Source organism: Pezoporus wallicus, unplaced genomic scaffold, assembly GCF_028554395.1.
Source record: "Pezoporus wallicus isolate ANWC-B61680 ecotype Strahan unplaced genomic scaffold, APGP_CSIRO_Pwel_v1 contig_7820, whole genome shotgun sequence".
In the NCBI taxonomy this organism is placed as follows: Eukaryota; Metazoa; Chordata; class Aves; order Psittaciformes; family Psittacidae; genus Pezoporus; species Pezoporus wallicus.
This window is the reverse complement of record NW_026641900.1, coordinates 1,059,371-1,131,370: the sequence shown is the minus strand read 5'-3', so window position 1 is coordinate 1,131,370 and position 72,000 is coordinate 1,059,371. Positions and strand designations below refer to the sequence as shown.

At 40.2% G+C, this 72,000-nt stretch overlaps 1 protein-coding gene across 6 annotated transcripts; it reads left to right on the top strand.

Annotated features, from left to right (window-relative positions):
* Window positions 1-28,026: 28,026 nt before the first annotated feature.
* HYCC1 (hyccin PI4KA lipid kinase complex subunit 1) lies at window positions 28,027-71,637 on the top strand. Of its 6 annotated transcripts, none has more exons than XM_057425782.1 (12): window positions 28,027-28,083; window positions 47,014-47,093; window positions 47,962-48,063; window positions 52,603-52,782; window positions 55,654-55,734; window positions 56,146-56,261; window positions 56,590-56,685; window positions 58,135-58,251; window positions 59,014-59,101; window positions 59,611-59,770; window positions 67,107-67,321; window positions 68,273-68,416. In XM_057425782.1, exons 2-12 carry the CDS (start codon window positions 47,043-47,045, stop codon window positions 68,285-68,287), a joined length of 1,221 nt encoding a protein of 406 aa, XP_057281765.1. In that variant the 5' UTR covers window positions 28,027-28,083; window positions 47,014-47,042; the 3' UTR covers window positions 68,288-68,416. The 6 variants fall into 6 exon arrangements, with proteins under 6 accessions (XP_057281765.1, XP_057281764.1, XP_057281759.1 ...); XM_057425781.1 differs by having other exon boundaries at window positions 28,028-28,083; window positions 67,107-67,401; XM_057425776.1 differs by having other exon boundaries at window positions 28,033-28,083; window positions 67,107-67,121; window positions 68,273-71,637.
* Window positions 71,638-72,000: the final 363 nt, after the last annotated feature.

The window sequence follows — 72,000 nt, the reverse complement described above, 5'->3', positions numbered from 1 at the left end:
TGCCCTTCTCTGTCCGGCCCGAGGGGCTGTCGGGGTCTGTGCGGGTGGGCAGGGCGCGAAGGGTTGCTGTGCGGGGTTGGGGGCGGGCCCGGCGGTGCAGGGACAGCGTGTGTCAGGCTCGGGTGGGCTGAAAAGAGGAACAAATGCGAATCGGAGGCAAACGCTAACAACTCTTGGCCGCGTCCAGCCCTCTTCCAGAAGTAATGTTGGTCAAAAAACACTTCCAGATGTGTTGGTTAAAATACTGTGTGGTCCTGTGATGCCATCTCTGGTTTCTGAGTAGGGTTGTGACAGCCAAAGCTGCACTTTACTGCAGACTTGCGGTTTGTGCGTTTGTATCACAGTATCACAGTATGCCAGAGATTGGAAGGGACCTCAAAAGATCATCTAGTCCAATCCCCCTGCCGGAGCAGGAACACCTAGATAATGTTACACAGGAATGTGTCCAGGCGGGTTTTGAATGTCTCCAGGGAAGGAGACTCCACAACCTCCCTGGGCAGCCTGTTCCAGTGTTCCGTCACCCTCACTGAGAAGTTTCTTCTCAAGTTTAAGTGGAACCTCTTGTGTTCCAGTTTGTACCCATTACCCCTTGTCCTATCATTGTTTGCCACTGAGTAGAGCCTGGCTCCATCCTCGTGACACTCCCCCTTTATATATTTATATACACTAATAAGGTCACCCCTCAGTCTCCTCCAAACTATAGAGACCCAGCTCCCTCAGTCTTTCCTCATAAGGAAGATGCTCCACTCCCTGAATCATCTTCGTTGCCCTGCGCTGGACTCTCTCCAGCAGCTCCCTGTCCTTCTTGAACTGAGGGGCCCAGAACTGGACACAATACTCCAGATGCGGTCTCACCAGGGCAGAGTAGAGGGGAAGGAGGACCTCTCTCGACCTACTAACCACCCCCTTCTAATACACCCCAGGATGCCATTGGCCTTCTTAGCCACAAGGGCACAGTGTTGGCTCATGGTCATCCTGTCGTCCCCTAGGACCCCCAGGTCCCTCTCCCCTACACTGCTCTCTAACAGGTCCTTTCCCAACCTATACTGGAACCTGGGGTTGTTCCTGCCCAGATGCAGGACTCTACACTTTCCCTTGTTATATTTCATCAAGTTACTCCCTGCCCAACTCTCCAGCCTGTCCAGGTCTCGCTGGATGGCAGCACAGCCTTCTGGCGTGTCAGCCACTCCTCCCAGCTTAGTGTCATCAGCAAACTTGCTGATAGTACACTCAATTCCCTCATCTAAATCATTGATGAATATATTAAATAATACCGGTCCCAGTACTGACCCCTGAGGCACTCCACTAGTTACAGGCCTCCAACTAGACTCCGCCCCATAGACTACAACTCTCTGGCTTCTCTCCTTCAGCCAGTTCACAGTCCACCTCACTACTGATCATCCAGACCACACTTCCTCAATTTAGCTGTGAGGATGCTGTGGGAGACTGTGTCAAATGCTTTGCTGACTTCAAGGCAGACCACATCCACTGCTCTGCCATCATCCATCCACCGTGTTATTTCCTCATAAAAGGCTATGAGATTGGTCAAGCATGATTTCCCCTTGGTGAAGCCATGTTGACTGCCCCTCATAACCCTCTTATCCTTGATACACCTTAAGATGGCACCAAGGATAAGGTGTTCCATCACTTTCCCAGGGATGGAGGTGAGGCTGACCGGTCTATAGTTACCCGGGTCCTCCTCCTTGCCCTTTTTGAAGACTGGAGTGACATTTGCTTTCCTCCAGTCCTCAGGCACCTCTCCCGTTTCCCAAGACTTGGTAAAGATGATGGAGAGTGGTCTAGCAATGACTTCCGCCAGTTCCCTCAGCACCCGCGGGTGCATCCCATCTGGACCCATGAATTTATGGATGTCCAGATTGCTCAACCGGTCTCTAACCCATTCCTCATCGGCTAAGGCAAACCGCTCCGTTGACCTGACTTCATCTAAGGTCTCAGGGGTACAGGGCTCTTCAGGACTGCCTGCAGCAGAGTAGACAGAGACAAAGAAGGCATTCAGTAACTCTGCCATCTCTTTATCTTCTGTCACCAGGGCACCCATCCCGTTCATCAGTGGGCCTACATTGCCTCTGGTGTTAGTTTTATCTGCCATGTATTTGAAAAAGCTCTTTTTGCTGTCCTTGACCCTTCTTGCCAGGTTTAATTCTAAGGAGGCCTTAGTCATCCTAGCTGCCTTCCTACATCCTCTACCAGCAGCCTTATATTCCTCCCAAGTGGCCAGCCCCTCCTTCCATGACCTGTAAACTCTCCTCTTCCACTTGAGCATACCCAGCAATTCCCTATTTAGCCACGCAGGTCTCCTGGCCCTCTTCCTTGACTTCCTACGTGTCGGGATGCTCTGATCTTGAGCTCGGAAAAAGCAATCCTTGAATGCCAACCAACTATCTTGGGCCCCTTTACCTTCAAACAACCTTGCCCATGGGATTTCCCCTTGTATGATGTTTCTAATTGTAATTCCACAGAGATAACAAGGTGTTAAAAGCTTAATGCTGTGTCTTGAAGGGCGGGAGGTTTGTGTGTGGATTAAAGTGAGACTTTGTTTTATAAATGAAAGGAATGAGTGGGTTTGTTCCTGGTACCACATACCCTATGGTAAGCCTTTAATAAGATGGACTTTGTACTCTGATATTCATAGAATCATAGAATGGTTTGGGTTGGAAGAGACCTTAAAGCTCACCCAGTTCGAACCTCTGCCACAGGCAGGGACACCTTCCACTAGAGCAGGTTGCTCCAAGCCCCATCCAACCTGGCCTTGAATACTGCCAGGGATGGGGCAGACACAGCTTCTCTGGGCACCCTGTGCCAGCGCCTCACCACCCTCATAGTAAAGAACTTCCTAATGTTTAATCTAAGCCTACCCTCTTTCAGTGTAAAGCCCCGTGTTCTGTTACTGCATGCCCTTGTATAAAGCCCCTCTCCAGTTTTTCTGTAGGCCCCTTTTAGGCACTGGAAAATGCTCTAAGGTCTTGGTAGAGCCTTCTCTTGGCCAGACTGAACAACTCTGTCAGGCTGTCTCCATAGCAGAAGAAGTGCTCCCGCGCTCTGATCATCTTCGCGGCCTCCTCTGGACTTGTTCCATCAGGTCCATGGTTCTGCCATCTCACAGTTATTACTACATGGAATTAGTAAGAGTTGGAATGCATTTATCATTTATTTCATTGAAATTAACAGACCGATACAGCTATCACTTGACTTTACAGAGTTTATTATATAACAGTAAAACTGAGAAATTACTCCTGTCTTACCACAGTAATAGCCTGAGAAAACAGGGGATGTACATATGGCCAGTTTCAGATTTTGCAATGTAAAGCATTTACCTGTCGAGTTTTAATTTCAGGTCAAAAGCAATTGTAAGATGCCTACTTTATGTGTAGGATACATATAATAGCTGTGTTAGGCTCCTGGGTGCATTCCCTTGTTGTTGGAGCTTGGTTGGCTGATTTAAGGAGTTCAGCTGGGTGAGTCCAAGGTTGGCTCCTTTGCTGATAAGAGCTGTGGTGGAGTAAGCTAAAAGCGAGGGCTTGCCCCTCCTGTCCTAGAGGAGCTGCTTTTAAGTGGAGAATTTACCTCTGGCTCCTGTTAAACTGATAGACACTGTGTGTTATCTTCCTTTGTACTGCACTGCCCCTGGGGTAGGCAGAGTTACTTGACCTAATGATCAGCAACAGTCATACAGCATAGTGGCATTAGTCATGGCATTAGAGGAGACGTCCAGGGAGGTGTGTGTAATGCAGACAGGCAGCTAACAAAATGTCTGTATTCAGATCAGGCTCCAGTGAGCAGTCAGCCATACCAAAATCTTGTGTGCACCTCCAGTGGGATTTCAGACTGACGGTAACCTGTGATGCAGGGAACCTCTGTGCTCTGTAAGGGACATTTACCACAAAGCCAGTTTCTTCCATCAAGTTTTCACTACTGCAGGCCACAGTATGAGATGAGCAGGTTGTGAGGGAGCAACAATGAGCATGTTGGATGGTAAACCAGGAGCAGAGCTTGATACCTCACCAACAATGAACTGGCTTACTATGTAACAGAGTTCTAGATTAGATTTAAATGCTCTGGAGAGTAAATGTCATTTTATCTGAGGTAAGATTCTGTATTCCTTTTTGATGAAAACCAGCTATTGTTTCTGTCTCTGTGTGTGCACACCTATGTACATGCACTGCCATGTGTAATTAAAGAAAGCCACACAGGAAGAACACATCAAGGTGGCAAAAAACCCCAAACATATAGAGTTCTTAGGTTTCAAGTCCAAGTTATCAGAATCTTGGAGGGATGGCAGAAAATACTGTCATTTCAGGGACAAAAATATCTCATTCAGGATTTTCAGATGAGGATTAGAAGAGAAAGTCAGGTCCTTGTTAAATCTGAGAAATTCAAATAATTTAAAGGAAGAGGCAGTTTGTAACAGATTTAATACAAGCAAAAGCAGCATAATGTGCTGTGTCTCTTCTAAGTACATGATCCTCGAAGCGCTCTACAAACATAAATAGTTCTATGGTGTCCGTTGAGCCACAAACTGAGGTTAAAATTAAAAATAGAAAAGGATTATCCTTTTCTCTAAAGCTCATTTTATTTCTGACAGAGAAGTGATTGGCCTGGCACAAACAGTAATACATTCATTGTGGTTTTGAAAGTGTATCAAATTGCATTTTTGCCATCAACCAGTGCTGCTAAACAGGCTGGTGCAGCACAACTGGGTATCCTGAAATGTTTTAGTGAACACTCTTTGCTTAATCTAATAATCTCAAATCCATAGTGTGGTAGTGATATTTCCCTCAAGAAGCTGAAGTACTGACTGTACCATGCTGAAATGCAGGAGATTGCAAGGGCTGGCTCTGCAGTGCAGATCCAGAATGAGACAGCGTACAGGCCTGTTCTGCTCTTTATGCTAGCCTGGCACTGAAAATGAGAATATTTACAGCATCCTTTTCTCATAGGGGTGCATGTTCTTTGGGCAGGAGGAATGCTCCTCAGTTACTTTGGCACTGGGGTGAGATTAATTCCCCATGGCATTAATAATTCATGATATACTGTCTATAAATGGTAACAGTTTACCTGTCTTGGTTTTCTGAGTTCACAAAATGAGACAAAAAGTAGATCTTGGATAAAAAAGTAGATCTGGATGTGAACGTACATGATAATCTCAATAGGCTGCAATGATACAGGTTCACTTTGAAAACTGCTGCCACAATGTGGATACATCTCTCATTCCAATTTTGTGTCTTGTTCTCTTGAGCCTGGCTCTATTCTCCCATCTCCCCATGTCTCTTCTGCATTCAGATGAAGCAACACTACTCGCAAGGCCTCTTCCTTCTTTCCTTTCGCATCCTCTTGCCAGCAGTGTCTGCTTTTTGTGGGCAATGTGTGTTTGGGAAGCTGAGGAGAGTTATGGGTCATAGTGATGCAGAGAGTTGACCAATGTACAGGGGGGTTGTACAGGGGGGTTGTACAAGGGGGTTAGAGGAATTTGCTTGCTTAAACAAAAGTATTGTCTGTTGTAAATGTCTGCTAAGCAGAACAAAGGCACCTGGTCCTATTGATAAGGAAAAGCAGACACTTGGTCCTATTGATAAGCAGCTATTGATAAGGAAAAGCAGACACCTGAATCTACTGATAAGGGGGAGAAGCAGATGGTTTATGGCTGGGATACCGACCAAACCCTAAGGCCATATGTGAAGACTGAAAGGTGAAAAGTGCAAGAAGAGGAAGACTCATTTACTTCATCTTGAAGACCCCTACCCAGAGGAGGAAGACTCATTTACTTCATCTTGAGACCCCTGCCCATGACCAGAGGGGGCACTGCGCAGGCGCAGAGGACCTTCTGGCTCATTATAATACGAAGCGGGGATAGGACATGAATATGTATAGGCGTGTTGTGCAACCTTATGAATATATATAACTTTAGAGAATAAATGTAGAGGGAAACAACACTGAGGTACGCATGACTTTGAGAAATTATCCCCGTGCGTCTCAGCGCTGAATAAAAAGCATACCTACTTTACAACTTTAACGAGTTGTGGAGTCAATCCGTGCATCAATAGCAGGAACACAAGAGAAGCAGAAGGTTGTGCTGGACATGGAGAGCATCTTATGTCAAGTTGCTGCGCAGCTTTTGCCATTAAGGGAAGGCTCCCATAGGAGCCCTGCACACTTCCCGATGTGCAGCAAGATTAGAATTTGCCATAGTGATAATAGTGTCTGGGTTGCAAAGTAAGATTGACAACATCACTTAGCAAAACAGGGCTTTGTACAAGCAATGCGTTCCTTACTAACGATATTAACAGTGAAGGAAGATCTTCAAGGACTGATGAAAGGGGAACATCTTGCCCCAAAAGACACTGAAACTGGCTGATTGCCAAAAAGCAAGTCAACAGAAATGGCAGTAACTGGTGGAAGGTAAAGGTGGCAGGGGGAGATTGTGACTACTGACTCAATTCAGGACTGAAAAGGCTTGTTCCTCTCCCACCTCAAAAGAGCATGGGTGCTAGTTTACATAGCAAGTGAGGACAGTTGAACCAGCAGAAGACAGAGGACTAATTAACAGCAGCACTTAATAACTTTTGACCAATGAAAAGTAACCTCTTTCTCTGAAATGTGTATAATCTGACATACTCAGAAGGAGGGTGTGCTAACTTTGAGGAGCTACCACCAAGGATCCTATCTTGTGCAAAATAACAAATAAAATACCTCAACTCTGTGGGTATATTGGTGTTTCGCACAAGTACATGATTCCACTTTTGGGACAACATTCCCATGGAGACCAGGAGTAATCTCTCCTTCTCAAAACAAGCCACGCCACCTCCCTTTGAAAGTGCAGTGATCCTCTCTGAAAGGCTATTGTGACACTTACCAGTGTCAACATGACACTGCAAACACTATGAAAGCCAACTGTGTCCTGGGCTGCATCACTAGCAGCCTAACAGCAGGTTGAGGGAGGGGATTCTCCCCCTCTACTCTGCTGTTGTGAGGCTCCACCTGCAGTACTGCATCCAGCTCTGGGGTCGCCAACACAAAAGGGATGTGATGCTGTTGGAGTGAGTCCAGAGGAGACCACAAAGATGCTCTGAGGGCTGGAGCACCTCTCCAGTGAAGACAGGCTGAGAGAGTTGGGCTTGTTCAGCCTGGAGAAGAAAAGGCTCTGGCAAGAACTTAGAGCAGCTTCCAGTGCCTAAAAGGGCTGACAAGAAATTGGAGAGGGACTCTTTACAAGCACGTGTAGGGACAGGACAAGGGAAAATAGTTTTAAACTGAAAGAGGATAGATTTAGATTAGATATTAGAAATAAATCCTTTACTGTCAGGGTGGTGAGGCGCTGACACAGGGTGCTGAGAGAAGCTGTGGCTGCCCCATCCCTGGCAGTGTTCAAGGCCAGGTTGGACAGGGCTTGGAGCAACCTGCTCTAGTGGAAAGTGTCCCTGCCACAGGCAGGGGGGGTTGGATGATCCCTTCCAACTCTAACCATTCCATGATTTTATGATTATGATCCTATTTCTGGTAGTACTGTAGAGAAAGACTCAAATGCCTTGAGTCAGCTTTTGTGACAGGTCAAGTGCCCTCTGCTAGCACCAGCATGGATGGCTGATGAGTGCAAGAGGTGCTTCTGTCAGGAGTAGAGCTGACAGTCCAGGTGAAACAATGAAATCAAACTGAAGCCTGTGACTTGGGATCGATAGCAGGCTTCCTTCAGTGTATATTGACTGAAGAGGAACTAGCACATTCAGCATGAAAGAAAGATTGCCCAGATGAGGCCCTAATTATATATTTATCAGACATCGCTTTTATAACCAGTTTGTGATCAATTCATACTCAGTGGATTAGAGAAATACGAGCCAACATGTCACAGCAGAGAGCAAAAAGATCAATGACAAGCACCCAGATCAGACACTACTGGATTAATGGAAATATGACATCAAAGGTGAAAACAGATGCTTAGTTGGGGATAGTATTAAACCAGGGATTGTCAGCATGTTGGATTTTTCAAAGTGGACTGCATGTGGGTCTCAGGTATATTGTTTAACAAAGTGACAAAACGCCTTCCAAATTGTGATGTTTCTGATTCTTTTCATCTTAAACCGTCCCAGATTTTATTTCTTTCTTTAATTTTTTAAGCCAGTCTCAAGACTGTTCTTCATTTATCCCCGACCAATCCTTTTTTTTTTTTTTCCGTACAGCTACATACAGTAATTTTAACTGTGCTGTGCACCAAGACAAGTCAGGATTGATGCTCACAGGAGGCATAAACTTCAAGGAGAAAATGGACTTATCACCACATTAGCCAGGGTGTTTTACCGTATGCATTAAGGAGAGGAAACTTTTATTTCCTTGCACTCCCAGGAGCAGTGGGAGAACTTGGACTTCCTGAAATGAATATCTGTTTTTGACTGGCACATTTTTAACTGTTGCTGGTCTTCTTAGGAGCATACTCTTACTGAGTGCCAGCGGCCTCTTCTGAGCAAGGATGCCTTGTCCCACCTTTTGTCAGTCCCTCTGAGCTGTGCCAGAGCATAAGGGGAATTTGGATTGAATAGTTTCCTTGTGTTTGAACTATTTCCAGGATACTCCCTCCTGTACAGTTTACTAAAGGTCCTTCTGATTTCTTGGCTTGGAGAGTTGTTCTAATGTCTTGAATTAAGGCTTTCTTGCTCCTTTTTTTCTAGGGCCCAAGTACCCTTTACACAGGGCATTATATTTTTTCATTTTTTAAGCCCAATCTCTCTCTTGTTTTAGACTTGTGCCCCCAATGCCAGTGGAGGGGAGACTCTTGCTTTCTTACCCTGCTCTGAACTGCAGCTTACAACATCCCCAGGCATCCCAAGATTTCTGTTCTGATAGATTTTTCAGTTGCATTAAAGCTTTAACAGAAGAGGGAAGAGAGTCCAAAATGGATTTTTTATTTTATTTGCTTATTTATTATGTAAGGAAGTTGGGTGGGGGTTTTTTTGCTTCCTTTTTGCATTAAAGATTAAGGTCCCTTTTGAAAACATTGACCACGAAATAACTTCAAGTGAAGCCCCAACTGGCAAAGTGATTCTTTTTCACACCATGTAAAACAGTGCTGTTTAATTTTTACTTGTTTAATTTTTACTTGTTGAACGGCTTGTTCACCCAAGCAGTAGTGCTTACCTGAAAGCAGCACATTTATGTTGGGGAGCAGGACGACCCAGGAGAGAGCTGGCTGCCAAGGGGACCCCAGCCTGGCAGGGCAGTGCTCTCATGGGCAGGGTGCCATCTCCACATGCTACCATGGCTGGGGTGGTGATGGGACCTGCCGATGGTCTGGTGGCCATTAGAGAGATGACAAGGAGCTCCAGCCCCTGGGCAGCAGGCAGGGGTCCTGGTTGAAGGTGCTCAGGGCTCTCACAGTTTGGATGAGGGAGGTTCTTCCAGTGAGACACCACCTAATGTATTTGGTTTTGAAAGTGTACCTCCTGCATTCTCCGAGCTGAATTTCGTGCTATTTAATTGTTGTAATGTAACTCATCTGTGTTGCACTGGTGAGGCTTGGGACGTGATGAGTTAAGAAGCAAGTGCAGCTTTGTCCTGGCAGCCCAGGTTGGTACATGCCTTTTGTCAGGCTGTGTTTTTTTTTCTCACCAGCATTTCCATTTTAGCGTATTGTGAAATGATTTATTACCAGAGCCAGCCAAAGAGCCAACTGTGACAAATGCATGTAAATACTCTGAAAACAATCTCCTTTTGGGATTAGATAAAGCAAACAAGACGAGGAAGGCAGAGGACTCCTTGGATCCGTTTGGCTGACCCCAGCCAGTGGGCAGGATGAAGTTAATTCTGCCACAGGAGGCATTACATGAATTCATTAACATCTGCCATAGGTTGAACACATCTCCTGGGTTTTGGTAGTGTTTGGAACTAATTCCAGACCTTTTCTTCGTTTAGCTTTTCTGCTTTTAAGAATGATAAATATTTAGTCTGTCTATGATAGTTCTAATCCAACCCACTTCTCTGCTGCTTCCTTAAGGAGAAAATATTTGACGTGTCTTCAAGCCAGTTCAGTAACTGCTATAGCAAGGGGTTGTAACACCATAGTAGTAGATCAGATGAACACAACAAACCTGTTTCTAAAGTACATGGATTTGGGGCTGGCTTTGCCGTTTGCCAGGAGCACATAATGCTGCCCTCTGGAGCTGACCTGTTGGATGCTTGCCAGGGGCTGGGCCACCAGAGCCTTAACCTACTGCCGGGTTTCTGGATACTGCAAAAGCCCTAGGCTTTCTTTTCCTTTGAGGGAAAAGCAAGCAGCCCTAGTGAGGGAGATTGTGTGGCAAGGTCGTAATAACCATAGGATTAAAGCAAATGAAGTCCACAGGGGGTTGAATTGCAAAAAAAAAAAAAGTACCCTTCTGGATTTTATTGCTTAAAAGTTACGGGGCATTGAACTTGATGAATACTCAAGTATTAATTCTTGTTTTAGTGAATGTGAAATGCTGTAACCTTAAAATGACAACATAACATAGAATATTGCCTGTCTTCTTCCAGCATGTTGTGCCCTTCTGCACATTCTAGTAACAAAATTCCCCCCTCCAGGGCTGTTCTCTCCTCTTGACAACTAGTATTTTCTTGGGAGAAACCTAGCAGTAAAAGGATTACCTGCATCTAAATAGCTCCTATTTGGGATGACTTTCAGTGTTAATAAACCCGCTTGCTAGGCAGGGGAATTCAGGCATTATGTGTTTAAGTGCCTGAACTTGTTTAAGCTCACAGTAGGTTAGCCTCTGAACTGGAAACAGGATCAGAGAGTAGTAGAGCTGTTTGTGCAAAAGTCCAAATCAGTGGGCAGAGCTGCTGCCTTGTGTTATGGAGAGCATCAATCTCTCCACAACTAAGGCATCAAAAGTTCAGAGATTTATTTTCAGACAAATAATAAACATTACTTGACCTTCCAGTAAAAACCTGTATTTGAACTCTTTGAATGTGACTATTCTGAACATGAATTTGTAACTTAATAGCTTTAAATTATTTTTTTTTTTTTAATTAAAGTAGCAATACATAGGACAACGTAGGAACAATGAAGCCAGGGACTGAGTTTATCTGAATTCCTTTTGTCTCTATGAGCTTTACCCACAGCTAAACTGAGGTACAGAAAAGGAGCATGACAATACCAGATGAGAAAAGTTTATCGCATCTCACCTGCCAACAAAGGTTCACAAATGTTAGATTTCATCAACAGAAAAAGTTGCTAGCAGTTCCGATTCACAGCTTCCTACTGATTTCCCAGAGTGAACAAAGGATACTTCTGCGACCCTTCTATTTGAATAAGCCAATGAATTGCTTCTTGTTCAAAGACCAAAAAAAGGAGAAGAAAGGATTGCCCTCATGTAGGGAAAACCCAAGGGGGGCAGGGTTTTTTTTTGCAGAAGAGCACTAGGAAATATCAGAACTCTCTTCATAGTGTTTTTGGATTCTATCATCATTTAAGGGAACTTGCAGCCTCTATGCCCCACCAATACATGTGATGATAGTTCTATATACACATATTTAAGCAAAACATATTTTTCCATTCTGAATGCTGCCTGGAATAGGATGCCTTCAAGGAAACGATGTGTGAGTCATCCTCAGGAGACATGCAGTCGAGGCACCTCCTTCGGAACAAAGTCATGTATATGCAGCTGAAATATCCAGTTATAAACAGTATTCTGTTACTCACATAATAGCCTAATGGCCTTAGAAACAATTTGTGTTTGTTTGGGTTTTTTGTGACAGTAAAAAATAACGTTGAGTTGTCAATGTTAAAAGTTAGAATAACATCACCTGAAGATTAAAATGCCATTCCAGTGGTAGTTTGTTCTGGATTATGTTAAGAAGTATGAGCCTGTGGTCGTTTCAGACTCGCAAAACTTTTACTCCTCGTTAAACACTTGTTTGAACATCTGATGTAAAAGATACTTTCTGAGGGTTAATTCTCATGGGAATCACCTTAGGGTGGATGGAGAACTCACTGTGGGTATTAGTGGGTAAGCTAGCAGCACTCACAAACCTGTGTGAGTTGTTTTTCTCTGTGTACTTTTCTGTGTTGTGAAAATACTAATATAGAATAGATTTTCACAAATTTCCAGTCATATGTGGGCTTAATTCTGGCTGTTTCTCAGCCCCTTGGCTCTAGTTTTCAATTCTCCCACTCTGAGAGTTATGGGAGAACCAATGCAAGGAGACAAACATTTGAGAGAAGGTACGTGTATGTTAGAGCCTGCTTGTTGCAGGTGCAGGATAAAGGGTCTCACAAGTTATAAACAAATGGTCTGGCTTATTTAGGAGCAGCAAAATCATTTTGGGTGAACTGATGCATGAAATTCAGGGGGATTGCAATCCATATGTCCAGACAGCAGGTCCCCTGCTCAGCTGTAGTACTTTCCTGTTACTGCTGCTGTTCCATGTTCCTACTAGACTAGGCCCTCTTCATTCCTGGGATAACATGCATGTGTGATACGAAGCTAACACAAGAGTAAATGATATACCAAACTTCACCTGCTCTCCAGAGAACTGACAGGACCTAAGGTGAGTAATAAGGGCTGTAGAGGGGAACCCAGACCACACAGGTTAGTTAGCAAAGTAAAGCTCTGTCATTTTGGCATTTAGGGGAATAAAATACTCTTGCTCTTCCCTTCCCAGTCACCCACCGGGCTGAGGTTTTGGAGGGGTTTTGGAGGGGTTTTGGAGGTATAGCACAGTGGTGGGAGACCCTGGGAGCCTGGGAGCAGCCAGGACTCTGAGCAACTGCTGAAGGAATAGTGATCCTTGGTGTTAGTAATGCATGTGCTGCTGGGAATAACTAGCTTTGAGGAATCATCTTGGAATTACACTGATGTATTTGTCATGTTCATCTCACCAAATATTTGTTTTGTGGGTAGGAAGAAGCTGGGTTTGAAAGAAATAATACGATTAGAGGAAGCTGTTCTGCAGTCAATTTTAACTGCTTTCTGGAGCAGATCATGAGGGTTGCTGGATTGCTGTCTTTCAGTGACAGTAGTATCTCCCTGTCTCCAGTGACAGTAGTATCTCCCTGTTTCCCTACCTATAATATTTTATGCCTTTCCTTCTTCCACTTGGATCCTCGTGGAGGTCTTAACTATCCCTTTTCAACAATCCTGCCTCTGTAATGTTCCTTTCCTTTATTTTGCCTGGACTTTCTAACATTTTTTGGTCACAAACTAGCAATTCTCTAGGTATGAGCCAGAACAATGCAGCTAGGCCATATCAGATTGGATCCTTGGCACAGACAGCTGAACCCCTAGAATGTGGCAGAGGAGGTGACCAAGAGAGGGTTGAAAGGTGCGCTAGATAGGAGGTTACAAGATGCAGTAGATCTGTCTGGATCCAACCCCAGACAGTGTTGAGTACATGTTGCAGGGATGCAGGGAATAGAATGGGTGGTTTTAATAACATATTGTATTATCCTTTCAGAAAATAATCTGAAATTCAAACAAATTAATTAAAGTCTTGTTGAGTATGTAAAGGTCAGACAGAGCCTGTTGCACACAGACCTACAGTATCTCACTTCTTCAGACATGGGAATGTGTCAATATCTCCCCAGTGTGCAACTGGGATATAATAGGGATTTATCTATCTATATATCTATAAAATAGATATAACTGGGATATAATAGGAGCTTTACTGGTTTCCACTGGGCAGTGAGTAGGACTACAATCACTGACCCACTTTTTTCTGAAACAAACAACCCTTGTCTGTCCCCCCTGCAAACAGTAAGATTGTTAGATCCAAAGCCAAATTCATGTGGTGGTGAACAGCTGCAAATCCACTGATGTCAGCAGAGTTGTAACAGCTTAATAAAACAGTGAGTCCAAGTTGTGGTGGTTTTTTGGATGAATTTCAGTGGAACAATTGCATTCTATTTATCTAAAATTCTGATGCCCTTTTCTTTAGATGGATACGGTTTTCCCTGTCCTGCATAGCACTGAATTGTGCTATCAAGCAGCTGCTTGTGCCATAAGTGATTCTTGCAGTTCTCTACCTTATGAAGCAGAATGGAGTCTGGCTGGATGAACTAGCTACATCCACTAAATGTATGAGATTGTAAAAGGAGAAATAAAGCTTTGAAACTCAGGGGCCAGATAAATTTGATATCCCCCAATGCAGGAGCTATGAAGTGTAGTAGAGAGGTGCAGCCCTTACATGGCCAAAAAAAATCATGACTATAATGTTCAAATGGCTGCTTAAAATAGCCCAGTCTTACAAGATGCGGTCCCCTCTGGCTTGATTTTGCGAAGTGTCTGTCATGGTTTAACCTCAGCTAGCAACAATGTACCATGTAACCTCATCCTCCTGTCCTTCCCTCTGCAATGGGTTAGCAAGGAGAATTGGAAAAGGTAAAACCAAACCCATGGGTTGAGATAAGAACTGGTTAATATTTGAAATAAAGTAAAATATAATAATAATAACAACAATAATGAAAAGGAGATAAATAGGAATAAACCCCAAGGAAGACAGAAAAAAAACCCAAGTGATACACAATACAATTGCTTACTGCCAGCTGACTGATGCCCAGCCAAGCTCCCAGCAATTAGCAGCTCCCAGGGAACTGCCCCTAGTTTATTATATACTGAACATGATGTATAGAACACCCTTTTGGCTAGTTAGGGTCAGCTGTACTGGCTCTGCTCCCTCCCAGCATCTTCACCTGCTCACTGGCAGAACACGGGAAACTGAAAAGTCCTTCATTTAGAGTAAGCACTTCTCAGCAACAACTAAAACATTGGTATGTTATCAGCATTGTTCTCATACTAAACCCAGAACACAGCACTGTACCAGCTACCAAGAAGAAAATTATGTCTATCCCAGCTGAAATCAGGACAATATCTAAAAACGTTAGTCCCATTGACATAGACCTTGAATTACACAGATTGAAGGGAAGCAGAGACCAGCACTGCAGAATTTAGAGCTCAAGAGCAGTATCTGCTGCTCACAAGGACTTGTTTTTTTTTCTGTTCTCCTGAGAAGGAAAAGTCTAAATGGGAATGGAGAAAGTGCTGGGAGAGCATAAGAAAGGGTATGTAGTGATAGGACAAGGGGTAATGCCTTTAAACAGGCAGAGAGATTTAGATTAGACATTAGGAAGAAGTTCTTTGCTATGAGGGTGGATACTGTTCTGGGTTCAGCAGTAGCAGTCATTTTTAACTCCTTCTTGGTAGCTGGTGCAGTGCTGTGTCTTGACTTTCGGCCTGGGAACAGAGCTGATAACAATGATGTTTTGGTCTGGCCAAGGACTTTGTGATCCTCATGCTCTGCCAAGGAGGAGGGGAAGCTGGGAGGAAGCACAGACAGGACACCTGACCCAAACTGACCAAAGAGCACATCATGCCCAGGATGTAACTGGGCAGGGTTGGACAGGGTATCGGTCGGTGCTTGGTAGCATGGGGTGGGGCAAGTTATCAGTCGGCTGGTGGTGAGATGTTGTATTCTCTTCCCTTGTTATTTCCTTTATCATTATTATTATTGGTGGCAGCAGTAGTGATTTGTGTTAAACCGTAGTTACTAAACTGTTCTTATCTCAACCTGTGGGAGTTGCATTCTTTTCTATTCTGCTCTCCATCCCTCCAGGAGTAGGGGGAGGGCAAGAAGGGGGGAAGTGAGTGAACAAGCTGTCTGGCTGGGTTTAAACCATGACAGTGAGGCGCTGGTACAAGGTGCCCAGAGAAGCTGTGTCTGCCCCATCCCTGGCAGTGTTCAAGGCCAGGTTGGAAGGGGCTTGGAGCAACCTGCTCTAGTGGAAGGTGTCCCTGCCTGTGGCAGGGGGTTGGAACTGGATGAGCTTTAACGTCCCCTCCGACCCAAACCATTCTGTGATTCAATGATTCAGCACCAGTTTCCAGACCAACACTGCTGTGCCTGAAGTACAGTGTAGCAAGTTTTTTGACATTTTGGCACAAGAAATTATTCCCGATGGACTATGTCTACATTAGGTTAGATTGTGCTGAGCCTATTCCCTAGTCAAGGCAGCTACATGGAAGTTGCTCTCCAGTTCTTCCTACTGAAGTTGCAGCTGTCTCAGGAGTTTGCATTCTCTGTGTTGAAATGGTAGATAAGTAAGCAGAATCTTTCAGGAGAGAAAAAAATGTTGATTCTTTTAATTCAGTCAAAACGAGTTCCTGTATGGACATTTGTATATGCAAGTAATTCTGATATTCTGATATTCTTAATTAACATTAAGAATGTTCACAGTTCTAGTCCTCATTGCAGATATACAATGAAGTATTTACAAATTACTAAGGCAGACTTTCTACGTCTGACACGAGCATAATACAACATCAGCAATCAGGGTCTACTGATGATGTTCTTTGTGCAGAGTCACATTTAGGCTGATCTTTGATCCAGTATGAATGTCAGTGGTTTGGGATGCTTACTATGGGTAACTGACAAAAATGAAGAGATGTAACACAATTCTTAGCACTGAGATGCAACAGTTGGATGAAAGATATACGTCTGAATCACCAAGGACAAACACTTTATGAATAGGATGAATTCTGAGTGTCCCATCTTTGTTCTGCTTAGCCTGAGGCTGTGGGAAGAACAAACACAGAACATGTAATTGTTCTCACACAAGAACAGACTTGCCTCTATTGAAAAGATAGTGAGTGAAAGTATCAGGATTCAGGGACATCATGTGCAGTCTCCAAGGAGAAACAAACTTCAGCCTGAGACCTTGAAGATCAAATGCAGTCAAAACACTAACAAACCCTTCAAGAAGACACAGAAGGGGAAGATCAGCTTTCAGGAGCTCCCTTTGGAGACAAACTGACAGAGACAGGAGATTTCAAGGAGAACTTAAATACATCCAGCCTTCCTAGACCAGGAAATGACAAGCCTAATAGTTGTATGCGTGGACAGTTTTACAGTTTCAGAGATATCCTTATCTTTCACATGCAAGCAACAGATAATGGGTTTTAAGCTGGCCTTTCATTACCTCTGTCATTGATACCAGAGAAAACAGAAGTACAGTTATGTATGAAGGACTAGGGGAGTCATAATTAATACTCTGGCACCATCTTTTTCCTTTTTAATAGAGGTGTTATTTACTGGGGGTGTGGTGATTTTCTTTCAGCTGTGTGACAAGCACCTTTCAGCATGTTTCTCAGCTGCCAAGCATTGACAGTGTGTTTCTAGTCTGCCAACCCTAATACCTTGGGCAATAGATGGCCACTTGTAGCAGCAGTCATCTGCTGCCAAATTACTTTGCCAGTGCTGTTCTGATTTCTAGACAGCTTGAAATCCAGGACAGGTGCTCTTAGGCAGTTTGGCAGAGGGCACATCACGTTTCCTACTTATTTGTAGGCTGAGAAACTGTTCAACACATCATAGGCAGTACTCTTCCTTGTTGGCCTCCCAGCCACAGACATTGCTTCTCTCCAGCTTGTCCTGCATTATCTCCCATTGCTGTTAATAGCAAGAGCTATTTTTACAGTTCGAATTCTTTGGTGTCTTTGCCTGTTGCCAAGTTTAAGATCCCGGTGCTTGTTGTCAAAGCCCACTCTGATACCCACACTAGTCTCGTTTCTTCTCTTGCTTTCCACCACATTTCTCTCACCACTGATGCTGCTGCAGTGATTCCTTTATGTTATTTTTCTGTCCTCATTTCTTTTCATTATTCCAGTGATTTTCCTTCATGTGGAAAAATTTCCTGACTCGGTATATTGTGATTTTTCTGAAGAATTCCTGAATTTCAGCTCACCCGCTCATCTGCAGACACCTATTATTGTTTCTTTTCCCACACGAGAAGGAAGGCAGGCCTCCAGGAGGCAAATAACCTTCTTTTGTTAAATTAAAGCCTCTTTTTTTGTTGGGTTTTTCCGGTGGGTCTGGGTTTGTGCAGTGTTAGGCTGCAAGTTTATTTGACCAGGACTGGTTTTGTTTGGTTTCATGCCAAATTCTGGCCCAGTGTGTACACTTCTTTCCCAGAAAATTTTCCTATAAACTCACTCAGAAACAGCAGCCATAATCCACATGCAGCCTCTGAATCCCAGACACAGACTGAGCCTGCAGATATCACCTGCTGGCACAGAGCATTTCCCACACATCATTATTCTCTGCTCCTCTCCATTGAAAAGGAACAGAACAGAGTGAACAAGAGGACAATAGGCAGACTTGGCACACACCATCCCTTGTGCAGGCAGCGGACCTCCTTGCCTGACAGGAGGCTGCCAAGGTGCAGCCATAGCCTGGGGGTGATGAATCGGGCTTAAAGGAAAACCTCCCTGCAAAACTTTGTTTTGAGGAAGCATCTTGAACGGTTGGTGACTCCAGATTCACTTGAGCAAACTACAGAAACTCAGTCTCAGAAGTTAGATGTGATGCTTCATGTGATATTCATTCTCAATTCTTCTTTTCAGTTTTGTGAAGATTCATTTGCACTTCAATTTCAGAAACAGGAACGCACAGTATTTTTTCATGCGAACATAAGGGGTTTTGTATTGTGGAGAAAATGAAAACCCTCACATGTAAAGCATTGCATATATTTTCTTTCCAGTTTATACTGTTTATATATAGTACAAACTGATTTCTAATATTGCATTTGTTTTCACAAATCTGTGTTTTGGATTTGCATATCTTTGGAGTGCCACAATAATACATGTTTTTCTAAAGTTAATTCTTATTTGTATCTTTCAAGAGATATTTAACAAGTTTCTTCCCTTTTCATATAATAATTAAAAATTATGTGGCTGGGCCATTTTTCTTTACACAGATGAGGTCTGAATAATTTAATCCTTTTTTATCATGGGTCTCTTGAGGGAGCTGCAATTTAAAATATGTAGAACGCTGAAATTGCTGTGCTGCTTTCCATACATTTCAGTAGTGTAGTAGTAGTTCTCAGTGTGTGAATTTGCACCAGCCTCGCTGATGTTAGAAGTGTTAACGCTTAGACAGAAGAAATCTGTGCCCAGGCCTATCCCCTCCAGTAGATGTCATCGTGACAGTGGAGAATGCTGCTGGGGATACTGGCAATGAGACCTCCTGTGCCAAGGCAGGAAAAAAGCTTTGCTGTAATAGTCTTTGTTTCTGTCAAAACAAGGTAGTTCTCACAATGCTTAGCATTTATAGAGAGCTTTTTGTTTCTATAATGCTTTGAAAACACTATGACTATTAAAACACAGTCACCAGTCAGGTCACGCGGGGCTGTGGTCCACGACAGTAGTGTCTATGTGCTCTGAAAGTGGCCATAAATATATATGTGTGTATATATGTGTATATATATATATATGGGCAAACAGGCATTTGCAGTACTCAGTTTGTCAATTGCTTTTTGGTTTGGTTTTGGTTTTTTTTTTCAACTATACAGTTCCATTTATATGACACCCTTTGCTCAAAGCCATGGCATCATTTCTATTATACTTCTCCATCCCCCTCCTCCCCAATCCTCTTTAGAAGTAATTTCTCCAAAGAAAAACACAAATCCTCCTATTTAATTTTGCCAAGAATTAATCTCTCCCCGCCCATCAGCACCTGAGCTGCTGGACGTCCAGTCAGTTTTAAGGTTTACAGCTGCCTGAGTGAGCGATAGTTATTGAGTAGCAAGTAAATACACAATCCTATATTATTACTAGGTATAATGTTAATCTCTCAAACAGAGAATGAATCCCCAGAAAAGCCAAGGGACAAGTCGCTCACTGGGAATTTTAAGTGCACATAAAATGTATGTTTCTGCAAGGATGCAACATACACATCTCCAGTGAGACAAGGAGGCACAAAAGTACATACAAAATGTAATCAGTTCTAAGTAATGTTAAGTTTGATGGCTTTGTAATGGAGAATAACTGCGGTGCTTGGGGGTAGTTGACATGGTTTCAGGCCCTCAGGGCCTCAGTACAAAAGGTGTGAGAAAAGCAGAATAGAAGGACAGGACCTGGGATGGGGAGTATCCCGGACTAGCAGATGCCCAGGATGAGAGCAGTTAAACTAACTGGTAAGTAGAAGGCCAGGATGATTGCTATGTCTGTAATGTCAATTAAGCTTGTTGGGAAAAGTAAACGACCCTTAAAGACCACCACATTTTGTATGCATGCCGGAAACCTTTTGGGAAATGATGTAACATGCTCACTAACCACATAAGGATGACCTGTAGAGCAATTCGGGGACACACGTTAGGAGGAGCTATCCCCCGCGTCTCCCGGCGCCGCAATAAAGAATACCTGCTTGTCAACTTGAAACTGTTGGCAAGTTTGTTCCTGGAGTTTTCTCCGAATCACCAGAAGAACTTGAAAAACATGTTGAAAATATGTTTAGGTGTTGTTAAATGGCAGATCTGAGTTTCTTGGGCAAGATCATGAAGTTATGGCTTCAAAAACAAGTATTAGATACCTTTTCCCACCTTGGAAGTCCCAGTAGTTTTGATCAGAGATGCGATACATACCTAGTGTGTGTTGTCTCCTTTAATTTCAGCCGGTACTACACCTATGTTCTTCAGGACAGAATGATAATATGTAGGTTGTCATCAGCTAAGACAGAGCACAGGCTGAGCCAAGTGATGCAAGTTGCTGAGCTAAAATGTGACTTTAAAAAATCAACCGGGTGCAGCTGTATCAAATAATAAGTCCATGATTTGAATGTTCTCTTTTGTCTAGATGATGCCTCTATGAATAATAAGTTTTTCTTCTTTAGAATATCTGCCTTGGGGAAGTAGATGGCAAGAAAGCGGAGCACTAACGGCCTGATTAACTTAAAGAGCCTGCTTCTCCTCCTTAGTCCAGTCTTTGAGACTGAAGCAAGCCTCTCCAATCAACGTTAAAAATTCTAGGGGAAATGGACAAATGATTAGAGTAAATCTGTGAGTCCCACACTAAGAGGAAAGCAAGTCTTATTGGCAAGATCAGTTTCATTGTTCGTGTCCTTAAAAAAAAACCTTGCCTGGAATTTTGTCCTTGACCGAGTGGAAAGGCTCTCTGCTGGCAGGAAAACAAAACATTTAATCAAAACAATGCTCTTGACAGAGCATGAACAGACATCTGTCCGGCTGTTCTGAGTGAGCAAAACCACATCAGATAAAATAGCAGAAAAGCCCCATAAAATTCTATTAAAATAAGTGAGGCAATGAGAGAAGTGCAAAGAATGCATTTGTTTGTAATTTATCATCTCATTTGGGCACTGTGAAAGAAGTATAGACCTGGGGGAAAAAAGCATGTCTTTATCCTCAGGAAATTTAGGGTGTTTTAATACCAAAGTTAATAATGAAAACAAACTGTAAAAAACCATGGTGACATTTTAAGAACTGGGAAGATACATCTATCAACTATACAAGCAGGAGATAAACTTAGCTGTAATCGATCAGAAAAGGTAATAAAGATAACTATCTACCTCTTGTTTGCTTTGGATTTTTCTTCAAATATGTGTGGTTTTTGTTACACATGTACTTCTATTTAAGGATACTTATGTTCCCTTTAACGGTGTTCCCATACTTATTCTAAAAGCATTTCATGGGTGTAATCACTGTAATTTAGCACTCTGAGTTTTACTTAAGTCTTAAAATATTCAGTCTGTAACCCATTACTCTGAGAGGAGAAAGTAAGCATGGCTGATAAAAGTCCAAAAGACCAGGAGATAATCATGAAAAGATACTGCTTAGTTCTCTGTTATCTGTCTTAAAGCAGTGTCAAGTATGCCTAAAGTGCTCTTAAAAACCTGAACTGGTAGCAATTCCACATTTTCTTCCAGAGATCTGCTCCAGTTGCAGTGACATGTGTACAGTTGGAGCAGGACCTCCTAATGCCTACCTTCTGTCTGCCTTGCAGCTTAGCCCTGTAATCTGTCACCCTATCTGCTTTAAAATAAACATCCTCTCTCAGGGTTATGAAACCTAGTAATGTAACTGAAGTCTTAACTTTCCCTGGGGGAATTGCTTGAAATGTGGAGTCTTCAGACCCTGGAAGAGCTACAGCTGGGAGTAGAATGGGGCCATGGCAATTGAGTTGGGTCAGACCAAAAAGATGTTGCTGTACACACATGCTGATTCTGCTCTTCAGGGCTGCTTCTACCAGTTCTGTATGGAGCCAACCACATGTTGCCTACTACACTTGCTTACTAACATAGGCCCTGGGTCAGGGTGTCCAAGCACAACATCAACCTTCTCTGAGCTAGTAGAAGACACATGGACTTCATAAACTTGGATTTAGTACCCTGTTTATTTGGGCTAATGGGATTACATCAGAAGGGAGGGCTTCCACTATAAAAGTGCGTGCTTCTTGTGATTCAACGGAAAAGCTGACAAGCATGACCCCAGAGTAAGCAGTAATAAAACATTAGCTGGTAGCTCTGAGCCCAACCGCACCCTCTTCATCAGCTAACTGCATAAGGAGGGAGGAAGTGGTGAGCACAACCAGGCCAGCCTCATATACATCAAGCACCACTCGGATGCTGAGCAGCTCTGCCCTGGCCCCAAGCTGCTGCTCCAGGGAAAACAGAGCTTCTCGTTGGGGAGCCCCAGGTCCCTTGAGATGTAGGGTGGAACATGGACTGGTTTGCTCGCTGGGAGACAACTAGTGCCTGTAAGCATCTTCTGAAAAGAATGCACATCTCTTGGGTCAGTCAGGGTGTCTGGCACCCCCTGTAAACTGAGCTGCTCATTTTCTATGGTCCAGCAGCAAGACAATAAACAGACACACTCAAAATCCTGTCAACATGCCCAGGCACATGTGGGCTGGGAGAGGAATTTTCTGTAGGAATAACAATCAGTGAGCATCTGAAGAACCATGAAAATGTAAAAATTCTTGGATTGCATTGCACCATTTCCCCCCCATTTTTCTCCCTTTTGCTTTCACAGCATCCCCACAAGCTCTCCCTTCTCCTCGTGTTGTTTGTACTGAGGAGGAGCCGCCAGTCAGGCAGTACAAACAGTTGTGGTTAGGGAGAGGAAATCCAGCTCAGCTGTGATAATTAAGATAGCTGTGAGACTTCAATTGAGCTGCTAATACCAATGTTGGGATGCTGCGTAAAAGACCTGGTGGGTAGCAGATTTTCATTGGTACTTTACTGAGCAGGGAGAATTTGCTATAGGCTGCCTCGTGGGAGTGCTGAGCTGTCTCCTCATCACCTTCTTCCATTTTCCCCCTCCCAAATACAGCCTTTCCTGCTGTTGTTTCTGTCCTGATGCTGTGTGTTTGGTTGTACTACTTAGGAGAGCAATCTCCGCTCAGTTCTCCTCCTCCCTCTCACTTACCTCGAGGGCTTGTTTCTAGGATTCTGGGCTACAAAAGCTTTGATGCAATGCTTGTGTCTTTCCACTCAAGCAATTAATCTTGTGAACTGCTGCACATACAAACCTATATATGGGGTTTTAACCTCTGCTTTTGAAGTGTGAGGAAGAAGTAGTAATGGATTTCCTAGCTGCCATGTAGTAAAGATAGTTTATGCATTATTTACGTTTATTATGATTTGGTTGCTATGTTTTTTTTTTTAAATTTTGCCTTATATTAGTGGTACAGTAAGGAAAAGCTTTTTCTATTACTAATCTTCATAGTAGCTTCTCCTTAAAATTTAATCAAAATCAACAGCTATTACATTTTATTTTATAGCGTTGCAAACGTCATCCTTTAGTGAAATATTCTGATACGGAACATATTGTTTAAAGAACTTGCCTTCAGCAGCAAGCCAAACTTGGTTTTAAATTTGAGTTATTTGAATATAAGTTTTTGGAGAGCCTTTAAATGCTAGAATAAATTAAAGATTTTGGTTTTAATTCTACTGGAGCGGTTTTGTGATACATATTTCTTTGCATTATTAGCAAATCAAGGCATAGTAGCATTATACTTATGTGTAAGTTTTGCCAAGAAAAACTAAGTCAGGAGACCTAAAGGTCAGCTTAAGATAAAAGCTGTCTTTATTTGCAATAGAAAATATTTATCATAAATTATGAAGGAAAATGAGGTTCTTAGAATTCTATGCCAATATATGATTTTTTAAAAATCTGAAGTTCTATTAAAAAGACTTTATTCAATCAGTTGACCAACAGAATGTTTATAGAGGCCTTCTTTCTTGAACACTTTCCTTTAAAGTGTTTTGTGATAATATGAGAAATCTGAGACTGTAAGATCTTCAGTGTTTCAGAGTCAGTGATTTTTCACTTTCCTGATGATCTGGTAAAGAGCTTTCTGCTACAGCAGTCTTCTGTCAAAACATGGGTTAGATAAAATGTAACTTTTTGTAGGAATATATCAGTTTCATTTGTTTTCAAGAGAAAGCTATCAAAATATTAATGGTTGAAACTACAGTATGAAGAGAAAAAAACATAAATCAAAATCAAACATCTGACACTGTCAAAATATTTTATTTGTCAGTTGTTTTAGAGCTCCCAAAATAAAAATTGCAGACTTTGTGTTTTTGCAAAGAGTGTTGACTTCTTGTTTCTATTTGGAAGGGAAATTCAGAATATCTGGTGTTTGCTCCTAGGTCAGCATGATTTCCTTACTCTTTTTCCCCTGGCTTTTTACATGCTTTGGTTACTGAAATAGTTTTCATGGAGCATGTCAGACCAGGAGTCTCCAGAGCCCTCTGCATTTCATACAGAGCTCTTGGAACTCTGCTGACTCCATGCTTTCTCATAGTCCCAATTAGTGGGGCTGTCAAAGTCTCTGTAGAAGAGCAATGCAAGTTCTCGCCATCTCTGAAAACATCCGCTGAATTTCTAAACGAAACTACAGACCACTCTTGATTCTGCAGTTGTTACTCCATCCTAACTGAAACAGAAGGGCTGCTCCACAACGGTTCTACCATCTGTCTAGCAGCATATGCAGTTATGGTCACGACCAGCCTGGTCTAGGTTGGCAGTGGGACAGAGGACCAAAAATGTCACTTCTGGCGTTCTAGCTCTCCCTAAATTGTGCCATTCTTGGTGTCTTACAGGCTACAGATATGGTATGAGATCAGATGACTGGAAATAACTGTTATTTTTTTCCCAAGGTCCAGATGTACTATCATTTAAAAATGGACTATGTGTTGAACTGGGCTTTAAGAAAGGTCATATGACAGAGATTATGGTTGTTAAGTATTTATTTAATCAAGGATTTCTATTTTTAAAGAAGCTTACAACTCTATCATAGTTCACAATCTAAATATAAGATGAAAAGGCATGGACCAAAAATAATGAAGCAGGCAGAAGCTGTAGGTTCCAAATTATGCTCCTGGACAATGAGAATTTTTTATGAAATACAAAGGAAACTTCTTCCTCGAAATATTGTTTCTGAAATGACACTGAGCAGCCCTGACTGCTGGGGAAATGGAATAAAAGCTCTGATTGTCTGTAGCCCTCCTCCTAGAGGGCAATTTGAAATGGGTTGCTAATGGCCAAACACCTGCCATAAACACAGTACTAAAAGGCAGTAAGTGATGCGCACATCTATGCACAGAGATACAAAGGTAGTAAAAAGAAAATATATTGCATACAGTTTACTGCATTTAAAATATTTAAGGCTAATATGGTAATAATGCCTGAAGCACTAAAATAATTTGGGCATTATTAAAATCTGTGGAAGTAATATAGGGTATTCTGGGCATCTTTGAAAATGTTAACTGAATTTCTAAGCAAGACTATGGACCCCTCAATTCTTTTCTTTTGATAATGTGACCCACGGAGCTGTTAATGTATGTCATATGCTGCATGTGAAGAGTTTGCCTGCCTTTTGTGGATGATTCATTACTTTTACTAATCATTACAGTCATAACACATCAGTAACAGTAAAATTAACAACTACTGATGGTATTAGTACATTTCTCTGACATTATCAGGGTCACTTAGTATGTCATCTGTGTCACAAGGCACATCAGTACCTAGTCCTAGTACCATCAGCCTCCTGATACTGGGTCTAGGGATGCAGGTTAACAAACTCCTCCTGTACTGCTGTATTATTTGCTCCCATTCCTTGTTCTCTGGTCCATGCTGCTCGCACAACTGCAGGATTGAGCAGTAAACCAGCTCGGGAAACAGAACTGTGTTAAAAATCCCTTGGTTTTGCTACTTGGTTCTCTTCAGGCTGAACTGATTTGGTGTTTTGTGCAACTGTTGGATCACAAAACCCAGAAGGGTCTTGGGAGTAGGTAGAGGCAGCAGGTGGGAAGGACATTGTGATGGGAGTCTTGTGTGCCTGCACTGTTGTTGCCAGAAATAGTGATGGAAATGCAGAGATATTCAGATAAAGATCTTAACCTTCCCCCCCTGCCTCACAAACCATTAAGTATTCTGGCTGTGATTCAGATATATATTCTTTCTAAGGTAGAAATTTATTATCTCACTCATAAAGTTCCATTTGGTTGTTCCTAAGATTATGGCATTTGATTGTCTCTCTTCACCTGAGTGAAATAATAAAGCTTTTTTTATACCTTTATTGGAACTATTATCATCTTTCTTTTCAGGAAAGCAGACCTATTTTATCCAGTGTCATAGAAACTGTTGCCAGAATGAATTTAGGCCGCAAGACAGTGGGTGTGTTATAAAGACAAATGGCTCAGTAAGAAAGACATTTATATTCTAAAAGCAGTTTTTATGTGTAATAATTTGTATTATAAAAGATTATTGAAAATAATGCATACATTTTATTGCCAATAAATTAAAATTATGTACTAGATACCCATGGGAATTAATGGTACAATAGTACAAGTCTAGACAGAGCTCAGACAGAAAGATACTGACGTACGTACGCAGGGTGGCCAGGAAAGTTTGCAGAAGTGCATTGAACCTGCCATTTTCTCAGGTTCAGGGCTCCAGGGAAGTCAGTAAACTTTTATGTGAACACACTGTCCACCTGTGCAGACTCATTTAGGAAATTAAGACTGGTAAAGCATAGAAGAGCATGGCTTTTAAATGAGTAGTTGTGTGCGACAAGGCTTTGTGACAGTCAGCGTTGGTGGAGCTAATTCGGGCTCTGTCATTACATGGTATTTGACACTGACCAAATCACAACCTGCTTGCCTCAGTTTCAGCACACAGCGATTATATTGCTGATTAACTTAATCTTTATTAATCCTGAAGATTTCCATAAGCGCGTGCTTCTAAGGATTAAAGCTTCATCCTCAAAGCCTGCTTGCAAAGAAACTCTGGTCCTAACAAAAAATGTAGACTGAGCTTCAGTTAAACAAAAAGGAGCTGGTTATGCAGTGTTCAGTTTTATTTCAAGATCATTCTTCAGAGCAATCCAAGGATGAAGCCAGTAGAGAGTAAAAAAAAATAGTAAGAAAAGTACTTGTAATTGAAAAGGGCCTTAAGAGTGCTGTGGAATGAAACTTGCCCATAGTTGCTGCACTCTGGGAAGGCTGGTAAGAATCCAAAACCTAGCTAACGCTGAAGACGCGACTGATAAAAACGAAGAGGCATCCAAAGGTGAGGCATTCCCATTTCCCTGGCGGAGCTGTCAGCCGGCAGCTCTGTGAGGGCTGGGGCGTTAAAGGCTGTACTTGGCTCAACAGTCCGTTACTCAGCCTGTCACCAGCTCCGGTTTCGTTTCCAGCGGCGGCAGGAGGTGGGTGTGCATGTGCTTTCTGACAGCGGCAACACACGCGGCCCGTGCTGGCTCCCCCCCGGCGCGGCCCCTGCGCGTTTCGCTCGGTGTGACAGCTCCCGCCAGCGCTCCGGCAGCGTGCGCTTCCCGCCGCCACGGATGGAGCATCTCCCCTCCGGGCACGGCCCTCACCAGCGCCCCGGGTCAGCCTCGGCTTCCTCGGCCGCGGGGGTGGGCTCTGCCCGGCGCCGGAGGCACGTTGCCGATTCAGCCCCGGCGGGGAAACAATGACTTGTCTCACCCCACGGAGCTGCCACCGCCTCTCGCGTTTCCGGGCCTGCGGCTGCGGGACGCGAAGATCCCCCCTCCCTCCAGGGGCGCCTTCACAGACCGGCGACCCCCCCCCAGCCCTGGCCCCGCCGCCGCCCGCCCTCGGAGCGGGGCAGCACCACCCATTCGGGGAGAGGGCGCCCGCACGGTCCGCTCTGCCACTCTATTGGCTGGCGTGACCGCGCTTTGCCCTCTGATTGGCTGTGGCCGCCGCCAGGCAGCAGCGGGGTCGGGCGGTGCCAGCCCGCCACCGCCCGCGCTCGCCGCTGTCGCTCCCGGCGGGCGAGTAAGGCGGCGAGCGGCGGCGGAGGCGGGCGGGACGGGTGAGTTCGCTTAGCGGCCGCTCCCGCAGGGCCAACTTTTCTCTCGTGGGGCTGGCGCAGCCCCTCAGCGCCGGCGGGACGGTTGCGCGGTTGGGCAGCTAACGGCCGGCTGCGGAGAGCCCCTCAGGCTCTGGGTCCCGCGCTCCGCCCCGGGGGAGCCGTCGGTGCGCGGTTACCCGCGGGGCTCGCCCGGTGTGCGAAGGGCGCGGGCACGGACGGGGTGGCAGAGTTCCCGCGGCGGGGCCGGGTGAAGGGCCGGTGCTCGATGCAGGGCGGGGGACGGTGGAGGGGCAGGGCCGGCGCCCTGAGGGGGTCGGCGGTCGCGCCTCCCGCCTTGCTGAGGGAAGCTGGTCTCTGTCCGCGGGGCGGGGCCGCGCTCCGGGCACCGGCTGCAGCTTTCCCCTTCCCGCCGTCCTCCCCGGGCGCCGCTGGTGTTTCGGCTGCGTCTGGGTCCTCCCGCGCCCGCTCTCGCTCGGGTCCCGGGCGGCGGTCGGGGAGGGCGGAGGAGGGGAGCGGCGGCCTTGGCGGGGCGGCTCGGGCCAGCGGGGTCAGTTGTGTCGGCTGGAGGAGGCAGTGGGGGGTGCGGGCAGCCGGCTGCGGGCCAGACAAAGGAGCTGCTCCCGCTGGTCTCCCCGAGCAGCGTGGTGCCTGGAGCTGACTTCTCGCTCCCCGGCTGGGAGCGTGTGCCTGCTCGCTCGTGGAAAGATCTGGGACGTAGTTCAGTGACGTGCTGTGGATTACATCCATTCCAACCCATCTTTTCCGCGTGGTTTTTGTTTTTCCTGCCGCGTTGATTTCGGTGTCCGCGGGTAGGGACGCGGGGAGGTGGCTGCAACAGTTGTATTTGCTGAGAGTTTGTGGTTGAGGTTCATCGGGAAGCGCCGCAGACTCTGGGGGGTTGTGCCTGTTCAGGCTTCGGTATTTGACTTTCCGCACGTTACACTGAAGTAACTTTCCATCTGCTTGTGTTTTAAAGGTAATGGTAAAAACAGAGATAGTGGTGGTGGACATGTCTTGTTCCCTGCAATCCCCAAAGACCTCACGTTTGTTTTCCATCCAGCTGGATTCTGACTCTACCCCGAAAAAGCTCCCGAGTCTTAAGTTCTCAAAGGAAAGATCTGTGTACTCGAGGATTTTCAAGTCTTGTTAGCATTGTTCTTTCGTAATCTTTAGTATAGGCTGCTAGTGTGTGAAGACGACTGTAGAGGAACAAAAGATGAAAGTTTCTATGAAGTGATTGCTGTTAGCTGCAAATTCCGATTGGGTGATGAGGTTTTTGTTTTGTTTTTTTTTTTTAAAGGCAACTTGAACAAATGACACGGCAAAGGGGCAAAAAGACAGTTTTGCGCAGCAAAGCGTAGAATGACATTGGTGGTTGTTTTCATTGCCTCTAAAAAGCTTTTCGGCAGTTTCTCCATCCAATAATGCAGTTAGATGCTATGGAGTCTATTCAGAAGCTTGTGCTTTTCACAGAATGCCTTCGTCTATGACAGTGCCTTGCTTCTGGTGTCCTCTCCTCCTTCCAACAAGTTCTCATATGCTGTGAAAAGTAACCAGAGTTGTAAAGGTTGGTCAATTTCACTTACAATCTGTACTACTTTCATCAGTGAAATACTTTTGGTACCAGTAATGTCTTTGAAGCTGCGTTCTAGATCCATCTGGCACTATTCTTGGACATATTTTTTCCTCCCAAGAAGACAATATGAAAATACTACTTTTGAAATGCAAAACTCGGCTGCATCTCTCTGTGATAATCTCTTTGTGAGACAAGGTACTTTAAGCTGGCCTTTTATCAGAGAGGTGACAATTTTCAGGAAGTTCAGTATGACTTCTGATGATTTATTAGCTGTAGCAATTCACTTCCTTTCAGTGTTGAGCTCTCTTTAAGGTACGAGTTGAATTTACTCAGAATGCCTTTTACAAGGAAAAAGGCTTTCATGGGCAGAATCGTGCTGAGCTCCTGCCATGGTCTTGTGAATGGGAGGGTTTTCTTTCACTTGAGAGAGTTCATGGTAGTCATGTTCACAGGCATAGCTTGGTAGTTAAGTCACTTGGATTCTAATTTTGCAAGGACTTGTATTGCAAACAAGCGTGTGCTTGAGATACTGCAAGGCTAGGCACTACAAATGGTATGTGTCATCTGTATTTCACCTAGCACAATGGAGCTGGCATTAAGCTGGGAGAAGAGCCCATTTACTGATGCATATGTTATGACTGTATCAAACCTAATAGTAAGTCATTGAATTAAAGTCTGATTTTTAGTGCATTTTAGTGTAAAACCCCAACATCTTGAACCTTCTTTGTATGTTCATGTCAGGAAATTAATTAATTTTCATTAGTTCCTGCCTTAAGGTAGGAACTCTTAACCCATTGCTGACTTTAATACATGCAATATGAAATTTGTCATGTTCATTCTAGAGACTTACTGCTTATGAAATCCTGGCTAATGCCTGGCTGTCTTAATTAGAAAGTAAATACATGTTTTATGGTCTGATGTGACACTGTTTTGTTTCAGGTTGTGTGAAAAATGCACAGCTTGAGAAATCTGGATGATTTATGAGCAAAAATTCACAGTTCCCAGACTTTCCTTTGGGACTAAGAGCCTGTGGAGTACTCTTTACATTTGAGGCTTTCAGATGAAACTTTCATGAGGCTTAAATGTTTATGTTATAAGAATATTAAAATACAGTAGCACTTGGGATCTCAACAAAGATCACCTGGGCACTCTGAAAATGTACAAAGCTTATATCAGGAACAGTTTAGAGATAAATCCTTTGGGTGGATGACCCTCTTGGGTTTAATTATCAAGCCTTCGCTTGGTGTATGACATGTAGGATAAGGAGGGGGGTGGCTTTAAACTAGAAGATTGTAGATTTAGGTTAGATCTTAGGAAGAAATTATTTACCGTGAGGATGGTGGAATAAACTGGCACATGTTGCCCTGAGAAGCTGTGGCTGCCCCATCCCTGGCAGTGTTCAAGGCCAGGTTGGACAGAGCCTTGGGCAGCATGGTCTAGTGTGAGGCACCCCTGCCTATGACAGGGGGGTTGGAACTGGATGATCTTTCAGGTCCCTTCTAACCCAAATCATTCTGTTCTTGGCATAGCCTGGCATGCTTTCTCTCTTGCAAATGCAAGACTGAGTACAAAACTTACACTTAAGTCTGCCATAGGATTTGTGGGGGTAGTTTTGCTAGCATAAATGGAGATTACAGGTATGAACTGCTGCATTGGTGTGTTATTTAAAGTGTTACCAGTGACCAGTCTTCCAGGAGCAATATGGATGAAGTTTAAGCAGGAGATCCTGTCATCCTGTATAGGGTGTATGATGATATGACCATCACTGTATGCATGCTCTGTCTTCTTTGAATTTGGAAGAACTCAAATCTGAAACTATTGCACTTTTAGAAAAATTAAAGGCTGCAGATTTGTATTTATTTACCAAGGTGTAATACCCTGATGACTGGAAGATGCTGTGTAATCTCCAAGACTTCTTGTACATTGTTATGAAGCTTCAATGTGCTTAAAACCTGCATTTTATATGCAGCATTTTTCAGTGTGTTGGTTTGTGGTTAGTTGGATGTAATTGGAAGTATTTATTGCTTTACTGGAATCTGATAGTTTTCCTGCTTAACAAAATACAGCTTTTGATCTGTTAATGCTCTTCTTTAATTGTGCAAGTATAAAAACTTCCCACCTTCATTAGAATTGTAGGCGTGATACCTTTTAAATCTGTATTTTCTTTCTTCTCCAGAAAAAATGGTCCTTTTGTCAGTTTGCTGTCCTCAGTTGCCAGAATTGACATGATGGTGTATTAAATGCACATTTGGGAATGGAAAATGTGCTGGCATTAGAACATATTTTTATTAGCCTCAGTTAATTAGGAACTTAAATTGGATTAATTAATTTGAAATGCTTCTTGAGATAATCTTGGAAGGCAATAAGAAAGTGGTGTCAGGATAAGGACTGAAATCTGTGTCAGACTGGTGATGTTGAAGACAAGGATTACTAAAAGGATGAAAGTGTTTTGAACGTGGAGCAACTGCATATTGTCGCAAGGCTGTGTTTAAAGCTTCTAGGCTGCTCAAGCTCTGCACGCCATTAATATCATAGCATATAGAATCATAGAATCGGTAGGGTTGGAAAGGACCTTAAGATCATCTAGTTCCAACCCCCCTGTCTTGGGCAGGGGTGCCTCACACTAGACCATGCTGCCCAATGCTCTGTCCAACCTGGCTTTGAACACTGCCAGGGATGGAGCATTTATCACTTCTTTGGGCAACCTGTTCCAGCGCCTTGCCAGAATCTTCCCTATACATCTATTATAAGTGTATGCACATGCTTTTAAGATGAAGTACTTCTGCATACTCTCAAGATTGTCTTTATGAATAACTGACTTTTAAATTATTTTAAGTTATTTGAAAGGTTTTCTGTGAGTCTGCAGGGTGAAATACTTCTACATTTGTTACTGTAAATCATAAGATTTCTATCAGAATTTGTGCTGGAACTTTGTTTGCTTGAAAGTTCAAACACTCATGGATTAGATAAAAAACTCCCACAAAACCAAAACCCACCAAACAAAAAACAACTCCAGTGAAACAACAACATCTGAAAGATCCAACAGCTCTGGGTTTAATTTAGCACATCTAAAATAATGGAGGATATGAGGTGTACTTCTGGTGAACCTGTTGTGAAGCCTTTGTCCTAATTAGGACCATGTTGAAGAGCAGCAGAATAAAAATAGTATGTCAGTTTAGACAGGGAGGGTGACTGTTATTTACAGGGATTTCTTTAGACGCATCCCCACATGAACTTACGTGCTTTAGTAACAGCTGGAAGACTGGTGAATGAAAGCAGCCTAACTTGCAGCCCAAGCACATTGAAATGTCACATCTGAATGTGACACTTTCTTCTCACTGCAGTGGCAGAAATGGGAGGATGTTGGTGTATTTGTTTGTGTGATAAGTTAAGGGCTCTGTTTATAAACCGTCAGTGTAACTTCCAAATGGTATACAAATTTAACACAAGTGGGTTCAATAAAGAGTTGTTACTAAGAGTGTTATTTATTAGAACTGGAATCAATAAAGCATGTAGAATTTGAACAGATACTTAATCATTATCAGTCTTCTGTTTGGAGAATGCCATGAAAAGCTATGGTGCGCATGGAAACACTTTTTAGTTTATTTTAGAAGACCAGCATTGCTGAAGAATGATCTGATCATTGAGAAGAAGACTGGCAACCGGTTCTTTGTCTAAAACATGTATATTTGTCATCTTCTCTCCAGCCTTCGATGATCTGAAATGCTGTGTAGCAATGAAAGTGTAACAAAGATGCTTAGGTAAAAGCAGTGCTAGCTGAGTAGTAAAACATGACTATTGCTGATGCAGAAGTTGTATTCTATCCTGACTGGATTAAAAGCTCTCATTCTAAACTTAGTGACAGAAACTGTATATCTTGGGCACTTTGGTAGCTATTAAAAACATCTCTCTTTGTTAAGAGATAACATAACCTTTACATTTTGTTGCCCCTTTTTCTTTTTTTGGAAACTAACCTTTAATCAGAAATGGCATAGTACCTTCTGAAGCCTCACTGGATACTAATTAACTCACTTCAATGTTAAAGCCATGTTGTCTCCTACAGTTTCCTGCTGTCTGCACCGGATAAATATTTATGCTTCAGCAAGGCATTAACTTCAACCTGATGAATAGTGCATACAGCTTTAATATTTTTGTTAATGCTAAACACCATTATTCAGTACTATTACTATACTTTATTGCAATATTACTTATTATTTCTTTTTAGAAAGGGGGGAAGAAGCCTGTTACACTTGAAGTATGCAATAGAGAATTAAATCTAATACTCAATAATTAAACTGTCTAGCAGTCTGAGTATCATACAGAAGCTAATGCTGGATGATACAGGGTCTTCCTGAGTGTCTGGTTAATGGACAAGGCTGTACTATATCATTGTGACTTGTTTTCAAGTGCTTGAATCCTGTTCACATATGTAAAGACAATTGTTTCCTATTTTGAATTATTTTTAATACTACAGTATTTGCTGTATTAAAACAAATTACTGGAATATGTGTAAAAGCATTAAGTTGACCTAATCTTCAAAAACTGCATTTAAAAAGTTTTTAAACTGGACACCATCTCTGAAAGTTAGGATACTGTGAATATTTTCAAGAGTCTATCATGTAAGACATGTTGGGTATACTGTAGAAACATCCCTGTCTGAGGAAGCATGCTATAGGATCTGTGGGTACAGAATTTAACGCTTTTCCCCCAGTAGCACTCCTCAGTGTTTGCTGGCTGTAGGAAGTTGTGTTACTCTGCCAGAGTTGAAGTAGGTTGCAAAATCAGGCTGCAATATCGTATATTCTGAGTTAGGCTGATGAAGGGGAATTGTTTTGTGTTAGAGAATTCCGCAGCTCTTGATACTTCCCACTAAAGCAATAATTTTATCTTCCTCACAGTAACTTTACACTGGATTTTTGCCAGTGAAATTCTGAGTATTCTACAGTTTGTCATTTAGTAGCATATCTGGCTGAACCAATTACTGTCTCTTAATATAATACCTTTTGTTACTGACTTTCTTTAGGTTGTGCCAAAATACCTGCCTGTTTCATGTCATGTGCTGTGGACATGCTACTGCTTTTACTCAGTTACAGCTTTTAGGCTCAATAAGCATAGTCTTTCCATTCACATCTCTCATGCTTTTAATTATATTGACTCCATATGTCAGGTCTAGAAAGACTAATAGGTTCCTGCATTTTTTTTCCTGCTTTGAACTAAACTCCAGTGCAACAGCCAGAGGAGTAGGTGAAAGCCTTTTTGATGATAGTTCTGCACACCCACTTACATGTGCATTCTGTAGCTTTTCCAGCATTGGTGTAGCATTTACCAATTCCTGCCTGTCTTGAGAGAATGTGATTTACATGTAGTTGTAAAGCTGAGGGAAAAAAATTCAAAACTCAAGTTCCTTTCCCTGTTCACTGTTTTCTTAGCAGCATTTTGTGTCAGTATTGTAAATAACAGGCGTTCTTGCCACAGTGGTGGTGTGATGAGATGCTGCAGACAATAAGGGTTATCATGTTACTTAGTGAAACTCAACAAAGGGAACATCTGTTTTGTAGAGTATTTAATGATACTGCTTGAAGTATCAGAATTCTGTTGTTTTGGCTAGAATTGGTTGAAATTTTGTTGAATTTTCAGTCAGGTGTGGAAGTATAGCAGAACTACTCTTCCTGCCCTTTTTGCCTTGTGTTAGAGATGTAGACTTGCTATCTCTTCTACTTGTAATTTTTTGCTGCCTTGCTAATTTTTGTTTGATAGACATATTTGCAGTAGTATTCTTTTTTGTCATGCTAAAATTTTAAGTGTGTCTGAAGCATATCCATTTTCACTGGTTACCAAGAGTTCTTACTAGAATGTAATATTTATTTGTGCAATGATATTTTATCCCAAGCTGTTGTTACTGGCAAGGTGCAGCTGTAAAGGGGAAACTAATAAGGGTTTTCCACCTGAAACTCAACATAATGAGATTTCTCTACACTATCCAGTTCCTTTGCATCCATAATGCATAATGTTAATTCCTTAAGGGAGTAATGAAAATCTCTGATTCGTTCCCATTTTATGGGTATTCAAAAGTGTCTTATATGTTTTGTCTCATTCTGGCAAAGAACTGGATGACAGCTCACCTATGTTGAATAGTTCACCTGTTGGAGTGAGTCTAGAGGAGGCCACGAAGATGATCAGGGAGCTGGAGCACCTCTCCAGTGAAGACAGGCTGAAAGAGCTGGACTTGTTCAGCCTCAAGAAGAGAAAGCTCTGGGGAGACCTTAGGGCAACTTCCAGTGCCTAAAGGCTGTGACAAGAGATCTGGAGAGGGGCTTTTTACAGGGGCATGTAGGAACAGGACAAGGGGGAATGGCTTTAAACTGACAGAGGGTAGGTTTAGATTAGACATTAGGAAGAAGCTCTTTACTGTGAGGGTGCTGAGGCACTGGCACAGGGTGCCCAGAGAAGCTGTGGCTGCCCCATCCCTGGCAGTGTTCAAGGCCAGGTTGGGCAGGGCTTGGAGCAACCTGGTCTAGTGGAAGGTGTCCCTGACCATGACAGGGGGTTGGAACTGGATGAGCTTTAATGTCCCTTCCAACACAAACCATTCTCTGATTCTGTGTTCACCAAGTTGCAGCAATCCGGTGGAACAGTGACAGGACTGATTTCCTTAATTGTCTACAATTGGTTTTGGTTTGTTTTTTTTTTGTGTGTGGTAAAATACAAGTCCTGTATAAATTAAGTAGCAGCAGTAGGATGCATACTTCACATCAAGGGAAGAAGGAGCAGTTATAAGAAGGTCCCTGCTTGTACAGTAAACAGAGGAACTGACAAAAGTGTGAATAGGAAGTTAACTGATGAAACAGGAACTAAATAACGCCACATTTATGATTCCAGAAGTTCCTCAAATGTGTCTACTGATTTTTAAATGATAGGTGTATGATCTTTTTGTGTTGTGCAATTAACCTCCACCCTCCAAATGTCGTGCTGTTTGGAAAGCATCCATTCATGGAGATTATATTTGCTTTTTGCTCTCATGTGGCACAGCTTGCTTTGCTCTTGGTTCATTGCAACGCCTCTTTCCTGTTAATAGGACAGTTTGTACAAGCATAACATGTTGCTTCCTAGGGTTGTTAAACTGTATTGATATCATTCAGCTCAGGTTCATTTGAGTCCACTGTGTCCCACATACATGTGTAGTCAATGACCAATTTCAATATATTGTCATAATGGCATCTGCCATTCGACCGACTTTTCAGTTGCTGCATGCAAGCAGAATATGATAAATCAGTTCCAAGCTCATGCGCTTTGGATTATTATACAAACAAATTTTGACTACTTTGGTGTTAGGTACAGAAATATTTGTCAGGCTCTAAATCATGAACTCTGTGCTCTAAACCAAGGGTCTGAGTTTGTAACTTGAATATTCAAGTACCACTCTTTCATTCTAGAAATACTAGATACGTAGGTCTTACAGTTCACACAAATCAGGCCTGTTTTGAGCGGAAGACATCTTGGGATTTAGTGAGAATGCAAATAAAAGAAACAGGAAAGGAAAATGAATGCATGCTCTGTTATGTGTAATATTAAACTGTTCTCTGCTACCTAAGCAATATCAGTATAAATTCATTAGACACTATCTGTTGTTATGGCTTTAGAACAATGGCACATAAATGACACCATTTACTCTGAAAATCATTATATCAGTTGCTCAAATAAGTCCCTCCAGAACCTATGTAACTTGAGATTCATTAGGTTTATATTTCTTTCTTGGAAATGTTCTGAGTTTAGATGCTTTCATGCTTTCAACTCTTTGAAGATCTTTTTCATCAAATATTAATTCAATCTAAATTAAAATGCCGCACAAAGCGAGACAATTAACACCTATTTTTTCCTTCTCTGTCACTATTATGCTTTTGGGTTTTGAGGTTTTGTTTGTTTGTTTTTTTTTTTAATACAATATAGGACAAGACGTATGGGGAAGTAGATTATCTGAGACTTCAAGTTGCACACACACTTAGTACTGCAGCACTGAAATGATATGTGGCAGTAGAGCATTTCATGAATATATCTTTTCTAAATAAAAGAGAATTGTGGGTCCTGCTGTGACTTTTTAAAAATTTTAGTTAAAAGTCTTGTTTTTCTGTTGCTTAAAAAGTATGTAAAAACCACAGAGTTCTTGGCTGCTCTGAAGGTCCTTGTGAGTATAACACGCTCATGCAGGAGGGCGTTTGTGGCCAGTGGGGGAGGAGGGGATGAGGAAGAGCGAGAAGACTGCCACGGAGAGATAAAGCAATTTTTGCCCTGAAGCTATTTAACACAGCATTATGTGCATGTATTGATGGATCAGTTTAATTCTGCAACTTAACAGGGAGCAATCATCAACCACTCAAAGCAAATGAAATCCTAAGGTTTTTTCAGTATTGATATACCCCTCTTCTGGAAAATGCACCTTCATATATTTTATTTTTTGCTATCAAAATGAGCCACTAAAGCATGTATTAATAGACCACCATAAACCTCTTCTTGCTATAAAATCTGTGGTGTATTCCTAATAGCAAGTTTCCTGCTTTTCTCTCATGATCTTTGGGGAAATAGTGGAATGGTATACTGGAGATGATATTTTGCAAAGGATAGTGTTAGGGTGGTGGGATGTATCATAGCACTCACTTAAAACAGATGCTCTGGAGTACAGTAGGATCAAACCTTTCCATTGCAGTCATATTTGATAATGTCTGATGTTATTACACTATACTGTAGATCTACCCTGGGTAAATGCACCATAATGGTTATTTTTGCAGTGTACCAGGTTCTTTAAAGCCTGTTTCTGGGACATCCAAATCACTGACCTGTGCTAGCATTTATGCCAAGAGCGCAGTTTCAATACTTGTTTCACTTGGAGTGTGTTGGACTTCCGAAGTTACAAGTGGAAGTTCTTTGGAAGGATAGTTCGTATTTGGTTTACATGAAAGCTTACAAATGCTTGCAAAGTAGGAGTCCAGGTTGTAGAGAGACGTTTTAACTGGACATGCGCAATAAAATAATTTTCATACTTTTAACATGCTATTGTTAAAAGCTTCTAGAACTTAAACCAACTAATTTTTTGGCAAATAAAAATAAGTCCCTTCTGAAGCATCTGCAACTTTTGCAACTTAATCCTCAGTTTGTGGAGTTCATCACCTTTTGCAGAGGCAGAAGGAAGAGTCCGTTGAAGTGAAGTCCCAGTAGCTGCTACAAAATTTCTTCCTCATGGGGCTTGTGTAACAACATCTAACATCAGCTTCTGGCTTGCACGTATGCATCTCTGCCTTTCACGTTAAATGAGGTGCAGATACCTGGAATGGGCTTGAAAACTGGCAGAATCGGATGAAATCTCATTCTCGGCTAGTGGAGTTGGGAATTTTTCGGTAATGTTGCTGCTAAAAAAGTAGAAACTGAAGAGTATTACAAATGGAAGGCAAAGAACTTGCTTAAACTCCTGTCCCTATTTTGTGAGCTGAATCTTTTTGCTTCTGATATGTCACTGCAAAGCTACTTGTGAGATGAATGCTTTTCCATTTGCTCTAGGTGCAGCTACATGCTGTAATGGTAGGTGTTGGAATTGTGCCTTTAACAGTTGATGCTCAGAGATGAAGTACTGTGCCTGCTCAGTTCTCCACGTGCTATTTAGGTCATGCTCAAGCTATTGTGCTCTATCTGCTTATGCATGCTTTACACTTAGAGTCTTTCCAACAGCTGAATTACCTGACACCTTTCTTTTTGATATGTGGCTGAAAGTTCTGAACGAAGTCTCACTGAGATTACTTGCAATTTTCACTCGGAAAACGTATTTTTAAAATTAGCTTGAGCAAACACTTCATAAACTGCTAGATTAAATGAGTAACTGCTTGTACAGGTATACTACAGTAGCACTGAAGTTTGAGAAGGCAGCAAACTAGATGTCACAGCATTACTACCGAAATAATGCCATCTGCTATTGAAAAGACCACTGGTTACTTCAAGACTTGTATGCATCACTGGATCAAGAGCTGTAGCATAGTTATTCTCTCTCTCTGCATAGTTTATTTTATTTCACTACTTGTATTTGGTTTTGGGTTTCAGGGAAACTTCCTCATTTCATAGGGATGTAATTCATTTTGGGCTTAGGGAAACTAGGGCATGTGAGAACAGTAAGTTTACTTTGCTTGGGGTTCTGTAGAAAACGTTTCTTGTAAGTGGTTAACTTCTGTAGCAATGCTTTCCCTCACAGAAGTAAGAACACTTGTGTCAGCTGTGGTATTGCCTGCTCATAGATGCTCTTGGCAGAAGTTACAGGAGTGCTGATACCCAGGAAATAGAGAAAATTTCTAAAGTTTTCTAGTTCATTCTTTTCTAGTTCATTCTTATCAGAGCATAAAGAAAATGCATTTATTTTAGTACTATGGAATTATGTGGCTAAAGCAAAAACTCAAAAACCTGTGTGGGTTAGGTCACTTTTGTAGTATTAGCATGCCATTCCATTTAACACATTTCTTTTTGTCATTTCAGTTATGTTTGGTTAAGTTGTGGTTGTATTCTAGTGTTATTTTTAATTTCTTTTTCCTTATGATGTGTACAGTTATTACCTCAATTTTTCTTTTTGTATATTAAACTGTTAACTATATTAATCCAGAATAACAACACATAAGAAAGAAGCATAGAAAAGCTGACACTTGAGGACATATGGCAAATGGAATAGCTTGAGAGTAGGGTTTTTGCAGACTAGAGAATAGGATGTAACCAGAGTAAACTGGCTTATAGGTGGTCAATTTTGTCCGACTGTGGTTATCAGTACAGCAGTTGTACTTACAGTCTGCTTTAGTGCAGAAGACAGCAAGGAAGAAATAGTAAAGTAGGTTTAAAAAAAAAAATCAAGTTGTGTAAGTGATGTCATCTTTATCTTCAGTTTGGTATTGTGCTGGTAGGGCTGCTTTTGTACTGCTTTAGCAATATAAATCTGGCTTACAATGGCTTGTATAAATTCAAGCAAATATTTCAATGTATAATCTCATGTCTCAGTGAGTTGTTTAGCTGTCATGAGTCATTTGGTTGTCTTGAATGGTTGAGGGCAAATACAAGGCTAGTTGTGTACAAAGGTGATTTGTAATTGTTGATTGCTAATCTGAATTTGAGCAAATAGAATTGTCAGAAGTCAAAGATCAGGATTAAAATCTTTAAAAGCCATTGCTTATAGGGATACTACCTTCTGTTCAAGAGATTTTAGGAAGCTTTCGTCATGAATGTTTTGGGGCATGTGTTCCTTCACGACTATTTGCCAGCATTGCAGCATTGTAAATGGAATTATCACCTTAACTGTAGGTGGACTTTGGGGGGGGGGGGGGGTGGTATTTTTCCTGTTAACAGAATTGAAATGTTGTAAAAGGCGAAGTTGTAGTTCGATGTGTCAGGTAGTTGTGTGTAGGTTTTAGGACTGCAAAGTGTCAATATTCTGTGGTGCTGGATCGTTTGCCCAAGAAATGGGCATTTAAGAGAGTTATTTATAGTTTCTATACAGTCTAGTGAATGTACGCTTTCTTTCTTTAGAGTAACTATTTTTTTTTCCTTATTTGCTGTTATTAAAACTGAATTGAGGTCTGTCATCTGTGGCTGAATGTTATTAGACCTGTGATTTTAAAAATCTGTAATGTGTATCTTTCAAGAGGACTTTTCCATTTGATGGGCAAATATCTATCATTTTGTTGTATCCCAAGTGTAGAGTGTTCAAGAAGCACATGTGCAGAGGAAATATTTAAATCTATATTGTGGAAATGTCCATTGACCCTTGACTCTTCAAGGCTGATGCTCCACATTGTGATCTAAAGTGTAAGCTGCAATTAAGGTGGTTGTTTCTAGCACTGATGGAGGGGAGGGAACAGTAGGAGGGGAGAGCAGCAAAACTGAAAAATGCCCTTGGCAACGTTAAATTCAAATTGACTGTAGCTTCAGTTCCTAAAGCTCAGTAACCTTTACAAATCACTGGGGACAAACACGTTCAAAACAGTTGTCTTTGTGTAGTTTCACTGCCCTATTGTGAAGAAGACTAGTAATAACCATACTGAATCAGACCAGAATTTCTGAAACCTTGTTATCTCACAGTGGCTGTTAATAGAGGCCTAGAGAGGAACTTAGAGGGGAAATTGGAAGAGTGTTTTGGGGGAGCAACTTCTGACTTGAACTACCTGAAGAGGAAGAAGTGTTTATATATTTAGTGGCTGTGGATGGATTCTTCCATGATTGTCTCCAAGATTCTTTTTATGCACATTTATGTGAAGTTCATGTACTTATGATTCAATGCATACTTCTTTCACATTGTTTTTGGTAACTCCTTCTGTTTGCTTTGAGCCTGTCTCCTACCGTTTCACCCAATGCTTGTTCGTTCTTGTATAAGAAGATGCTAACTCGCAATCGCTTGTCATTTTAGGAATTGGCTTGAGCCTGTGTCAGTGATGCTTGATGCACCGTAGGTATCTTGTTGACACTCCTGATTTTACACTGATGATAAGGATTATCAGAGAATACTTGATATTGAGTCTTCAAGCACTGCTTGCATTGTGTATTTGAGTATGTGACTGTTTCAGGCTGAGCACAATGGGTGTTTTGTTTCTTTGTGCAAGTTTGAAAAATGTCAAGAAGCCAGACCTAGCCTGTTTCACTAGAATGAGTTCTGCATTGAAATCAGGAAAATACATTCTCTTCTTTGTCAATTTATTCAAGAATACACTTGCCCAAGTGCTCTTTCCTGTTGTGAGGTTTACCAAGGATTGTGTCTTAGCTGGGAGAGAAAGGGGTTTGGCAGTGTGAATTTTAAGTACAGACTGTAGTTCTTAAGTGAACTTGACATATGGTGTAGAGCTGATTAAAAAGTTTTTAATAGTACTTGTACTGGTTGAAAGGGTAGGAAAAGTTGAGTCCTAATAGGCCCTTCTCTACTTCTGTGTACAAACTACTATCAAATACAAGATTGACATGTACCAGGGACTTGATCTCTTACGGGTCTGGTATATCTGAATGCTCACAAGTCTGTTTTGTTGTTGTTCTGGGATGAGTTGACAAATTTGGCTGATGATTCATAAAAATCTTAACTTTCTGTCCCATGTTTCCCATAGGCTAAAAAAAAATTTCTTAGCAAATAGTCCACACTTCCAAGCAGATACTTTTCAGATTAGGTAAGGATGCAGTATATGCTTTCCTTCCTTTTCTAGCAATTCCCAGAGGACAGGACTTGAGCAGTCTTTGGCTTCTGGTTTTATTTTTTCCAGCTCTGACTTCCACTAGCAAACACCCACTACTGTGCTTCCAGAAGGTCAGTTCTGCAGAACTTGAGTTCATTCTTCATCCAAGTCCAGCCTCCTTGTACTTAATCCAGATTTCATTTACATGCATGCATTCTGTGGATGAATTCTACACAGGCTGGGTAGCTTTAAAGAATGGGAAAGCCACCAATTGTGAGAATTTCTTTTTAAAGAGCAGCCTGTGAATGTATTGTCTGTGACTTCCTCAAGGCCATGGTTTGATATTACTGTATTAAAAAAAAATAATAATTCTTGAATGACTGGTATGAAAAACTGAAGCTGTTTTAAGTAGGTGAATCCATTACTGAGTTTGCCAGAGAGTACATCTTAATTCCTCTTGGCTTACCCTCCACTAGCTTAGTGCATAGCAACTTTCTCTCTGTCCCCCTTCCCCTAAAAATAGTAAATTCAGTAAGTTCCTGTTGTATCTGTGCTGTAATAGAAAAAATAATGGGGTTTGTAGAGATTTTGTAGAAGTCTCTTCTAAACAAGACTCATTTTGGTCAGATACACTTGCCTAATATCTTGCTCTGTTTGTAGTACTCGTCTTAAAGCAAGAATTGGTATCTCCTGTGTAAGGAGAGCTTTATTGTAGTATTAGAATAGAGCACGATCAATTTACAGCTCTTAGAGGCTGCTTATTACTTGGGAAAATATCCAGACAAGCCCTAACTTAAGCTATATCAGAATGGATTGCAGACTTCAAGTGGAATGTAAGTTAGACTTATTCTCCTCTTGTTGGTATTAGAGCTCAAGTTCCATATGTCCGACAGTTCCAATGTTAGAGATTATTAAGGGCTCTCTGGCTTAAAGTATGCTTACCTTAAATAGATGTTCTACTAGGAAAATTAGTTTAATTATTGCTTAGCACCAACAAATAGGATTTATACTAATCCAAGTTGAGAGTCTTGTGGAAAATACTCCTAAGTACTTTTAACTCACAGGGCATAAACAAACAGATAAATTTGTCATGTGTTAGCTGGGCTGCAGTAGCTACACATGCTTTCATGAGGTGGAAAATGTGAAGTAATATCATAAGACCTGCAATGAGAGTGTCACCTGAAGTTGCTTTACTTTGTGTGATATAAGGATATGTATGTTTCTAATAAAAGTTCAAGAAAGATGGACCACCTGACTGTTACAGAGATCCATCACAAATAACGTTGTGATAGCTTTGTTGAATCTTTGAGACTCCTTCCTCTTTCCTGCAACTGTCTTCTGTCAGAGCATCCAAATGATTCTGTCTCTTACTCTCTTCAAATGAGGCACATGGGGACATGCTATGATTCAAAGCTGCTCATCAGCAATATTGTTTGATTTGTGGGGACAAAAGCAGTTTGTTTTTAAAGAAATTCTCAAACTCCACTCCTCTGAACAACTTGAAGGGGCTTAAGAGGAAGACATCAAGGGAAAAAAATATTCAAAGGGTGTTTATGTGCCGATGTACTTTAAAACAAGACTTTTCTTGGAGAATTGCTGGGTAGTGTTTGCTGCATTGTTTGAATTTTCATTATAGTTTTGGTATTTATAGAGTACATTCTCAGTATAACTTCACAGCTTTTTTTAAAGTAGCATGTATTTACTTTATCTACTTCTTGTTTTAATTCCATTGTGACTGGACATGTAGTGCTCACAGTGGCCTTTATCTTGCAATTGAATCCACTGAAATGGAGCTATAATTAAGGCATGCTTTTTTAATCCTTTTGGGCTTTTTTCCAAGAGGTTAACAGATGCTAGAAATTAGGCTTTATTTTGGCTCACTTTGTGTTTAAAAAATTCTGGTTTAGAGTTACTTTTGTAAACTTTATATAGGCTTCATTAAAAATTGTGGTGTTCACTGAAATTTGTTAATCCTTCCTTTAGAACAGTCTTAGGTTTGCTGACTCTGTCCGTACATTGTTGCAATACAATTTGATATATTATTTAACTAGCACGGAATGTGTCAATCCTCAGCAAAGGAGTAGGTTGTCTGCCAGTTTTAATAGATCCCACACACCTGATGTGTGGAATGGAGGGGATTTTTTCCTTTTGGGGATAGATCAGTCTGGCAGATAATAATCTTTGTCTTCAAGGGAAATAATTACAAAATTAGACTGCTTATTTGTGACACTCAAAAGTGTGTTACTGGATGCTTCTGTGCTCAGAGTTAAACAGAGTTTTCAGAAAGGTACATGCGTTTTTTTAATGTATGAAGGTAAAATAAGGACAGTTTATCTTCTGTGCATCTCAACTGCCTTAACTCTCAATGGAATACCTCTGCTACCTAAAAAAATCAAAGACCTGACAGCAAAAACTTTGTCCTGTTTCTTTTAGTTAACTTTTTTATAGATTTCATCTTAAAAGTTCACGGTTTTGCAAAAATTGCGAAACAAAACAACAAAAAAACCAATTTGCCTTCAAATACTTAGTCATAAAAGCTTGAAATACTTTTCTTAGTCCCATGAATAATGCCAGCCAAGGGTGTTGTTACTGTTCTTACTAGTCAAACACATCCTGTCTTCTCTTGGAGCCTTTAATCTGAAAATACTGATCCATCTGCTTGATGGATCAGTAAGAATAGGTGAAAAAAAAACGACCATGTGTATCTTGGATAAATGTGGTGTCAGCAACAGACTTGGAGTATCCAGGACTCCTCTGGACACCTTTAGATCATGCATTTCTTTGAGCAGTAAATATTGCCACAGGGATTTGTGCTATTGATGACTCTCAGGCAATGGTTGCTATTGTCAACCCTGCTGAAGCATGTGAGGTTGCAAAAGCTTTTGTCCACCTTCACAGGAATGAAGGTAGGGATAGTAGAATGTGTGATACTGTAGGACTTGATGAGGTTGTTGCTTCAATAATTGTAGTAGGACCATCATTTGTGTGTGTTACGCACAGTTTTTTAAATAATATTTTTAAACTTCCCGAGATTCATGTGTTGGCTCATGTCTCCACCCTGTTGGTGTCCCTGTGAATGGCAGCACACCCCTGTGGTCAGCCCTTTGAGCCTGGCAGTTGAGGCAGTCGTGGGTGCTCAGAGGCCTGGGATTCCTGAGGGCTGCTCTTGGTGCTAACAACAGAAGCAAAGGTGGCAGTGAGTACCAGTTTCCATGTCTTCTGTCAGCAAGTCCTCTGCCCCGTTCCGTCATGGAGCCCTAGTCTTCCTGTTGCTTGTGGTATTTTTGCAAAAGCCCATGAACCATTCTGGGCATTCTTGATCCTCCTTCTTGCTCTGATCCTTCTTCTCCTTGGGATCCTATGCTCTACCACATCATGGTCACTGCAGCTATGGCTGCCCTGACCTTCGCATCATTGCCCAGTTTCTCCATGTTTATAAGTATGATGTTCAACAGAGAGTCTGCCCTTATTGGCTCCTTAGTAACCTCTTTCAGAACGTTATAATCAGTTCAAATCAAATTAAATTTGTCCCTCTGTGGTTTACAATTCCTTAGCCCTTCCTTATTCCCCTTTCATCCTCAGAAAGCATCTCATGTGTTCGAGTCTTAGTCCTGATGATCTTGTTCTGAAAGGGTATTGGGCAGGGGCTCAGGCTACCTGCTGAGGCAGCAGGCTCATTGTCTTGCAGTTGCCATGGTGGGGGAGGATTGAAAGGTTTTCCATCAGCCTTTATTTCAGTGACCTTTTCCAAGTTAGGAATAGCAGTTGACTAAGAAAAAGCTAAACAGTCATTTCTCTTCAGTGAGTCCATACACTTTTCTCTTGAGTTCTGTAAGCTGAAAAATAAATTGAAATGGAGAAAGTAGTATTTTCTGTTTTCAAAATGCCATTTCTGCAAATCTTTGACTTACTGAGCTTCCCACGCAATACATACTTGGAATTTATTAAACTGCTGTATGTGAAGTCTCCCATGCTTAATGCTTCCATAAGTGAGGTAGAATGAAAGTTCAAAGTAATGTCAGCGTGTGAAATGTTAACAAGTAAAAGCATGATAAGAGTCTTTAAATATTCACAGGGACTTAATTTTCATCATCTACTTAATGCAGTGACTGTGTAGTTTTCACAAACTCTGCTTATTCTTTCAGGCTGAAGGTCTTAGAACGGATGTTGGAAGATGTTAGCTGTGGATACTGGGGCTGTGGAGGAGTGGTTATCAGAGTTCAAGGTAATATACTCTCAGATATTTAGCCGGTAGTGTTTGAATCTCTGCTGGAGTGGAGTGGTATGGAAAAATGCTTGATTGCTGTAGAAAATAAAAAAGAATAGTAACCATGTATTTTGCTGAGGTAATGTGATATATACAGATGACTGGTTCTTAACTTGCCCTCTTTGGGATTATATCCTTGTACAGTAAAAAGGTATATCACAGATAAATGGTCTTGTTGATTTGAGTATGGACTAGACCATGCTTCTGGTCTGCTTAGATAAACTGGGAATGTGTTTTCCTATCTATAGTGGAGTTTTATCTCCTTTGAAGGAGTGCAGATAAGAAGCACTGTAAGAGCTATGAATAGTAAGTTAAAATGTACAGCTTTCAAAGGGTTGCTAAAAAGATTAGATTTTTACCCTCTTAAGTGCGAACAGAAAATCCGTTTAGTGTCAGAGAAGAGCTGTTCACATCAACTGGAGTTTGTGCTCTTTCAGAGGCTATATCCTGTCTATATATTTTTACTATATCCTGTAATTTTCAGTAGCTGTGTACAGAGAAAATCCCTTGAAGTATGTCTCTGCAAAGTGCTAAGCTTCAAGTACAGGGCTGCACCTGGAAACTCTTGTTTTTTTATGTTACCCACCCACTGTCATTACATTCTGTATGAAAGTGTCTGCAAAGTGATAAATGCAGTGTGTCTTCTGGCAGTTTTGTTGTCCTGAAAGCATGGTGCTTTCCATAATAAGGATTTCTTGTGAAATAAGTTTTAGTTTACAGTAAACTGGTAAACAGTAATCTGTAATAGGAAATAGTTGTTGAAATAGCTGTTATCTTCTTATGGTAAAAATTGCTTTTTCTACTAGTGTTAATATTTTTATTTCAGACACTGCCAGAAGCATCCATATCCAGCTATGCTACAAACTTGAAAGATAAGACTGCCTTGATTTCATCTCTTTACAAAGTAATTCAGGAGCCACAGAGTGAAGTGAGTATATCTGATCTCTCACACAACATGTCTGACATAACAGCAGCAGAATAAAAGAAGACCTTGCATACTAGTTAATTGTGTTCTAACTATGCAAACTACAGAACTACATGAAGCATCTCCATCAAAATGTTTGTTCTTAGCAGTGACATATTACCATGGAAATTATTCATAGGTTTTGTAACCCACTGATTATAGCTAAGCCTGTAGATCATACTCACGGGCTTCAGAACTTGGCTATAGAATTGATAAATATGTTAAGGGATTGAAAAGATGTTTGAGACTGACTGAATTCTTTTTGTAATTCAGTGTCAGTTGAATGTGAATCTGTACATATCAGAAGCTCATCTGTTACAACCCAAGAGAACACTGTTAGGTAGGTTTGCAATCCTTTTAAGCTGTTGCTTTGGTTGTACGGCTTTTGTTGTTGTTTTACAAACATAAAATATAAATATACACATTTATACAGTGGATGTACCCTTGCTGAGATGATGGCAAAAAAAACCCCTAACACTGGAGAGAAGGGGACAGTTCATTTACCTGTGCCAGGAATAGTTCCACACCTATGAATGCACTTGGTTTAAAGTGTTCAGAACATACTGAACTGGTTTTGGTTGTGTCTTGTTAACTGCATTGTCTCACTTTCTACTGTTCAGCAAGCCTATTTTAAAATTGACCAAGCCCTTAATTCGTTTTCTGAAAAGACCCAGCATAAGGAACCTTTCCAAAGTTTGAGATTATGCCGGTAGTGGTCAGAGGGTAAAATGCTTTCAGTATATACTTTTTAGAGAGAATGCTGGTAGATAAACTCCCAGATTGTCTAGCAAAGAAGAAATGTGATTTTACTTTGCTGCTCAGAAAGGCATTCTGAGTCATTCCAGCTACTGAGTCAAGCCTGTCTGGTCTTCAGAATGTGTGTAACATGTAAATTAATCTGATGAGTCTCCTTGATGGTAGCCAAATTAATCCTTTCGTATGTTCTTTGATTTTTTTTTTTTTTTTTTTTACTACTTCTGACTACCACTCGGTTTCTCTAAGACCTTAGTAACAGGATGGTCAAGGACGCAAATTCTGCTTGAAAAGGTTGCTGGGATAATTCTGGGGGCAAGGTATCAAAGATTTCCCTGTTTGTGAGACTTTGAATTGAAATGAAAAGCCAGTGCTGACTGAGTGTTGTGCTGCCTTGGGAGAAGTCCTAAAAATCTTTACTTTGGGCTGTTCTCTGAGTACCTGCCACTTTGTGGAAAGGGCTACTTGGAGCTTTCTATGTTGTGAAAATACTTACAAGCTAGCAATTAAAAAGACAAGTAATTTCTTTCAACTGTTATCGGACATCTCTTAGCTGCACTGTGTAATGGTAACTTGCTTTACGGTGTAGGATATGTGCTGTCCTTTCTTACCTTGTGTGTGTACTGCAAAAGGGATGGGTTAATGCATGAACACTAGAAAAACTGGTGAGATTAAAACCAGACAAACAACCTTCTGTTTACCTTTGGATAAATGTACTTCTAATATAACAGCTAATGGTACCTTAAAATTGTGATTAATCTCACTTGGGGGTGGATGTGTTCTTTACTTTTCAAATGCTTAAAAAATATCATATGTATTTGCATCTGTGACTGTATTTTCCTGCTGGCTCGTGTTTTCTTTACATAAGGGATTTTTTGTTTGCGTTTCAAAAATAATTAAAAATCAGTTTGTGACAGAAATGAGCTACTTGTTTGCTATAGAAAAATAAAAAATACCCAATTCATAGTAGCTTTGATTGTAAAGATTTTGTTAATTACTTTTGAGGTTCCTGGGCCATTGATAAGTGAAAAATGTAATTCAATACAAGACGAGTATTGAGTAGACGTGAAGATTTAAAGGACTTTTGACTCAAGAATCCAACAAAAAAAAATTATAATTCTGAGGTTTTTTTCTTCAGAAATTCAAGATTTTCTGGCTTTCTACCTAAAACACTGTTGCTGTTCTTGTGTAGGCATTTGCATTAGGAGATAAAGTGTTTGGAGTGTCTAACACATTTGTATGCAGCTTAAATGAAGTAGGGATGAGATTGCTTGGACATTCTTCTGTTCCAGCATTAAAAATTGTTTCAGTCTAGATATCTTTTAGAACTGTTTTAATGTAAAACATTATCCGGAAACAGCAACAATCATTAGCTCGTTTTGATATTAGCTTGCAGCATGTGGTGGCATTCTGAGGAAGAAAATCTGTTTTCTTACTGATTATGCATTTAAATGTGCTGATATAAAGCTGTCTCAACTGAGATAACAATGTGGACATGGGTACCTGTCATAGTTATTGATGTGCCTTTTAAAGTTCAAGCGCATCATTCTGAACTGATACTTCCTTAAAGGAAGCATGCAAATTGTGTGAACTATGCAAGCTGAAGGTGGAAAGCGCTTGTGCTGGTGAGGTTTTCTAGAAGGATCTTTGATGCTCTGCTCTTTAAGCTGATGAGTAGTTTAGCTTGGCATGATGTTTTGCCTTTGCTGTAAATTTTTCCCAGATGATTTTTTCCAAAGAGGAGCTGTATCTGTCAGAAGCTAAAAGTTCCTCATTTTTTGAAGGGATCAAATTGACCCAAATTACTTTTAAAAGAACCAAAACCTGCTAAGATTCTTTGGGTTCTGAAGTAACTTTGGGAGGTAAGAAATGTTGTCTCAGCTTTCTTTGTATTGAGCAGGAAACACTTAGGAAAGCAAGCAAACTTTTTTCCAGCTTGCTCTTCTGGTAGTGGTGTCCCCTTTGCTGCAATAAAGGGGGGGGCGGCTTCTTAGCTTTTCGAAAGCTTGTTCCATTGAACAACTGAAGTTGTGACCTAGGCATAATAAAATGGAAAATGTGATCTGCATGTTACTAGCACTAAAGTACATGCATATATTGAAGTTTTTAAGGATTTTCAGAAAGGTGTTGGGTAATACTTTGCCTTCTGAACTGACATGCAGTGGCAATTCTAATGATTATGGTATCTTTTCTCAGTGCAATCTCTAAACTAAAATGCATGTCTAGTTTGGATTCCATTCTTTTCAGGTTAAAACTTTTGGGGATTTTGTGCAGGAATACATTTCAGTGGAGATCTGTTACTAGCCTGAACACTCCTGATCTTGAAATTAATTTAGAGTCTATTTCTGTGGGTCATGTTGATGAACTGTAAAGATCTTAAGTCTTGGAGTTTAGAAGCAAGGTAAAATAACTAGTCCTTTAGGCATGTTACATTTGAATCTTGTCTTTCAGAGATTAGCAATGGGAGAATATCATATTTTAGATAATTTTGTTTTTTTTTAAAGTGCATTAACTGGAGCTGATAAAATTAATTCTGAACAGCAGGAATCTCAGAGTTCATTTTGTGAAGTTTGCTGATGTAAATGTATCAGCTGCCTAGATCGTTTTTCAGGGAATAGTTTATTATGATAGGGTCCTTCCGTTTATTATTTCTTTCCAGTTATTTTCCCAAATTATTTTAGAAGATTTAATTAAAATCCCCCTTTTCTACCCAAACATTGTCTGTTGGGTTTTTTTGTTTGGTTGTTTTTTTTTAATTTTTTTCTTTTTTAAGAAATCCTTTTACAGGTCCATACTTACGGTTTGCTGGGTTTGCTGCCAAAAAGTATTTCTGAGTGTGTGCTTTTGAATTTTTGCTTTAGAGTTCAGCCTCCAGTTCAGATGGCTTTGTTAGGGCCTACTGGTTTTGATGTTATTTTCCACTTGGGTTAGGAAATCTTTTAGCTAGGTGCCAACATAAATATATAGCTTCTGTGCATTGACACAAGATGGTTAACACTGTGTTTTGGCATTTAGTGGAGGTAGGTGTTAGCACAAGGATGTACATTAAATCCAGAAGCACGGTGCAAGCTGATTGCTTAACTGTTTTTTTTAGTCTGTTTTATTTTTTAACTTGTTCTATCTCAGTGTTTTATTTTCAATTCAATATAGTATTTCCATTTATAACAGCTTAACAAATTTGGTTATAAAATTACTCCTGGGGCTTCCCATTTCTGTCTCAAACCTATAAATACATTTAAGTTTCCGGATGATTTTAATGTGAGTGGAGAAATGAACTAATTCTACTCTGTACTAAGTTATTGTAATACTTTGAGAGTTACGCAGCTCTTCTCATTTGGTGGTTAAAAGCTTCTGGCAATTTGTGCATGCTGTTGGAGCTCTAGAATAGCAAGAACTGTTCAGGTACTTTTCCTGTATATCAGAGATAGTGAGGACATGGTATGGGGTGTGGTGATAAGCAGTATCCTCTATTTATGCCTTTGAGGCTGGAGGAAGTGAGCCAAAAATGAAAGAAGGAGCAGTTGGAATTCATTCTTCATGCAGGATGGAAGGCCCTACTTTTACCATCTGAAAGTATGTTATAAAAGATGCAAGTGTGTAAGGTGACTTGAGGAGTTATTGCATCAGTCACTCCCTAATAGCTAAAATGTAACATTTATGAGTTTATAGTTTTGTCCAAAGAATTGATCCAGACAGAGTTGCTGTTTCTTGTAATATTTTATTAATTCACAATTGTCATTTGTATTTCAGCTTCTGGAGCCAGTTTGCCATCAGCTCTTTGAGTTCTATCGCAGTGGTGAAGAACAATTGCTACGATTCACGCTGCAGTTTCTGCCAGAATTGATGTGGTGTTATCTTGCTGTCTCAGCCAGCAGGGATTTGCAGAGCAGTGGATGCATAGAGGCTCTTCTCCTAGGAGTTTATAACTTGGTTTGTATTTGCATGTAATTATTAAGGCCTAAAAATATTAGTGTGCTTTCAGGTGTACTGTATTTTACTGGTGAATAATTAACAATTTCATTTCAGAATTAAAGTGTTGAGCATCTTAGTTTTGACTTTTCAAATTGGTATCCATGTCACAAATATGCAACATGAACTTTCATTCTTTTACTTCAGTAAATATTTTCTCTGCTCTTTTTGTGGTTCCTGGAAAGTGTTAATGTGCTAATGGCTGAAAGAGGCAAAGGAGTCTTCTTAATTTCCTTATTACTTAGTTCGTGGTATGGTGATTAAACTTACATTCTGCTTGAAAGCCTTTAGAGGTCTTACTTTTGAAGTGGTTGCCCATATTTTCTGGGGTAATTTGACTCTCTTGACTAGAAAACACACACAAAAATCACAAATTCTGAGCACTTGACTGCTGAACAGATTGCTTAGCTTTGAGAAATTAAATGTCATTGTTAATTTTGGAATAACCTTGGCACTTTTTTTCATGTTTATATTAAAAGATACTGTTTGTTACTAAATTACTGCTTTGAAGGGACCTTGAAGAGCACCATATTTTAATTATGCATTTTGTCTTTTTATGGCTATTATAGAAAGCTTAGTGTTATATCCACTGGGATTCTCTTCTGTGTAGTTTGTATGTTCTGGATGTTGTAGGAAGGCTTTTTGGGAAGTGAAACAGTGATGAACTTCAGGTCTTCTCATTCTGAAAACCTGGAGAGGGCACCTTCCATTCTTCTAAAAATAATCTCAAGTGTCTTTACCAAGCGAGTGAAAACACCTTTTTTTTTACCCAGGAATCTACTTAAAAAGAACTGAGCTCTTAAATTCAATTCACGGTGCAGACTTCATGTCTCTTCTGTGTGCCTGGCTGTATCTGAGAAGAAAAATATTCCTGGAAAGCATTTGGTATATCTTATGCCTTAAGTCAAATCACTCCTTTATTTCCATGATGAAGTAATCTAAAACGGTTGATGGATGTGGCTGCAATCACTTGTCTTTCTCCTAGGAGAGATTACATTTACAGTTTATTTTGAAATTGGTCCAGAACGTCTTCTCTTAGCTATGAGCAGTTTCTTCCTCCATTAGTAGCATAGCCATCCATCTCCAGCTGCTTGGAATTTTAAGAATTTTACAGGAAGTTTCTGTAGAAAGCTGCAGATAGACCTGATCTTTGGAAACACTCCCCCCACCTTCTGCTTTAAAAAAAAATTAATGCTTATGCTGAAGGAATGCTTTGTTACTGATGCTGACTTCTTCCCCTCTGTTGATGTTGTGTAAGATTTGTAACTTTTAACAGTCATGATGTAACTGTTCTTCAGTATACAAGGTTGAAAAGGTAGTGAGTTTAGATACCTGTTTAGATACTTCTGTACTCTTTAAACAGCTACTTTGTTTTTAAAGGCAAGAGGAAAGACCTAGCCTAATGCAAATAGTAGTTCTGTAAACGTATAGTCTCTTGGAATGTGGAGGAATTAACATGCTCAACAGTCCTGGAGTTTCTTACTGAAAGAAATTGAAAAATCAAGTATTGCTCAGAATAATTCTAAATTTGCTACATTGTCAGGGGTATGGAATTATTGTGGTTGAACTTTGAGATCATGAACTGGTTTGTTCTGCCTTCAGATTGGAGACATGCAGTGATAGTGCGTGCAGTTGATGTTTCTGGCTGTAGGTATGAATATTTTTCCTAGTACACTTCAGTTCTTGAAATGCACTCCCAAAACTTAATTACAAATCTGATTAGAATGAAGAGTCAAAATATTGATATTTTAAGGTTTTAGAAGTTTGGATGTAGCCAGTTTCTCATGCCTTCTCCTCCCATAAATTGAGGAAACAGTTTTCGTTGTTGATGCAGAAGCAGTAATGAAGTCAAAACTATTGGTGGTTTTTGTGGAGTGGAGGACCTATATAACTCTTCAGACAGAGCAGCTTTGTATGCCTTTTTGATACTTCTCAGTCTTCCTTTACCACTTAATATCCTACTTGAAGGCATGAGTTTTCGTAATTACTATGTGAAGTTTGTCTTCAGCCTTCCAAAGGCAGGGGTGTTAGGAGGCGCTAAAGCTTCTCTCTGTGATCTCTACCTTCGGATCTGGTGCTGAAATTAAGCCGGGGGGAGCTCTTGTGTGTGTGGTGTTGGATATTGTTCAGGTTTGCTTTGCAACTTCTGAAGTTTATTTGAAGTATTTCAGTGCTCTTCTGTGATACATCTTTTTTATTCTTTTCCCTTACCCATTAATCTTTTGCTAATTTAACAGGAGTAGAAGTTTGCCAACATACTGCTGTGGTGGTAACTTGCAGGACAGTAGCTTCTCTTAAGCTGTGAACCCATGCTTGTTTTAACTCTGTAAATAAGGAATTGTTAAACTTGGGCTTTTTCAAATACTCTGATGTCTGCTGCTGTCAAACAATATGCTGCTGCAATCATTCCAGAACTGTATTTTCAGAACAAATTACTTGTAGAGTTATTACTTCATGGGTAAATAGTTTTCAGAACAGAATTATTGAGCATTAAACTTCACAATTAGCAAACAGTGCATAAAAAAAAAGTTAACACTTTTAAACATATTGAGATTTCCAGTTAGTGCTTTTAGGGTGGACTGTGTATGAAAGTGTGTGTGCCCTTTGCTAAATCATTTATATAGTTTTCAGAAACAAAGCAAATGCGTTGTGATACAAAGGAAATCCAGAGATAGTTTTCATCCTGTAGTTTAGATTGTTATAGTATCTGTATCTGTCCCTATAATAATTTGTTTGCTTTCTTTTTCCATTTACTCCTACCCAGCATTTAACATTTTGAATGTCTGGTTTCTGTAGTACGGTGTAACCATTGGTATCTTCTGTCTTTTTCAGGAGATAGTTGACAAAGAGGGACATAGCAAAGTGCTGAGTTTCACAATTCCATCTTTGTCCAAACCTTCAGTCTATCATGAAGTAAGTGATATTTACAACATACAGCTGTTACTGATTGAAAAAGGCAGCATGCTTTGGGGGCCTATTTGTTAAAAGTAAAAAGTAGTTTTAATGTGTTGCATGATGACATAGGAGCATATTTCTCAATCTTCTGAGAACTACTAACTGGTCTCTGAGGCCTCTTCAAAACTTAATAGTCATAACTCCATAACATCCTTGCACCAGCTGTGTCTTTCTTTTTGTATTCTGAAGCTATATACTTTATCTGGTGTAGAATAACTTCTCAAATCTAAGACAGCTAAGCAGTCAGATAACTTTAAGCCGGTTGAAAATTCATGTATAAATATGATGCTACTGATTGTTGTCTATTTTCATTTGCATTGTAGCAAGACATCAGGCAGACATGTTTTGAATGACCCTTTTTTCCTTTAGCCTTCCAGCATTGGCTCCATGGCTCTCACTGAAGGAGCTTTATCACAGCATGGTTTGTCCAGGGTTGTATACAGTGGACCTCATCCTCAGAGGGAGATGTTAACAGCGCAGAACAGGTGAAACTGTATATAATAGGATTTTGCTTGAGAATTACTTATGAATCTTGTAATTTTTAATATAGTTAAAGATTGAAGATGGGTAAGTGAATGCTGTGTCTTGTGTCGGTTTTTTGTTTTTAAAGACAGGTAAACGTAGATGCAGAAAGATTAGCAGTGCATATTACTACCTAAAGAAGAGTTGACAGAACCAAACTACTCCATTGTCAATTTTATTGAAATGAGATACCAAATCTGTTCAAGTAGCTCTTGCAAATTTCTGTGTAAACTTGCTTTCTTTTAAAAAATAAACTTGGTGATGTAATTTTAATGTTTCTTTAAATTCCAGGTTTGAAGTGCTGACTTTCCTTCTGCTCTGTTACAATGCTGCCTTGAGCTACATGCCTGCAGTTTCTCTTCAGTCACTGTGTCAGATTTGTTCAAGGTAATTTTTGTAGGTTGATTACACTTAAAACAGCATTTTCAAAGTGCAATACAATGAGTTTGATTTTTTTTTTTTTTTTTTTAAGAAAGCTTCAGGTTCCCAAAAGCTGCTTGTAAAGTTGACTCTTTTTTTTTTTTTGGAAATATTCAAGGCCAGGCAGGGTGGATGGGGGTTTGAACAACCCGACCTAGTGGAAGATGTCCCTACTGATGCTAGCGGGGTTGGAAATCAATGAACTTTGAAAGTCTCCCTTCTGACCCAAACCATTCTATGATTCTTCCTTTATAAACATCCACGTCTTGGACTGTTTTCATTTCCTTGCATGTTGTCACTAGTGTGGCTTCCTGTCTTTCCTGATGAAGCGTTTAAACTCTCTTTAATTTGGAGATATGGTGATATCAGCATGAAGAGTCAGATTTTGATCATGCTAGGTACAACATGCAGACTGGTACTGCTGCTGAACTGAATCCTGGGGGCACAGTCTTCTTTTTGTTGTTTTTTTTGTTGTTGTCGTTGTTTTATGTAGCCAGAGACTTCGTAATGATGTGTTGTGGGATAGGAGAGGAAAAAGTGCAGTAGGTTAGTGGTGAAGTTAGTGTTAATAAAAGACTCCTGAAATGCCCTACCCATTACAGATGTAATTTGAAAGGTACTATGATACAATATATTTTTTTTCATTTATTTTTCTGGAAAAAACATAGATCTAAGAAGAGTTTAAAAGCTCTCTGATAATGAAGCTGAAGAATTAAAGCTGTCTTAGACTAAACCTTCTAGTCTGCTTTGGAGAAGTAGTTTGTTTAATGTCATTAAAGGTCATTCTACAAATCATGTAGTAGCTGACGAATTGAATATTGAACTACCCAATATCTTTGTTTTACAAAATGTGTTGTCTACAGGACCTGACGTGGGATTTAGTTCATAACTAAACTCTAAAGCTGATTTTACTGGAATTTAGGATAATTTTAGTAATTATTTGACCAGAGCACTTGTGGTTTCTTTGCTTGACAACTTGCATGCAACTTCCATTTTATATGCAATGTCACGTATGTTTCTATCTGTAATATTTATAGTTGCTATACTACCCTATTTCCTTAAGTATCATTAACTTAGTTTTTGTCTGTTCTGCAGCAAATGTGTGGATCCAGAATAGCTTTTACTGGCAGTTTTTTTTCGTGGTCCCCTGTAGTACAAATTTAACAGGCATGTCTAGGCTGTCTCTCTTTTGAAGGATTTGAACTCTGCCAGCAGAGGGCATACCCTTCTTCCATTATAAGAAATAGGCTGCTTCAGCACAGGGTTTTTGGTGGATACCTTCATGTGGGTCTATTGTAGTTAAAATGCATACTAAACGCCTAGTTTTGTAGTGTTCTATACAAGGGTGGTTGGTTCCACATTAGTTCCTAATGAAAAATGCATGATTAGCTAATGAAAAATGCATGATTTTTCTAGAATTTGTGTCTGTGGATATCCTCGCCAGCAAGTAAGAAAGTACAAGGGAGTCAACTGTAGGATTCCAGTTTCATCTGAATTCATGGTGCAGATGCTAACAGGAATTTATTATGCCTTGTAAGTTGTTTGGGTTTTTCTGTATGCATACAAAATACAGAAACGTCAGCTTAATTTCTACACTTGTTTAGGCGTGTTACCCCTGAAATGTTTTATTTTCTAGTGGATGATGCTGTGTCTAGCTATAACCTCCTTAGGAAGAGAACATAGTTCTCCAGCTAGTTGTCTGAAGTTACTTACATCATACGGGGGAAAGAGGGCTAGAACAGCACTTAAAGGGTATAATTGCTGATGTAAAAAAAAAAAAAAACAACTTTAAAGAAACCCCAACCCTTTTCCATCCATTGTGTGCTGTCTGCATTTTTGCATGTTTAGTTTTGACATCAGTTTAGTTAAGGACAAAAGGTCTTTTTTTTTTCTCTGAAATGCTGATGTCGTCTACCCTTTGATAGTCAAGTTAATGTTTGAAGCTCTCCTGTTAACTGAAATAATTAAAGATTAGAAACACAGGAATACTCAAAAGGTGGAGTAATACTAAAGCAGTTCTGCTTGAATTTCAGAGTATTTCATGACAAGCTGATCAGTAACAAATGACATAATTTCTGAACTGCTCAGGATGACCAATTGTAAATAAAACTGTCTCCATAGATGCTACTTCAGAAAAAGTTCATTAAATAGCAAGCTTACTGCTAGTGAGCACAAGTAGTTCAAGCCCTCTAAACTGAGCTCTGAAGGGATGCTAAGTCTGTGAAGGTTATGTTGCCAAGAAGGTTCTTCTGTTGATACAGATGCTTATTATTATATATATACTTACCTTTGTAGTTATAATGGAGAATGGGATCTGGCTCGTAAAGCTATGGATGACATTTTATACAGAGCACAGCTGGAACTGTATCCAGAACCTTTGCTGGTAGGTATATTTCAACATTTTTGTGAGTAGAATTTTTAGTCTAGGAAATCCTTCCTGTGAACACACATGTTGCAACATCACACCAGGAACCTAAATCTCACAAGGTGTATGTGGCTGTGCTTGTGTGGATGGCTAGATCTGTAAGTATGCACACAGAGGCACAGGTATTTTCAATGCATTTAGTTATTTTGTCACCTTCCTTAGTGACAAGCTATTTTCAGTAGAATGCTTCTAAGTTTTGAGAGTGTAGATGATAGTAGAGAAGCATTCTCAAGTAATAGCCACATCTCTGAACTGGAAATACTTTTAAAACAGAGTGCAAATGTTAGTACTGAGAGTTAATTGCAACCAGCATTCTTTATAAACTGTGTAAAAAGCTGGTGTGCTTTTTGACTTTAAACTGGAATTGTACATGGTATCTGTCTTCGAGTAATAAGAATCCCCTGACAGAATTCTTCTAGAATTTGCATCTTTGTGTTAAGAACTTAACTGCATTTTTTCTGTTCTAGGTTGCTAATGCAATAAAAGCTTCACTGCCTCAAGGTGCCATGAAATCTAGTAAAGAAGGTACAAGATGCATTCAGGTTGAAATTACACCTACTTCATCCAGAATATCAAGAAATGCTGTGACTAGCATGTCTATCCGAGGGCATAGATGGAAAAGGCATGGTAAGAAACACACTTTACAATGAATTCTCAACTTTTTACGTATGTTTAATATAATACTGAGAATTTTGTTATTGTTCATCTTCATTGCTACTAAGCAAGCAGCAGTTTGGAGGTTTTTATATTCTTGACTGGTGAATGGGAGCCTTAATGCAGTTCAAATGAAGTGTTTTCTTTATTTCCCTAATCACGGGGGAGGGGAGTTAATTAAAAAAATCCCAACAAAACAAACCAAACAACAAAATAAATAAACATACAAGCAAAATCCACAAAACTGCTTTTTCTGAAAGGGGAGGGGAGCTGTACAAAGTTAGAGATTCTTTACAGAGACTGATATTCCTGTCTTCTGAAAAGTAGTTTATAGTACCTGAAGCAAAGCAGATATTTAACAGCTCTATGCAGAGCCTCATCTCTCTTAAATCCAATTTTTATTTAAATATTTTAAGGGTAGAGAACATGAAAAATTAGGTTTTGGTGTTGTGTCAGCTGTCCTGGCTGTGTCCCCTCCCAACTTCTCGTGCACCTCCAGCCTACTTGCTGGTGTAGAGGTGTGAGGAGCAGAAAACGCCTGGACTCTGAATTAAAAACCTCCATGTATTATCAACACTGTGTTCTGCACAATCCAAAATATAGCCCCATACCAGCTACTGTGAGGAAAATTAACTCTGTCGCAGCCAAAACCAGCACATTCAAGCAAACTAGTGTAAGGGTTTCCACAAAGTAGAACTGGGCCCAGTAGGCTGGGCTCAGAGGTAGAAAAATGGTGCTAAATGAACTGCAAAAGGAGCACTGTTATATTTATTTCTTCTACCAACTTCAGATGAGGAAAGCGCCACTGGACCAGTGATCGCAACTGACAGTGGCTTGTTCTGCTGGCCTTGTAATTCTGGTGACAGGCTAAGTGAGTGAGTGTTGATAAGAATACTCTTTAAAAGGTTCAATAAAGATTGTGAAGTAGTATCATAAAAATTTCTGTATGATGTGTACTGTAGGAGCATTTGTAGTATATGGACAGTTTGGTTAGAAAAATATTGCCAAGTCACGTAACATGAGGGACTGAGAGTTAATTCAGGTAAATGTTGAGAAAACTTCATAAATACACTGATCGAAGATGCTTTTAAAATAATGATGGAGCTTCCTGAGCAGTAATGGTACACATTGGTGATAATAGTACCAATAGTAAGCTACCAGAGGGAGTGAGGGGCAAACAAAGGTTAAACCAACCAAACTTCTTTTTGATTGATTAAAAACTGCTTAAAACTGTTAGACAGACCTGAGAAGCAAAACACTGGTGTCTAACTTGAGTGAGGTCCAGGAACAAGTCATTACTGAAATCTCAAGACTGCTAAGGACCGTTTTAGTCCTTATCCTTTATTTTCCTTTCTTCATGATTACAGTTGTTAAGCAGGGATTACTGACTGCGTGCAAGAAAACTGTATGATAGCTCAGCTTTTAAATGGACAAATCCCTCCGAAGCGTGGCAGTTCTGTCAGCTATTAGTTTTTAGTGATTCTGATGCTTGATCAGATGAGGTGGTGGCAGGGAACACAGATTAGGGATACTGAGTGCCAGTTTGTTTAGAGGAATTGAAAGTGTATGAAAATAAACATTCCCTTTGTCTTTGCATTTACAGAAAAAAAGTAAATATTACAGAATCAGCATTGGAGCCATCCTTATAAGAATGCATCTTTTTCAGCAGATACAGAAAGCAGTAATTGTAATAGCTTCCTGATTTCTTGCAGGGGTGATGTTCAAGGGAAAATGGGTGGGACAAGTGTGCCCTGCAGCAGATAACAGTAAGGTGAAAGGGAAACGAGGATAACAACTCGTACAAATGGGGCAGAATGTTGTGTTTTATGGGAGTCTCATAAAGCAGGACAAGATGAGAGAAACGGTGATACCTAGTCAGTATGACCCAAGCAAGGAGCAGTCAGTGTTTAGGGATGAGGATTGAAAGATCAAGGACTTTAACAAAAAACCTCTTTTCAATATTTTGTTTGGATTATTGTGAAAACTTTGGATTTGCCTCAGTGGTACAGGGTTTAATGAAGAGGAAGAAAATCGCTCATTGTAGGGTGGGTGTGGAGGGGAACTCGTATGGTAGATTGTGGGAGAAGTTGTAAATTTGAAGGCTGTTGAAAGATTAGTCTGAAACTGAGTATGGTATGTTTTACTAACTGTTTTTCCAACTGTTTTGTTTTTAAATAGTAAATGATCTATGCATATACTACTTCAGCTAATCTTCTAAACATTTTCGTTATAAAATACTAACAAAATTGTTCAGTTTAACTTGAAAAGCCTTTTTAAAGTCAGAATAGATGGTCTCCTGATTTCAAAATTCCTAATAATATAATCCAGTGCTCCACAATTCCTGATTAAAGAAAGATACAGAATAGATCTTTGAGGTCAGCATGCAGAAAAAAATAATGAGGCTTATGCTTACAGGTGCTTGTATGAATTAAACTAAACACTGGAATTGGTAGAAATCAGGTGACAAACCCTGTACCTCCTAGCCATTATTCTCCCATGGTGTAAGGGGAAAAAATGTAATTGGGGGTTTTATTTTTGTGCTTGAGTATAATAACAATGAGTTACATAAATGAATGAGGAAGCTGGAAGAGACAACTGAGAGGCAGTTTGATCTTATACATTATGCGGACCAGAAGGACGGATGAAGCAACGCACCCCTTGGGGAAGCAAGGGCAACAATTTTTAATCGCTAGCTATTTGTGTAAAATAACAGAATTGTAGCTAATTACATTTCTGAGAAGCTATAATGTAATATATATAGCTTCTCTATATTAGTATATAGCTTCTGTACATTCGAAGCTGAGAAGCAGAGACTTTATTCTTTTATATGTAAAAACCCCTCGTTTACTGTAAGTTTTCAGACATCAGATCTTGCAAGCCTGTGCTAGAACTCAAGGCTGAAGTCAGTTTTGAAAAAAAGATTGGTTTAACATTTAATTTTGTTGCAGTTCTCAACCCTGTAACTCATTAGTTAGAGATGTTACTTAAGACTTCTTTAAAGATCAAGTTAATATTATGCATTTGGCCTTCTAAGGTAGGTACTTTAGAGATACTAAAGTGAAGGTCATTTGCAAAATGGATCCATCTAATCACAAATGGATAGTATTTATAGAGTCAGGGAATACTAGCCACCACTTACCAACGAATTATTGAGTGCTGTTGAGTTGGATTACCTATAAATAGTAAAGCTTAAAATGTTTTAAAAACAAGCCTTGAGTGGCATCTCCATTTCCATTCGCAAATAGAGGAAAACCAGAAAAATCATATGGTGGGTGAGGGACATGAACACCTAAATTAATGGTTATTTATGGAAGCTAGGAAAAAAACAAAGCAAGCCCTAGTAGTGCTTTGCCTGCTGATATAAAATCTGCCATACTGCCCTATACAAGTGTTGTTTGGGAAGAACTCCTGTGTAGAGGTGTAATGCATGTAAGAGAAATAATCTGATGTAACAGACTGTGTAAGAAGAGCTAAACAGATATTGGTATGATACATAACATAAAACCCAAGGCATCAACTAGAGAATAGAGAGAAGATGTTATCTTTTTTCCCCAATACAGAAATCGATTTTCCTATAGTACACAACATTTAGAAACATTAGTCTTTGAATCACTTTTTTTGGAAACATTATGAATTTCTGAAATAGTTATAACTTTGAGGAACCTGGAGTGAATGTTAATTTTGGAATATAAACTTGATGCTTCTGTGAATAATTCAAAATGCTAACGTTGTTGTGCAGGAAATGCAGCTTGAGCTTGTGGTGCTTAAAATTGAATTACAATCCAGATGGGCAGTTTGCCTGTGCAATCTGAGGTAAATGATCTAGGCAACCGTAATAATAAGGTAGGCTATAATTGAAATATCCTTTCAGTGAATTCTTAGCAACTGGTAATCATGAAATGCATTTATCAAGGTTGGTTGTACTACTCATAGCATTCAGAATGTGACTCCAAATGCAATTTTCCTTCAATTGCTATAGACATATTTATATTAACTTTCAAATTGATGTAATTTATTGAGTTTCATCTCTCCACTATTTAGCAGTGTCCTTTGTTTTCTCTTTTGCTACATTGCCTTGTGCACTGGGTTTTAATATCTCTTTCACAAAATATATGCCCCCAGAATTGTCCAGCTTGAAGCAATATTCTGTTCAAAACCAAGCACTACGAAGCTGAAGGTTTGTTCTAGGTGTTCTTAAAAGTTTTCAAATGAAGAGGCAATGCTATTTTGGAAAGCATGGATTGTGTAGTCTTATCCCTGCCATGAGACTGTAGGTGCTATGGTAGTTAAGATACTCAGTATCCCATTTGTTTCATTAATTTTCTCCTCTAGTTCAGTGCTAAACCCAGAGAAAGGTAGTTCATTAGGAGTAGTTAATAGCATTTAACTAAAAGATTGGACATAATTGTACTGAGTAAAACTCTTCATTTTTTTGGCTTGGTGTATCCTCCATCCATTTTCACCCTAAACCCCTGCAGTTCACGGTTTATTGTGGTAGTGGTCACACAGTTGTGGGAATGCAGCAATGATGGGTAAAGTGCTAACATCACAGCAATGTATTACATTTAGAAATGTACACCACCAGACTGTAAGTATCGCTGTTATGCAAAATCTGTAACAAAATATTCTTCCTCTGCTCCATTCATTTCTGCTGTGCAGTCTGAGTCTCCTTTCTTTGGAGCTGGATGATTAATTACTGCTTTTCTGCCCTCGGAGGGGAAGGGACTTGACAATAAGTTCTGTTCTGCCCGCTCCTCTCTCTGGTGTCCTGGCTCTAAATGAAGTTTCTGTCAGAATCGACATGAGTGTATGGAGATCAGTGGACCCTGGAGAGATGTTCTGCTGGAGTAAGGTGCCTGTAGCTGCAGTGATGGGGTAGCAGGAAGGAGTTTGAAGATTGCCATAGAGAAAGTGCAGGTACCTCACCGTAGTTAAATTAGAGTAATGAGGCCAATCAGAGTGTTGATCTTCTCTCCTTGCTAACCTTTCTGCTCTTGTGTTTTTAGAAGAAAGGCTGTATACGATGGTGGTATTACTATTATTATTACCGCTATTGTTGATATTATTTATTACTATTGCAGTTCATGGTGCTTGGTTATACCTTTGCAACTGACAATAGAAGACTTTTGCAGAATGTGCTATTAGAAGGAGTAACACAGAAACAGGTCTAACTTGATTTTCCTACTAAATATGAGGAAGTTAGTGGCTAACAGTAGCAATTATCAGTGCGATTTCCTTTGGATAGTACGACAATAAATACTTTCATTTGTAGTTGACTAGTTAGAATCTTGATGCTTAGCATTTGCAGGTAAAACTGGGGATAGCTCTCACACCAAGGGACAGTTGTGTCCATCCCTGCCAGAATAACTTTCTAACTCTGAGATTTATTGTCCTGATAAATGCAGGCAGAGCAAATGCTAGCAGAAAGCCCAGTGCCGCAGCCCGCTTGACCTAGAAGTACACTGTGCCTGCGCAAGAGTCCTCACTGTGTGCACAGGGGGAAGATAGTATCTCCTCCAGCTAAAAAGGATTAGAGCTGCTGCTGTGAAAAATTATTTCATCATAAATTCCCCTGAATTTGTACTTCATACTGTCAGTTAAATGTCTGTACTGCCAGCTTCTGTCATATGCAGTAGCAAACTGGCAGTATAGTCTGGATCATCCTTACTGAATCTTCCAGTCTGAAAGAGCTTTGTTATGAATAAAACACAGGAACTCAGCTGAGCTTTATTCTGAGCTGTGCTTTCAGTGCATTTTTAGTCTTGTCAAGTTTGTGGCCACATTGCTTGCATAAGTGTGTATATATAGAGATATATAAAATATATGAATATGTAGCAATAGTGTAGTTCTTGCTCATTTGTATTTCTGTGGTATACATCTTCATGGAGGATGTGCCCTGACTATCTGTAACTGATGGCTTCTCTTTTTTTTTCTTCTTCTCCAGGTCATCTAAATGCAATTTTCCATTTATAGAGCTAGTTGCTGATAAAGCAATTCTGAATATGTTTAGAAAGACCTTCAGATACTGAGACTACTTCAAACACTGTGGAGCTGACAGGTTGCTAGGATTGTAACTTGTTACTTGCATATACTTGGAATTTCCATAAAGTTTCAACTCCCATTTTTATTTTCACTTTTTTCCTTTTGAGAGTTCATTCGTCTGAAACCTGTCTTCATGTAGTACAGACAGGCATCTTCTGAGCTGGGACTTGTTTTGCCAAGACCCTGTAGGAACTGTTGCATTCTATCGTTATTAAATCTCTTGTGCTGACACACAACCATCATTCTCAGACTTTAAGTAACAGTGGAGTTTGCTTTTTGCTTGAGGATTTTTGGCTGTCTGCAGGAATCTTTGACTGTCTTGAAATAATTTTTTGGTCAGGTTGAGCATTTGTATATGTGCTAGTGATGTCTTACCCAGATGAAAAGAAGTAATCTTAGAAACGAGCTGCAATGGTGTTCACTTTAATTTCCCCTTCTCCCCTTCCCCCCGCAGTGCAGCAGAAAGTTGTGGTGCTTTCCCTCCCCCCAGCTTAATCCCTGTTTCTTCAACTGTACTTAGTAGCTCACTTGTGTGACAAATAAGTTTATTGCAAACTGATTTAGTTGTAAGCTCATATAAAATGCTTAAAAAGGCTGAGGAGATCTACAGTGATGTTGTTAGTGGGTGGCAAAAATTGTGGTAAAACTCCATAGGTTTTATCTGAATAGGTTGACTTTAGTAACTGTAGAATTTTGCCATTTGTAAATCTTCCAGGTTGAAAATAGTCTTTTGATATGATGAAAGAAAATGGAAGTCAGTGTGCTTGGATTGGCTTAGTTGTTTCACTCTTAGTTTTCAGGCTGACCTCTATGCAGCATCATGACATTGTATGTGTAGAATTTCTAGTCTTGCATGGTAACATGTGAAGCTGCTATGCCATTTCGTTGTAAAAGTAAGTTTCACTTTAGCATGGTGATACAGAGAATACAGTCATAGAAGTGTATTATGGAGAATTTTTTGATTTCTGATAGTCTGATAAATGTTTGTTTTGATGATCCTTAGAAATTTCAGTTTTGAAAGAGCAAGCATGGGGCTTTCCAGTATGGGGTTGCAGGCCAATCATTGGAAGAATCAAGCCTGTGATTTAGAAATAAAACAAAATTCCATACATGCGAATACTGCTAATTAACAAGAGGTTAATATATGAACATCTGCTTTAATTTATAATGCTTTATTCATCTGTATCTATTGGCCTTTGTTTCATGTTTTGTTTCAGCCATCTTTTGTTTGTTGTTCTTTTTTTTTCTTATCCATCTTTAATTCTAGAACAACCAGAGAATGGTAATGATGCTACTGAATTGGGCAACTTTATCATACCTGAGATTAGTGTCACAAGTGTGGCTGGAGAGAGGACCGGGAATGGGGAAAAGAGCAGAGCACTAGCAGAGAATGATGTTCAGCATTTACAGGGAGTACAGGAAACAGCTACAGATCCTAGAACTGACAGCAAAGGCATGCCAGAAATCAGGAGACAGAAATCTGTAAGAAAAATGATGGAGGATGGAATAAACTCATCTGGCAGAGTACAGTTTTAGCAGAGCATTTGTAGCTGCACTCTAAGGTACCCCTGTTGATTGAAAGGGTCACTGCTGCATGTTTGGAGACTTAAAGTATGCAGTTAATATATTTGCATGTGTAATAACACAAATGCATGTATTGCATACAGCTTCATCTGTGCCACAGACTGTGGCAACGTACTTACAAGTAGATTTATTTAATCTCAAGAAAATACACTTTGAGACTCAATATACTTTTGAGTTCACTAAGCTCTATTTATTGGGTTTACAAAATCCAGTGATCAATGGTTTGAAGAATCCATCAAAATGGATATGAAAAGTCTTCTGCTGTGTACCTCAGATTTGCCAAATTCACCTTTTGTGGTATACTGGAGATCTCATGTTGTGCTTGAGTTTCCAACTCATACCACTAGACCTGTGATGCAAAAGGTGACCTTTCAGTCCTAAAGCATTCTTAGGTTGCTAAACATGCCAGTGCCATACTGGGTGCCCTGGAGCATTGATCACATACCTTTATAATTAACGAGCTTTGCAAAATCATGTATGGAAGCACTTGCTGAGAATAAGATTTACACGTTTTGTTCTGTGTGGTATTTTCTAATCTGTAAGTTTCTTAAGTTTCTAATCTGCATGAATTAACAAGACTGCTTGTTTGTTTTCTTTTACAAATCACTACAAAATGAGATTTTGGGCATGCTTTTGATCTAGTTAATGCAGTGTTATTTGCTGCAACTTTCTATCTTAATGAACCTTAATTCCAAAATAAAATGGAATAGGTAAGTGGTTTGTCTTCTATTCTCTCTTCTGTTGCTGTATGGCTTCATGCTTGTAAATATCAAAATCTAGCAATACATAAAATCAGTAAATGTGAGAAAGTCAAATGCTAATTCTTTTATTTTGTTTTCTACCATACAGGTAATACTGATTTAGAGATACAAGAAGAACTGATCGAAGTATCTGAAAGTGATGAAGGGTTTTACTCTAGGGCTACTTCTAGCACAAGTCAGTCTGCCCTATCTAACAGCAGCAACACGAGCAGTAAGAACCTATTAGGGAAGAGCCAGCGAAGGTCTGGAGGAAGCAAAGCTGGAGGAAAAGAAAAGGAAGGAGAAACCTGCAGAGAACACTTGTCACGAAAACAAACTCAGAGAGCTATGAGTGAGAATCTAGAGCTTGTCTCTCTTAAGAGACTGACACTGACAACTAGCCAGTCCCTGCCTAAGCCTGGCAGCCACAGTCTGGCCAGAACAACCACTACAGTGTTTAGTAAATCCTTTGAACAGGTCAGTGGTGTCACAGTTCCAAACAATCGTGGTGGTGTATCTGGTACAGAGGCAAACAGATTTTCAGCTTGCAGTCTCCAGGAGGAAAAACTGGTATATGGAACAGAAAGATCAGATTTTCCGATCTTAAGCAAACAACCTAACCAGCAGAGACCTCCTAGTATTAGCATAACTTTGTCAACAGATTGATACTCAGTTGGCAAGTATGAAAACTAAAATATTGATGGTTTATGCTGGTATTGGTGCATTGATACATTAAGCTCCTTAATATGTTATATATTACTTTCTTAAACCCCAAGCCCATAAATTCTTCCTTTGCTCATATTTGACAGTAACAGTGAATAGACAACAGTTGTAATTATTTTGCATCAAATTCTAATAGCTTGCAAAGTTCCTCTTTGACTTACTGTATTTATATACCCAGTTGTTTATGGCTTCATGTGAAGTTACCTCTTCATCGGTCTAAGAAGCATTAACTGGTTGTTTAACCACTGACCAAGATGTTTGGCTTTTTACAAATGCACAGTATGGGAACAAATAAATCCTCTTTCCCAGATTCTGCTTTTTCAGTACCACTTGGCACAGGCAAAACTGCAAAGACTTGTTTTGTTTAAGCTGAGTCTTGCAGTATGGGCATGGCATTTTGGAACAAACATTCTTGTGTGTTAGCCACGAGAAAGCTGTGCTTACATGTAAAACTAGAAGCATCAGTTCAGTGTTTGATGTTCTGGTGATTTTGGAATGGTAGTTAGTACACATTGCAGTGTTCATACGTATTTACACCTGTACAAGTCTGAATTATGAAAGCATTTTGGTTTTTCTGTATGTCTTTGAAACTGGGCCAAAAGTCATACAGCAGCAATACTTGCAGATGGGAGTTCTTACCAGTTGCTATAGTAGTCACTCTTTAGACTTAGGAATCATGTGTCAGACTGGGGTTTTTTTTCAGATTCTTAAATATCAGGCACAAAGCTACTCACTGAAAAGTCACTGTCATCAGTATTATTATTTATGGGGAAGAGATGTGCTTATGTAACAATGTTATGCAGGAAATAAGGTGTGAGCCCTTTGCACTGACTCAAGCAAATCAGGAGTGTGAATGTGTTTTACATGGACTTCTTACTTGAGACTAAGAGAATACTACCAAAGGATGTGTACTTTCAGTAACTTGCAAGCACAAAGGGAAATTATCATGTAAATATAACTAGCACTGTAATTCCTAGTCTTTTATATCTATTATTTTTCTAGCTTGAAATTCTAAAACAGCAGCCTGTTCTTGGCTACCAAACCTTTAACCTTCAGCTAGTTTGATGACGTTGTTTGATACCAACTTTTATAATGTTAAGGTTTTAATTAAAAAAGGGTATTAAAACTTCTTATGCAGAAATTTGGAGAAGCAGTAGCTGACAAAACTACTCCAATAGCAGTGATTAGCTGACAGACAATTTATTATGAATGAAGTAGAAAGATCTAAGGCACAGTCATTCCCAACCATCTAGATTTCTGCAGCTATTGATCCCTTATGGTCTGGAACCTTGTAACAAAGCAAACTAAAATTCTAGTAGACTCTCCCATTTGCCTGAAGATAGGTTTAGATATCCCTTTTTTGACTTAAACTGAAGCACAAGGAACTTTTAAGCAGCTAATGTTATTCAGGTTTATAGCAATTAAGAAGTTGGTTGATTAATGAAAAGAGATGAGGAGACAGTTGGTAGGGACAAGTAAGTTGTGTAATTCTGCTTCTAAGACTGCAGAATAGGTGTGTACCTTTCTTAATGTTCACTGCAGCCTATGGAATAGCTGGAGTGGTCTGTAGGTGTTCATCTTCACCTGGGAGCCTGACTTTAAATGAATGTGCCACGTTTTCTCATTCTTCAGTTTGTTGTGTGACTGTTCTATTCTAGTAATGCAGTAGTTCAACTTTTTACAGAGGAGTGTTTTCTTAATTGTACATGAAAACTTACATTCCTAATGTATAAACTGCAGGTTTGTCCTGTTTAGTGTTTAATACTTTAGCCAGTGAAATAAACTGGTTGTTTGGAGTTGTATGTTTTTGTAAATAGTTTGGCAGAAAATTTTGCCTTTTTAACAGGTTTTTCTGCAACAGCACATTTGTTTCAGATTGACTAATGTCTGTAGCCGCTTGGAGCATGCGTAGCCACAAGCAATAGGAGGGTTTAGGCAGCTGATAGCAAACCCTGGCTAGCACTACACATACTGAATGTGGAGCTCTTCTTTTCCTTGAAATTGTTCTAGATGGTATGAGGAAATAACATGCAGAACTTACAGCTGCCTCCTGGTCTGCTCTTGCAGAGTAGCATTGGAGAATACTTAGAAAATACTTTGCAGTAATTAAAACTGAAACATAAACTGGAATAGACACAGAAAATAGCAATTGATAGATGTTTGCTGTAATGGTATTAGTTCTGAGTGTCAAGGGGCTAGAATTTTGAAGTAGTTCTACTGGTTTTCTTTTGTTTCATTTAGTTTGTGGTTGGTTGGTATCTCCACAGTACACACTCTTTTCAAGCTGGATATTGATTTAAAAGATCTTTATTATACTGGGAAGATATAGTCACCTTAGCTATAAATAGAATTTTGAAGGGTCTAAAATGCCATCATGTTTACAGTACCATTGTCTACCAGTCAAACAGTGTTAAAATTAGTTTATAGTTTATCCTTTTATTTTCTCCAGCTAATTATTCTAACTGGTCTGGCTTGAGCCCAGGGACCAATAGGCTCATATTGGTACAACTCAAATTATATAAAGCTTCACACTTTTTTTTGAGAAAATGATGAAAAGTTTTCGGTACTAAAGGCTGCTGTTTCTCTACATGTGTGGCTTCATATAAGTACGTATGTATTGGTCTTTGGAGCAACTTACGCAATGAGCATGTTTTTGTGAACTGACATTACATGTTTGATACTGATCAAGTCTGAATAATTTCTTTCCTGATGTGAGCAGTAAAACTTTCAGTTGTGTTTCTTTCTTTCCTTCCTTAAAAATAGGCAAAAAAAAAAGAAAAAAAGGCAGGAAAGCAGGATAGGGAAGAGGGAGGGCAGGATTATTTGTTTTCAAAATATCTGTGGATTGGAGGTAGGGGGGAAGCAGGGCAGGAGCCAGATATACTAGTTCTTTCGTGATATTTCTAAAACTGTCAGGCTTTTGGGTTTTGAGCATTACTGGATCACTTCAGACTGATGAATGAAAAATGTGTATTAATGTAGTATAGGTCTCCTAAGAGTGTAAGGAAGACCTATAAAGACATCCCATATTGTAATCTGTCTAGCCGGCGGTGGAGAACACTCCAGACATAACGCTTTCCCTGATGAATGTGTATGCAGGATTGAATCCTCTCA

Excerpts from the sequence above, each read along its gene's own strand:
- HYCC1 (XM_057425776.1), top strand. The coding sequence starts at position 47,043 with ATGTTAGCTGTGGATACTGGGGCTGTGGAGGAGTGGTTATCAGAGTTC. Across the intron at positions 47,094-47,961 it reads AGTGGTTATCAGAGTTCAAG|ACACTGCCAGAAGCATCCAT; the intron begins GTAATATACTCT and ends TTTTTATTTCAG. Across the intron at positions 56,262-56,589 it reads ATGTTAACAGCGCAGAACAG|GTTTGAAGTGCTGACTTTCC; the intron begins GTGAAACTGTAT and ends TTTAAATTCCAG.